Source organism: Macaca nemestrina, chromosome 3 (assembly GCF_043159975.1).
Source record: "Macaca nemestrina isolate mMacNem1 chromosome 3, mMacNem.hap1, whole genome shotgun sequence".
Lineage (NCBI taxonomy): Eukaryota > Metazoa > Chordata > Mammalia > Primates > Cercopithecidae > Macaca > Macaca nemestrina.
Genome location: NC_092127.1, coordinates 24577956 through 24649278, shown reverse-complemented (window position 1 = coordinate 24649278; position 71323 = coordinate 24577956). Strand labels below are relative to the sequence as shown.

Sequence of the window (71323 nt, the reverse complement as noted above, 5' to 3'; positions counted from 1 at the left end):
CAGGAGGCGGAGGTTGCGGTGAGCTGAGATCCTGCCGTAGTAGTAGGACAAGTCGCAGACAAAACCCCTCAGACGCTGAGTTAAAGGAAGCGTTTTATTCAGCTGGGAGTGTCGGCAAGACTCCTGTCTCAAGAGCCGAGCTCTCTGAGTGAGTAATTCCTGTCCCTTTTAAGGGCTCACAACTCTAAGGGGTGTGCGTGAGAGGGTCGTGATTGACTGAGCAAGCAGGAGGTATGTGACTGCAGGCTGCATGCACCGGTAATTAGATCGGACCAAAACAGGATAGGAATTTTCACAGTGCTTTTCTATACAATGTCTGTAATCTATAGATAACCGATTAGGTCAGGGGTCGATCTTGAACTACCAGGCCCAGGGTGCGGCACTGGGCTGTCTGCCTGTGGATTTCATTTCTGCCTTTTAGTTTTTACTTCTTTCTTTGGAGGAAGAAATTGGGCATAAGACGCTATGAGGGTTGGTCTCCTCCTTTACTGCCACTGCACTCCAGCTTGGGTAACAGAGCCAGACTCTGTCTGGGAAAGACAGTCTGGCAAAAAAAAAAAAAAAAAGACTTTGGTTATTTTGCAAACATTTCCTTATACAATAAGGGTGCACCTGCGGGCCAGTGCATGCTTTATGTGAGTACTCTCACTCTTTTTCGAGACAAAGTCTTCAACTCTGAGACCCAAGCTGGAGCGAAGTGACACGATCTTGGCTTGCTGCAGTCTCAACCTCCCAGGCTCAAGCGACCATCCCACCTCAGCCCCCACCAAGTAGCCGGGCCTACAGGTGCCTGCCCCACCACCCGCGGCTACTTTTTGTACTTTTGGTAGAGATGGGGTTTCACCATGTTGCCCAGGCTGGTCTCGAACTCTTGAGCTCAAGTGATCCACCCGCCTCTGCCTCCCAGAGTGCTGGGATTACAGACAGGCACGAGTCACCGTGCCTGGCCGACATCCTTGCTGTTAATCTTCTGTAAGGAATATCTTTCAGCAGGTAGCCCAGTTGCAGGCTCTGGGTTGAAATCTCCTTTAGTCTTTCTCAACTTCTGTTTCTTTTCACTCATCTAAATAAGGCGGGCTCTGGTTATTTGCATGAGCAAACGCAAACCTGCCCTATTCAGTTATTACAAAAAAGACTCCCAAGTTCTCAGATCAAGGCCAAGGACACTTAAGTGCTTACAGGGAGGAAGCCTCCCCCACCCTCTCTTGCCCTTACCCCTCCCACTTCCAGGTGGAAGCTGGTCTTAGCTGGGTGGAGTCCTCACAGCTGCACTTTCCATGTGTGTTTAGTTAGTATCTAGTGTATGGCCTCTTGCACGGATAAAGGACCACCGCAGAGCTCCCCCTGCTCCAGGTAAGTTGGGAGGTGACACTTTGTGGGTGCTGGAAGCTGGAGTGTAGTGAAACCCGTGGCCTATTGAGTACCTGCTCTGTGCCTAGAAGGAGTTTACACCTCACAAGGGAACCCAAACTCGGCATCAGATTATTTTATGTTTTTATTTTTATTTATTTTTTTTGAGCCGCCATCATGCTGTGCAACCCAGGTTGAAGTACACTGGGGTGATCTCGGCTAACTGCAACCTCTGCCTCCTGGGTTTAAGCGATTCTCCTGCCTCTGCCTTCCGAGTAGCTGGGATTACAGGCACTCTTCACCAGCCAGGCTAATTTTTGTATTTTTATTTTATTTATTTATTTATTTTTGAGACAGAGTCTTGCCTTGTCGCCCAGGCTGGAGTGCAATGGGGCTATCTTGACTCACTGCGACCTCCACCTCCCGGGTTCAAGCGATTCTCCTGCCTCAGCCTCCCCAGTAGCTGGGACTACAGGCGCGTGCTACCACACCCAGCTAATTTTTTGTATTTTTAGCAGAGACAGGGTTTCACCATGTTGGCCAGTATGGTCTCAATCTTCTGACCTTGTGATCCGCCCACCTCGACCTCCCAAAGTGCTGGGATTGCAGGCATGACCTCCCGCGCCTGCGGCATAAGCTTATTTTAAAATGCATGCCATTTATTTATTATTGTTCCTGATTTATTTATTAGCTTTGTCCTAAGTCACCATAATGCTTACTAAAAAAAGTTAAGCCCAGAGCCCACCCTGTCCTAAGGAGTCAGAAAATGAGATGACTGATGCCTGTCTGGGAACATTCCCGGAAATGCTGGTCTGATGGCGAGTGTGGAATTACCTTCCAGGATGTAACAGTGAGGGATGGTTTGTGTATAGAGTTGGGGGGGTGGGGTGGGGGGATTAGAGTCCTGATACGAGGCCCTGAGGTCCCCATCAGGCTGTTTATGGGCTTGATCTTCCTTTATTTAACCACTATGCTTGCTTACAAAGGACAGACTTAGGCTAGGAGGGGTTAAATAGCTCCCCCAAGGCCACACAGTTAATAAGGGAACACCAGGAATCAAACTCAACCATTAAAAAAAAAATTTTTTTTTTTTTTTTTTTGGTAGAAACGGGGTCTCACTCTATTGCCCAGAGCTGGTCTTGAATTCCTTGGGCTCAAGCGATCCTCCCAGCTCTGCTTCCCAAAGCACTAGTATTACAAGTGTGAACCACTGCACCTGCTAAGATAACTACTTTTTTTTTTTTTTTTTGCAATGGAGTTTCGCTCTTGTTGTCCAGGCTGGGGTGCAGTGGCACGGTCCTGACTCACCGCAACCTCCGCGTCTCAGGTTCAAGCGATTTTCCTGCCTCAGCCTCCCAGGTAGCTGGGATTACAGGCATACACCACCATGCCTGGCTAGTTTTTATTTTTAGTAGAGACGGGGTTTCTCCATGTTGATCAGGCTGGTCTCCAACTTCCCACCTCAGGTGATCCACCCACCTTGGCCTCCCAAAGTGCTGGGAGTACAGGCCTGAGCCACCTTGCCTGGCGATAACTACATTTTACAAAGGAGAGGTGTTTGATACTGAACCTCGACGTTGGAAAATGAGACCAGAGGGGAAGCCTGAGATCTGAACAAAGAGGAGGAGCTAAGGAAAGCAAATAGTGGCAGGACCTGAGCTTGGCAGGACTCTGGATCAGCTGTCCAGGGATGCCTCCGGGCAAGAGAAGTACACATACACTCTGCTCCAGAAATTTATACTTGATCAAGAAGTGTGCCGGGCGTGGTGGTTCATGCCTGTAATCTCAGCACTTTGGGAGGCCGATGCAGGTAGATCACGTGAGCCCAGGAGTTCCACACAAGCCTGAGTAACACTATAGTGAGACCCTGTCTCTCTCTCTCTCCTTTTTTTTTTTTTTTGAGTCTCACTGTATTGCTCAGGCTGGAGTGCAGTGGTGCGATCTCAGCTCATTGCAACCTCTGCCTCCTGGGTTCAAGCGACTCTCCCACCTCAGCCTCTGGAGTAGCTGGGATTACAGACATCAGCTATCCACACCCATCAACACCCAGCTAATTTTTGTATTTTTAGTAGAGATGGGGTTCCACCATGTTGGCCAGACTGGGAGAACCCATCTCTTTAAAATATATATTTTTTCAGCTTGGTGAGGTGGCTTACACCTATAATCCCAACACTTTGAGAGGCCAGGAGTTCACGACCAGCCTGGGCAATACGGCAAGACCCCATCTCTATTAAAAATAAATAAGTTAATAAAAATGATTGTTTTTAAAAAAAGGAAGTGATTCCTCAGACCGTGCAGTGAGGGAGAACTCAGCAGACTTGAGTTGAGGGATCCCTGCATATTCCAAAGAAAGGTCTGTCTTCAGCACTGTCCCTTCACTGGATCCTGGGAGTAATTTCTGAGGCCATGGACTATACTGTCTGATAAAAGTGTGTTTTTATTACTGAGGCCGTGGACTACAGGGTTTGATAAGAGAGGGTTTCCGAAACCTTTCTGGGCATGCTCACATAATAAACAATCTATGTACAATGTCTATTTTCTTTTTCTTTCTTTCTCTCTCTCTCTCTTTTTTTTTTTTTTTCTGAGACAAGAGTCTTGCTCTGTCACCCAGGCTGGTGTGCAGTGGTGCGATCTCGACTCACCGCAACCTCCACCTCCCGGGTTCAAGCCATTCTCCTGCCTCAGCCTCCCAAGTAGCTGGGATTATAGGCACCCGCCACCATGTCTGGCTAATTTTTTTGTATTTTTAGTAGAGAAGGGGTTTCACCATTTGGGGCAGGCTGGTCTCAAACTCCTGACCTTGGTCATCTGCCCGCCTTGGCCTCCCAAAGTGCTGGGATTATAGGCATGAGCCACCGCCCTCGGCCAGTCCATTTTCTAAAACACAAAATTCTGAATGTGGTGGCCCCTTGGTCCAAGGGGAAGAGATGATAGCTGCCAACAGAGTGAAAAGCAGGTGGAAGGAGTAGGAAGATGCCTGCTTTTTTTTAATCCTAGGATATATTGTGTGCATCAATATATTTGGTGCTATTATTTTTCTTTAAAATCTGCTTGATACTGCCTTGTATAGAATGTATGTTACACACATGTAATATAGTTTATTCTGCCAATACTGACTAGACATTTTCCAATGCTTCCTCTTTTTTGAAGTTTAAACTAGTACGGAAAATAACATTTTCAGCCTGGTGCAGTGGCTCACACCTGTAATCCTCGCATTTTGGGAGGGTGAGACAGGAGGATTGCTTGAATTCAGGAATTTGAGATCAGACTGAGTGATGTGGCGAGACCTCTAGAAAAAACAACAAGAAATTAGACTTGAGTGAGCCATGATCATGCCACTGAGGGACCAGAAGAGGCCCTGTCTCAACAACAACAACAATCTTTGTATATATGTTTGAATATTTGTTCAAGTCATATGCATTTTTATAGGATTAGCATTGTCAAATTACAATGGCAAAGGAAAAACTTTTAAAGTCTTTTTTTTGTTTTTTGTTTGTTTGCTTTTGAGATAGCCTCTGGCTCTGTCACCCAGGCTGGAGTGCAGTGGTGCAATCTCAGCTCACTGCAACCGCCGCCTCCTGGGTTCAAGCGATTCTCGTGTCTCAGCCTCCCAACTAGCTGAGATTACAGGCATGTGCCACCATGCCAGGCTAATTTTTTTTTTGTATTTTTAGTAGAGATGGGGTTTCACCATGTTGGCCAGGCTGGTGTCGAACTCCTGAACTCAAGTAACCCTCCCACCTCGGCCTCCCAAAGTGCTGGGATTACAGGCGTGAGCCACCAAGCTCAGCCTTTGTTTCTACTTCACAGTCTACAGTGTTGGAATATCTACATAACTGTTTCTCCTATGCGCCTTTGGGGAGCATGGTATTTGGCATTTAGACATAATGACATTTTAACAGTAAACACTGTAAGTATTTTTCCAAATTTTGTTTATATTCAGTGTGTTATCTCATTGGGTTTTATTTCACAAATACATAGGTCTTCTGTGGCCTATTCAACTGTAGAGAAGCATGGATGTAAGAGCAAGGTAAATTTGGTAGATGTGATCTTAAGCCATCAGAGACTTTTTTTGGTTTTTCCTAATTAGAGACAAAGTCTCACTCTGTCACCCAGGCTGGAGTGCAGTGCCACAATGACAGCTCACTGGAGCTCACTGGAGCCTTGACCTCCATGGCTCAATGATTCCTCCTGCCTCAGCCTCCCAAGTAGTTGGGACTACAGGTGTGCACCATCACGCCCAACTAATTTTTTTTTAATTTTTTTTTTTTTTTTTTGTAGAGACGGACTCACTCTACGTTGCCCAGGCTAGAAATACCTTATCAAGACAAAAGTTTAAAGGGAGATTGTCATTATTTACCTAATTCCAAGAATTTGGGATGTAAAGCAAATTTCTCCAAGTTACAGATATAGGTAACCGAGGCTGTATTTTAATTTGGGTGGTCTCTATGCCTCGGGGCCTAAGCTGTTCCCACAACCCCAGTTAGGATGACTGGTGAGTAGATGGGATGTGGGGACTGTGGTATCAAGTATGTGGAATAGCTGGCGCACAATAATAAAGGCACGGAAATAAAAGACTGGGGCTAGGGGAGAATAACTTGTGTTTGACTAGAACGTGGTAGAGGTTAGGACCACCTGAAGTAAATTCAGGTTTGTTTCATCTTGTTTTGTTCTTAAGAAAGGAATATCTTCTCACCCACAGCAACCAATGATTTGAGGCAACAGCTGCTTAGCTTGGCATCATTTTCTCTGAGCAGCCAAAGACTGGAAGAGTTGTGACTGTGACTGCCAGCAGACTGTGTGTGGGACTCCTTTTGGCAGTTGGAATTAAAGGATCCAAAGATTCAAAGAACTTCAAGGGCTGCCACCAATGTGAGAAACCAGTGGGACTGTAGCGAGGTCATCAGCTGTCTCCAGGAAGGACAGTGAGATCTGAGAGCATATCTGCTTCTCACTGAAGAGTACCCACGAGCTCAACCTCTTGAAGAACGCCCACCGTGGTCCAGACCTTCACTGACAGTCCAATGGCAGTGGCAGCAGCTCTGACCGGACTCCAAGCAGAAGCCAAGTGCTCCATCTGTCTGGATTACCTGCGTGACCCTGTCACCATCGAATGTGGGCACAACTTCTGTCGTTCCTGCATCCAGCAGTCCTGGCTGGATCTACAGGAATTGTTCCCTTGCCCTGTCTGTCGTCACCAATGTCAAGAGGGGCACTTCAGGAGCAACACTCAGCTGGGAAGGATGATTGAAATTGCCAAGCTACTCCAGAGCACCAAGGGCAATAAAAGGAGGCAGGAAGAGACCACCTTGTGTGAGAAACACAACCAGCCCCTGAGCGTTTTCTGCCAGGAGGACCTGGTGGTGTTGTGTCCCCGGTGCACTCAGCCGCCTGACCACCAGGGCCACCATGTGAGGCCGATAGAGAAAGCTGCCATTCATTATAGGAAAAGATTCTGCAGTTACGTCCAGCCCCTGAAAAAGCAATTGGCAGACCTCCAAAAATTAATAAACACTCAAAGCAAAAAGCCCTTAGAACTGAGAGAGATGGTGGAAAATCAAAGGCAGGAATTATCCTCTGAATTTGAGCACCTCAACCAGTTTTTAGACTGTGAACAACAGGCAGTTCTCTCCAGATTAGCTGAAGAAGAGAAGGACAATCAACAGAAACTCAGTGCAAACATAACAGCATTTTCAAACTACAATGCCACACTCAAAAGCCAGTTAAGTAAGGTAGTAGAGCTCAGCGAGCTGTCTGAACTGGAATTGCTGTCACAAATTAAAATTTTCTACGAGTCTGAAAATGAGAGTAGCCCATCGATCTTTTCAATTCATTTAAAGAGAGATGGCTGCAGTTTTCCTCCCCAGTATTCTGCTCTGCAGAGAATTATAAAGAAATTTAAAGTAGATATAGTTCTAGACCCTGAAACAGCACACCCCAACCTGATTGTATCTGAAGATAAAAAATGTGTGAGATTTACAAAGAGAAAACAAAAGGTTCCTAGTTTCCCAAAAAGATTTACAGTCAAGCCAGTTGTTCTGGGTTTTCCATATTTTCATTCTGGCAGGCATTTCTGGGAGATTGAAGTGGGGGATAAGTCGGAATGGGCTATTGGCATTTGCAAAGATTCTCTTCCCACAAAAGCCAGGAGACCCTCATCAGCCCCGCAGGAATGTTGGAGAATTGAGCTGCAAGATGACGGCTATCATGCACCAGGGGCTTTTCCAACCCCTCTATTGTCAGAGGTGAAAGCCAGGGCCATTGGCATTTTCCTGGACTATGAGATGGGTGAGATCTCATTCTATAACATGGCTGAGAAATCTCACATCTGTACTTTCACTGACACTTTTACTGGACCTCTTCGGCCTTATTTCTATGTAGGACCAGATTCACAACCTCTCAGAATCTGTACAGGGACAGTTTGTGAATGAAAACCCACCTGTTAGGCTGAACTATTTTACTAGTTGTCGATTTTTTTTTTTTAATGGAAGATGCAGAGGCTATTGTATTAATATATCTAGGAATATAATCCCTCTAGTTTTTTTCTTTCACAGTTCCCAAGAAGAAAACTTTATGTTGTTCTAACAACTGTCTATAAAACAGGGCTAAGAATGGCTGCCTCCCAGGAATGTCGTGGGGGTTACCTATCATGTGCATGGACCTGGCACGTTACTGAGTATAAGGGTGATTATTTCTGTTTTTCAGAAAGTGAAGATGGAGCTTGCAAAGGACGAACCAGAACAAACTTACCAATTTTGTCTCCTCTGTATAAAGGTTGGATTGTGCTATTCCTGACACATACTAAGCAGGGAGCAGGTTGTAACCCTTAGTTAAACCACAGGGCACAATTTAAAGGGGTGGAGTGGGCAACACAGGGAGAGGGTAAGCATTTTTAGCCTTTAACATGTGAGGCTTTGACAGTTTTTTCTGTTATCCCCAGAAGCCACCTACTGGTGGCACTCACTACATTAGGTTTCTGCTCCCATAATTTTCATTTCTTCCTGTATTCTTTGCTATTGTGCATAGTACTTTGGAATACAACGACTTGTGACGACACTGGAGAGACCTGGAAAATCTTGTTAGTAACAGACATTACTGTTAGATACCATGTCAGAGACTAAAAGATGAATCACTGGCAGGATGGTATACCTATATTTACTCAGAATGTTTTCTTACAAAGACAGCTAACATTTATTGAGCCCTAACTATGTCTCAGGAGTTGCAGTATTTTTAAAACAACCCTGAGATGTAGGCACTGAGCTGTTTAAAAAAAAAAAAAGTTTAAAATTAAGAAAACAGTTTCAAGACAAAGTATCCTAGTTAAGATGACTCAGCAAGTGGTAAAGAGATATCCGGAGTGGCCGGGCGCAGTGGCTCACACCTGTAATCCCAGCACTTTGGGAGGCAGAGGCGGGCGGATCATGAGGTCAGGAGATTGAGACCATCCTGGCTAACACAGTGAAACCCTGTCTCTACTAAAAATCCAAAAAAAAAAAAAAAAATTAGTCAGGCATGGTGGCGGGTGCCTGTAGTCCCAGCTACTGGGGGCGCTGAGACAGGAGAATGGCATGAACCCGGGAGGTGGAGCTTGCAGTGAGCCGAGATCGCGCCACTGCACTCCAGCCTGGGCGACAAAGCAAGACTCAAAAAAAAAAAGGGGGGGGGGCCGGGCGCGGTGGCTCAAGCCTGTAATCCCAGCACTTTGGGAGGCCGAGACGGGCGGATCACGAGGTCAGGAGATCGAGACCATCCTGGTTAACATGGTGAAACCCCGTCTCTACTAAAAAAAAAAATACAAAAAACTAGCCGGGCGAGGTGGCGGACGCCTGTAGTCCCAGCTACTCGGGAGGCTGAGGCAGGAGAATGGCGTGAACCCGGGAGGCGGAGCTTGCAGTGAGCTGAGATCCGGCCACTGCACTCCAGCCTGGGTGACAGTGCGAGACTCCGTCTCAAAAAAAAAAAAAAAAAAGGGGGGCCTTCAATCACTGACAAACCAGCCCCTTAAATGGTTTGTCAATGGAATGCTTTATAACATACACAGAAAGTAATAAGGCATTTTTCCCTCTGACTATGGAAAAGGAGATGTCCACAGGTCCAGGTCCAGGTATAGACTCTAAGGATGCTACACTAACTTAACCAGAAGGATCTGGGTTTCTATCTAGGTTCCATTAATGTCTGGTAGTGGGCTTAAACTCGGGCATAAAATGGACATAATACTTTATTTTGCATGAAAGTTATGAAGGTGAAGTTACATATGTGTGTGTATATGCGCCAAAGTTAATTTTTATATATATATTATTTTTTAAATAGAGATGGGACTCACTATATTGCCCAGGTTGGTCTTGAACTCCTGAGCTCAAGTGGTTCCCCTTGCCTCAGCCTCCCAAAATGATGGGATTACAGATGTAAGCCACTGTGCCCAGCCCTTATCTACTTTATTTATTTTTCAATTTTTTCAGAGATGAGGTCTCACCCTGTTGCCCAGGCTAGAGTGCAGTGGCACAATCATAGCTTGCCGTAACCTTGAACTCTTGGGCTCAAGGGATCTTCTCACCTCAGCCTCTGATTTTTTTTTTTTTTTTTTTTTTTTTTTTGAGATAGGGTCTTGCTCTGTTACTCAGGCTGGAGCATAGTGACAGGATCATGTTCACTGCAGCCTCAACCTCCCAGGCTCAAGCAATCCTACCACCTCAGCCTCCCGAGTAGCTGGGACCCCAGGCATGCGTGCCACCATGCCCAGTTAACTTTTTTTTTTTTTTTTGAGACGGAATTTCGCTCCTGTCACCCAGGCTGGAGTGCAATGACGCGATCTCAGCTCACTGCAACTTCTGCCTCCCGGGTTCAAGCGATTCTCCTGACTCAGCCTTCCAAGTAGCTGGGATTACAGGGACCTGCCACCCAGTTAACTTTTAATTTTTTAATTTTCTGGCAGGGTCTTTGTTGCCTAGCCTGGGTTCAAACTCCTAGCCTCAAATGATCCTCTCTCCTCCACCTCCCAAAGTGCTGGGATTACAGCATGAGCCACCATGCCCAACCCATCCAGGCAATTTTTATTTATTTTTATTTTATTTTATTTTATTTTTTAGTAGAGATTGGGTCTCACTACATTGACCAAGCTCATTTTGAACTCCCGGCCTCAAGTGACCCTTCTGCCTCAGCCTCCCAGAGTGTTAGGAATATAGGCACGAGCCACTATGCCCAGACCGAAAAAGATATTTCTGACTCAGCAGGGGAAATGTGAGTATGGCAGGGTGTTAGGTGATAACAGGGAGCTGTTAATTCTGCTAGGTGTGACAGCATTGTGATTGAGGAAACGCTCTTATCCAGAGCAAAATATTTAGGGGTGAAATTGTATTTCTATGATTTTTATTAAAGAGCTCCAGCCAAAAAAAAAAAAAAAAAAAAGAGTAAACGAAGCAAATGTAACAAAATGTCGATAATTGTCAAGTCTAGGTGATGGACGTTTCACTTTATGTACTATTCTTTGTACTTCAAATAAAAAGAACAAGCAAAAATGTTTCCCTTTATCCCTATGTTCTGAGCTAAGGTTTCTGGTATGACTCTGCCATTTCTACCTGAAGTTTGACTGGACACACTTACAGTTGAATGAACATGTTTATCCCTACTCTCCTGTCTAAAACTCAGTGAAATTGTGTATTTTAACTAGTTTTAAATTTCTTTTTTTTTTTTTTTTTTGTTTTTTGAGGCGGAGTCTCGCTCTGTCGCCCAGGCTGGAGTGCAGTGGCGCGATCTCGGCTCACTGCAAGCTCCGCCTCCCGGGTTCCCGCCATTCTCCTGCCTCAGCCTCCCGAGTAGCTGGGACTACAGGCACCGCCACCACGCCCGGCTAATTTTTTTTTTGTATTTTTAGTGGAGACGGGGTTTCATTGTGTTAGCCAGGATGGTCTCGATCTCCTGACCTCGTGATCCGCCCGTCTCGGCCTCCCAAAGTGCTGGGATTACAGGCTTGAGCCACCGTGCCCGGCCTAGTTTTAAATTTCTTAAGATTTGAGAAACTAGCTGTTGAGCTATAAATATTAATAACTGTCCATTTCCTCAGAATTGGACCAAGTGCAAACTGGATGACTTTTGAGTATTTGTTTTCAAGTGGGATCTGTATTGGCTATATATATATATTATATATATAAAATATATATATTATATTATATATATATATATATTTTTTGAGACAGAGTCTCACTCTGTCACCCAGGCTGGAGTGCAGTGGTGTGATCTCTTCTCACTGTAACCTCTGCCTCAGCCTCCCAAGTAGCTGGGATTACAGGCGCCTGACACCACACCTGGCTAATTTTTGTATTTTTAGTAGAGATGGGGCTTCACCATCTTGGCCAGGCTGAGATCTTGAATTCCTGACCTCATGACGCACCCACTTCAGTCTCTGGGATTACTGGCGTGAGCCACTGCACCCAGCCATATAAAAATCTTTTCTAACCACTAGGCAACCAGGTATATATATATACATATATGTGTGTGTGTGTGTGTATATGTATATCATATATACATGTGTATATATGATATACACACATATGTATATATGATATAGGTATCATATATATGAATATCATGTATTCTTTTAATAAGATAGTGTAAGAAAAACATGGTGCCTCTTTTTTATTTATTTTTTTTGAGACTGCTCTTGTCATCCAGGCTGGAGTTCAATGGTATGATCTCAGCTCACTGCAACCTCCGCCTCCTGAGTTCAATTTCTCCTGCCTCAGCCTCACTAGTAACTGGGATTACAGGCATCTGCCACCAAACCCAGCTAATTTTTGTATTTTTAGTAGAGACGGGGTTTCACATGTTGGCCAGGGTGGTCTCAAATTCCTGACCTTAGGTGATCAGCCCACCTCAGCCTCCCAAAGTTCTGGGATTACAGGCATGAGCCACCATGCCTGGGCCAGCCTCTTCTATTGTTTAATACCTAGTTTTCTATATAAATTATGTTATAAACTTTTCAGGATTACACTTCACTTTTTTTTTTTTGGAGACAGGGTCTTGCTCTGTCACCCAGGCTGAAGTGCAGTGGTGTGATCTCGGCTCACTGCAACCTCTGAGCCCCTCTACCACACCGGTCTCAAGCGATCCTCCCACCTTGGCCTCCCAAATAGCTGGAACCACAGGCCTGCACCATCACACCTGGCAATTTTTGGGGGTTTTTAGTAGAGATGGTCTCTATCCAGGCTGTCCAGGGTAGTCTCGAACTCCTGAGTCAAGCGAACTACCCGCCCCCAAAGTGCTGGGATTACAGGCATGAGCCACTGTGCCTGGCCACATTTCACTTTTGGTTTCCAATTGGGTAACTATTTTTAATTTTTTTTTTTTTTTTTTTTTTTTTTTTGAGACGGAGTCTCGCTCTGTCCCCCAGGCTGGAGTGCAGTGGCCGGATCTCAGCTCACTGCAAGCTCCGCCTCCTGGGTTTACACCATTCTCCTGCCTCAGCCTCCCGAGTAGCTGGGACTACAGGCGCCCGCTGCCTCACCCGGCTAGTTTTTTGTATTTTTTAAGTAGAGACGGGGTTTCACCGTTTTAGCCAGGATGGTCTCGATCTCTTGACCTCGTGATCCGCCCGTCTCGGCCTCCCAAAGTGCTGGGATTACAGGCTTGAGCCACTGCGCCCAGCCTATTTTTGATTATTATGCTAGTAATTTTTTTTTTTTTTTTTTGAGACGGAGTCTCGCTCTGTCGCCCAGGCTGGAGTGCAGTGGCGCGATCTCGGCTCACTGCAAGCTCCGCCTCCCGGGTTCACGCCATTCTCCTGCCTCAGCCTCCCGAGTAGCTGGGACTACAGGCGCCCACAACCGCGCCCGGCTAATTTTTTGTATTTTTAGTAGAGACGGGGTTTCACCGTGGTCTCGAACTCCTGACCTTGTGATCCGCCCGCCTCGGCCTCCCAAAGTGCTGGGATTACAGGCGTGAGCCACCGCGCCCGGCCATTATGCTAGTAATTTTACATGCTTACTAAAAATCAAATAATAGGCATATAAATAAAAATTATTAGTGTAACCTCACCTATCCATACATATGCACACATTTTTGGTATATATCTATAGAGCTTTCTTTGGCCTACATAAACTAGTTTATGTAAGTTCTTTTTATATGAACTAATCTGTAATAAGGCCAATATTAGAATTTGAATGATAGGAAGAAAGTAGATCATAAACTTGTTAGTACATTTTGGGACCTTAAGAAGAATGGGAAGCCAACGAGAAGCTTGAACCAGGGAACTGATACAATCCGATTTTCCTGTCTCATTGGCTGTATCACTCAAATTCCAAATATTAGTCTTAGCTGGATATATACATTTAGAAGTCAGCAGTAATTGCATAGAAACTAGGCTGGGCGCTGTGGCTCATGCCTGTGATCCCAGCACTTTGGGAGGCCGAGGTGGGCAGATCACTTAAGGTCAGGAGTTCAAGACCAGCCTGGCTAATATGGTGAAACCGTGTCTCTACTAAAAACACAAAAATCAGCTGGGCGTAGTGGCGCGCACCTGTAGCTACTCAAGAGGCTACAGGGGCGGGAGAATGACTTGAATCCGGGAGGCGGAGATTGCAGTGGGCCAAGATCGCACCACTGCACTCCAGCCTGAGCATCACAGTGAGACACTGTCTCAAAACAAAACAACAAAAAAAGTGAAAACTACAACTTTAAAGTTCCAGAAGCAAAGAGGATGGTGTACAGATCACAAGAGGAATGTTCAAACTTTGACACGTAGAGAGGTAATTCCTTGATTTTAAAAAAGGTTCCTGGCTGAGGGCCGTGGCTTATGCCTGTAATCCCAGCACTTTGGGAGCCAAGGCAGGTGGATCACCTGAGGACATGAGATCAAGACCAGCTAGGCCAACATGGTGAAGGCCTGTCTCTACTAAAAATACAAAAATTAGGCCAGGCATGGTGGTTCACGCTTGTAATCCCAACACTTTGGGAGGCCGAGGTGGGCAGATCACGAGGTCAGGAGTTCGAGACCAGCCCAGCCAACATGGTGAAACCCTGTCTCTACCAAAAGTACAAAAAATTAGCTGAGTATGTTGGCGCATGCCTGTAATCCCAGCTACTTGGGAGTCTGAAGCAGGAGAATCACTTTAACCTGGGAGGCGGAGGTTGCAGTGAGCCGAGATCACGCCACTGCATTCCAGCCTGGGCAACAAGAGCGAAACTCCGTCTTAAAAAAAAAAAAAAAAAAAGCTAGGCGTGGTGGCATGGGCGTGTAGCGTGTAGTCCCAGCTACTCGAGAGGCTGAGGCAGGAGAATCACTTGAACCCACGAGGTGGAAGTTGAACCACTGCACTCCAGCCTGGGTGACAAAGCAAGACTCCATCTCAAAAAAATAAAAAATAAAAAAGGTTCCAGTGGAATTGTAAAAACATAAATCATAAAAAATTTAAAAAGGTAAGGAGGAGTGGATGGGATAAAATATAGGTCTCATAAATTCCTTATGAGAAGTTGAGGGATTTCCCATCTCATGACCTCCTTTTTGTTTTTGAGACAGAGTTTCGCTCTTGTTGCCCAGGCTGGAGTGCAATAGCACGATCTTGTCTCACTGCAACCTCTGCCTCCTGGGTTCAAGCAATTCTCCTGCCTCAGCCTCCTGAGGAGCTGGGGTTACAGGTGTGTGCCACCACGCCCAGCTAATTTTTTTTTTTTTTTGAGACAGAGTCTTGCTCTGCTGCCCAGGCTGGAGTGCAGTGGCCGGACCTCAGCTCACTGCAAGCTCTGCCTCCCGCGTTCACGCCATTCTCCTGCCTCAGCCTCTCGAGTAGCTGGGACTACAGGCGCCCGCTGCCTCACCCGGCTAGTTTTTTGTATTTTTTAAGTAGAGACGGGGTTTCACCGTTTTAGCCAGGATGGTCTCGATCTCCTGACCTCGTGATCCGCCCGTCTCGGCCTCCCAAAGTGCTGGGATTACAGGCTTGAGCCACCGCGCCTGGCCATGCCCAGCTAATTTTTTTGTATTTTAGGAGAGACAGGGTTTCACCATGTTGGCCAGGCTGGTCTCAAACTCCTGACCTCAGGTGATCCACCCTGCTCGGCTTCCCAAAGTGCTGTGATTACAGGCGTGAGCCACCATGTCTGGCCTCATGATCTCTATTTTTAATCCTTATACACACAATTTTTTTCGGTTATAAATTTTTTCTTGGTGTAAATTACTACAAAACATTATCCATATTGTGGATCTGGTTTCAGGTCATACAGGAAGTCATTTCCTATACCACGGTTGTAAAAATGGTCTCCAATATTTTCTCGTATCTTCATGCTTTTTAGAAGCATGCTTTTGGATGGGCATGGTAGCTCATGCCTGTAAACCCGGCACTTTGAGAGGCCAAGACTGGAGGATCACTTGAGGCCAGGAGTTCCAGACCAGTCTGGACAACACAGTGAGACCTCATGTCTAAAATAAATAAATAAAATAAAATAAAATAAAATAAACAGAAAAAGGACATTTTAGATTACTGTGGGCCCACAGAGCTGATTAAAGAAAATCTCACCATCTCTCTTGATTCCTAATTTAATCACACTGCAAATTCTCTTGCTATGTAAATTAAAATATTCACAGGTTCCTGGGATTAAGACACAAACATCTTTGGGGCCGGGACATGATTTTGTCTACTACAGTCCATCTTCTGGTCCCAAACATGAACATCTGTCCCATATGCAAAATACTTTCACCTCATCTCAACATCCCCAAAGTCTCAACCTGTTACTATTGTAATATTGGTTATACAATTTTATTTTTCAAAAATCGTAGAACTATATACCAACAGTGAATTTTACTGAATGTAAACATTAAAATGGGTATTGAAAAAGAGGAAACAGCAAAGGAGACTGAGAAGAAGTCACCAATAAGGTGGGAAGAAACCAAGAGATTGTGCTGACCTGGAAGCCAAATAAAGAAAGTATATTGGGCCGGGCGCGGTGGCTCAAGCCTGTAATCCCAGCACTTTGGGAAGCTGAGGCGGGTGGATCACGAGGTCAGGAGATCGAGACCATCCTGGCTAACATGGTGAAACCCCGTCTCTACTAAAAATACAAAACAAACAAACAAACAAACAAACAAAAAAACTAGCCGGTCGTGGTGACGGGCGCCTGTAGTCCCAGCTACTCGGAGGCTGAGGCGGGAGAATGGCGTGAACCTGAGAAGCGGAGCTTACAGTGAGCCGAGATCGCGCCACTGCACTCCAGCCTGGGAGACACAGCGAGACTCCGTCTCGAAATAAATAAATAAATAAATAAAGTATATTAAGGAGGATGTAATATGGCCGGGCAAGGTTGCTCATGCCTGAAATCCCAGCACTTTGGGAGGCTGAGGCAGGTGGATCACCTGAGGTCAGGAGTTTGAGACCAGCCTGGCCAACATGGTGAAACCCCGTCTCTACTAAAAATACTAAAATTAGCCCACATGATAGTGGGTGCCTGTAATCCCAGCTACTCGGGAGGCTAAGACATGAAAATCGCTTGAACCCGGGAGGCGCAGTTTGCAGTGAGTGGAGATTTCAGCACCACTGTACTCCACTCAGGGCGACAGAGCCAGATGCTATCTTAAAAAGAAAAAAAAAAATGCAGTTCCCATTACATGGCCATGATTGCCATATGAAGTGTCTATACACACTCCTGCCAAGCCTGGATATAATGAATCGCTTTACTCTTGCTACTATGAGTCACGAAAATACCATTTAACTTGAATTTTCCTGATGAATAATGAGGTGGGACATCTTTTCACATAGTTTGGACATTGTGTTTCATCTACAAACTGCATGTATTTATCCTTTGCTTATTTTTCTTTGCTTTGCTTTTTAAATCTTAAATTCAATTAATATTTGAATATGTATAAGAATCAAGTTTTGAAACTCAAAAGGTAGAAAAGGATATTTTGAAAAACCTTGGACCCTAGCCACCCAGTTCCCCTTCCCAGAAGCAACCAAAGTTATCAAGTTTTATAGTTTTAGAGACAGTCCATGCATATATAAAGAGAACGTACACATCTTTTCTCCTCTCTTTTTATGCAAATAGTAGCATGCTATCAGTTGGCACCTGGCTCTTTTTATTCAAAAATTATTTGGAGATTATTTCCTTCTCAGTAAAGAAAGCTGCCTCATACTTTTTGATGGTGTTATTTAACCAATCCTCTACTGATGAAGATTGAATCTGTACTTTCATTCTGGCTATAACAAAAAATCATTGAATTAATGATGTAGCATAGGTGGGACTATATTGCCAGGATAAATATCTGAAGTAGAGTAACAGGGTCAAAGGACATATGCATCTGTGATTCTTTTTTTTTTTAATTTAATTTTTATTTTTTTAAACAACTGGTAATCAATTTATTAAAATAGTTGACTTAAGCATCTGCAGTGGTGACTTCCACCTCAACTCCTGGCTCAATACTGATGGAAGTAATCTGCATAACAACCTCGGAAGAACTGTGCAAGTCAATGAGTCGCTTGTGGATTCTCATCTGGAAACATCTCATGTCTTAGAACGTTCACCACAGGAGTTTTTCTAGTAGTGATTCTCAAGGTCTTGGTAGGCATTCGAACTGGTCCTTTCACTTTGAGATTCTTTTCCTTTGCGCCTCTGATCAAGTCAGCACACATGTTTTCCAGGGATTTTGTGTTGCGGCTCCTTAGAGTGATTCGAATTCGGTGAATTGCCACTTCCGGCTCCACGGGTGTTTTTCCGGTATCCTTAACAGCCATGGCTGCCGTGCGGCTTCCTGACCGACTCGTTCCTCTGCAAGAGCGAACAGCGGTGAGTCAGGAGCAGCTTGCGGGTCGGCGATCCACGGCACCTACGAGCGCGTCTTCCTCAAAGAGCATTCTAACAGATATTTGGAAGTCTGCCCTGCCCTCCACAGAGGTTACCAACACATCTCGGTAGGATACAGGAGAATGCTGGTTTCTCTACAGACTTGCTCACATCAAGTGTTAACTTCTTTCCTCTATCCGCTTTGCTAACTCAGTGTCAGTCACTGAGGAGTTCTCTTATTATAACGGAAGTTTGTCATCTTTTCATAGGCTTAGAAACCATTCCTGTTTCCTTTAGTGTTAACTGTTCATACACTTGGCCCTTTTGGAGGCAGTCATTCTTTTTCTTTTCTCTTTTCTTTCTTTTTTTTTTTTGAGACAGTGTTTGGCTCTTGTTGCCCAGGCTGGAGTGCAATGGTGCGATCTCGGCTCTCCGCAACCTCCGCCTCCCGGGTTCAAGCGATTCTCCTGCCTCGGCCTCCTGAGTAACTGGGATTACAGGCACGCACCACTACGCCCGGCTAATTTTTGTATTTTTAATAGAGACGCGGTTTCAGCATGTTGGCCAGGTTGGTCTCTAACTCCTGACCTCGTGATTTGCCCGCCTTGGCCTCCCAAAGTGCTGGGATTACAGGCATGAGCCACTGTGCCTGGCCTCTTTTTCTTATGATTTGTAGGATCTTAGATCTTAGATCTTATGATTTGTAGGATCTTGTGTTAGAGAATTCTACCCTTGGTCTGTGACCCTTGTCTGGGTAAAAAAAAATTTGTTTTTGAGATGGAGTCCCACTCTGTCGCCCAGGCTGGAGTGCAGTGGCACGATCTCGGCTCACTGCAACCTCCAAGATTCTCCTGCCTCAGCATCCTGAGTAGCTGGGATTACAGGCGCATGCCACCATGCCCAGCTAGTTTTTGTATTTTTAGTAGAGATGGAGTTTCACCAGGTTGGCCAGGCTCATCTTGAACTCCTGACCTCAGGTGATCCACCCGTCTTGGCCTCCCAAAGTGCTGGGATTACAGGCCTGAGCCACCATGCTTGGCTTTTCTCCTTTTTCTTTTTTTTTTTTTTGAGATAGGGTTTTGCTCTCTCACCCAGGCTGGAGTGCAGTAGTGCAACCACAGCTCATTGAATCCTCAGCCTCCCGAGCTCAAGTAAATCTCCCAACTGTGCCTCCTGAGTAGCTGGGACTACAGGCATGGGCCACCACACACGGCTAATTTTTTTCTATGTTTTTGTAGAAACAGGGTTTCACTATGTATTCCAGGCTGGTCTTGAATTCCTGGGCTCAAGTGATCCTTCCACCTCCACCTCTCAAAGTGCTGAGATTACAGGGCGTGAGCCACTGCACCTGACCTTTATTAAAAAAAAAAAATTTTAGAGGTGGGGTCTTGCTATGTTGCCCAGGCTGGTCTTGAACTCCTGAGCTCAAGGGAGCCTCTTGCCTTGGCCTCCCAAAGGGTTGGGATTATGGGCATGAACCACTGCACGTGGCCCCTTTTTTTTTTTTGAGAGAGAGAGAGTGTCACTGTTGCCAGGCTGGAATGCAGTGGTGCGATCTCAGCTCACTGCAACTTCCGACTTCTGGGTTCAAGTGATTCTCCTGCCTCAGCCTCCCAAGTAGCTGGGATTACACGCACATGCACCATGCCCAGCTAATTTTTGTATTTTTAGTAGAGACAGGGTTTCACCATGTTGGCCAGGCTGGTCTTGAATTCCTGACCTCAGGTGATCCTCCCGCCTCGGCCTCCCAAAGTGCTGGGATTACAGGTGTGAGCCACGGAGCACAGTCTGGCCCCCATTTTTAACAATAAAATATTTGAATCAGCTAGGATTTAGTAGATATGAATTATGAGGCAGGGATATAACATAAGTTCTTGATGCTTTCCCTCGTTGTCTTCATAACATTTATCCTTTTCTTGGCAGGGCACCTGGGGCAGGATGATATGGTTTGCATGTTGTCCCTGCCCAAATCTCATGTTGAAATATAGTCCTCAGGAGCACCAAGGGGTCTCATGCCTGTAATCCCAGCAATTCAGGGGGACGAGATGGGCGGATCACCTGAGGTCAGGAGTTCGAGATCAGCCTGGCCAACATGGTGAAACCCCATCTCTACTAAAAATACAAAAATTAGCCGGGCATGGTGGCACATGCCTGTAATCCCAGCTACTGGGGAGGCTGAGGCAAGGGAATCGCTTGAACCTGGAAGGCAGAGGTTGCACTGAGCCAAGATCATGCCACTGCACTCCAGCCTGGGTGACACAGAGAGACTCCATCTTAAAATATATGTAGATATAATCCCCAGTGGTGAATCTAGGGCCTGGTGGTGGGAGGTGTTTGGGTCATAGGGGTGGATCCTTCATGGCTTGGTGCTGTCTTCACAATAGTGACTCAGTTCTCACAAGATCTGGTTTTTGTAAAGTGTGGCACCTTCCCCTATCTTGCTCCTGCTTTTGCCAAGTGACAGGCCTGCTCCCGCTTTGACTTTCACTGTGAGAAAAGGCCCCCAGAGGCCTCCCCAGAAGTGGAGTAGATGCCTGCATCACGCTTGTACAGCCTGCAGAACCCATGAGCCAATTAAACCTCTTTTCTTTATAAATTAAAAAAATAAACATTGAATGAGCTAACTTTTCTGCAGTGAATTGAAAGAACATCTTTTGGCCAGGTGCGGTGGCTCATGCCTGTAATCCCAGCATTTTTGGAGGCTGAGGCAGGCGGATCACCTGAGGTGGGGAGTTCGAGATCAGCCTGACCAGCATGGCAAAACCCCATCTCTACTGAAAATACAAAATGAGCCAGGTGTGGTAGCACACACCTGTAATCCCAGCTACTTGGGAAGCTGAAGCAGGCGGATCTCCAGAGGTAGGGAGTTCAAGACCAGCCTGACCAACACGCAGAAACCCCGTCTCTACTAAAAATACAAAATGAGCTGGGCGTGGTGGCATGTACCTGTAATTCCAGCTAGTCGGGAGGCTGAGGCAGGAGAATCGCTTGAACCCGGGAGGCGGAGGTTGTGGTGAGCTGAGATCACACCATTGTACTCCTGCCAGGGCAACAAGAGCAAACTCTGTCTCCAAAAAAAAAAAAAAAAAAAAAAAAAAGACCAATAAAAACACTTTTTTTTTTTTTTTTTTTTGGAGACAGAATCTCATTCTGTCGCCTAGGCTGGAGTGCAGTGGCACAATCTTGACTCCCAGTAACCTCTCTGCCTCCCGAGTTCAAGCGATTCTCCTGCCTCAGCCTCCAGACTAGCTGGGACGACAGGCACGTGCCACCACGCCCGGCTCATTTTTGTATTTTTAATAGAGACGGGGTTTCACCATATTGGCCAGGCTGGTCTCGAACTCCTGACCTTGTGATCCGTCCACCTCAGCCTCCCAGTGCTGAGATTACAGGCGTGAGCCACCATGCCCGGACTGAAACATCTTTCATATACTAAATTCTCATATACACTTTGGTCTATTTCTAAATTTACTATTTTGTTTCATTGATCTAATTATTCATGGGCAGTAGCACACTGTTTTAATTATTACGTTATTATAATACACTTAATACCTTGTAGTATTAATCCTCTCATACATAGATTGAGAGAGAATTGCCATGTTTGTGACGTCAAGACTTTCTATCCAAGGACACAGCATACCATTTCAAGTCTTCTTTTTATTCTTCAGTGGTGTTTTAAAGTTTTCTTCAAAAAGATCTGGGTACTTCATCTTTTTTGTTATTATTGTAAATGGGGCCTTTTCTTCAATTGTGTCTCCTAACTGGTAGTTGCTTGTATTAAAGGAACTGATTTTTACCTATTAGTTTCATACCCAGAACCTTACTGAATACTCTTATTTATATATTTTTGTGATAGTTTTTCTTTTCTTTTTTTTGAGACAGAGTCTCGCTCTGTCACCCAGGCTGGAGTGCAGTGGTGCAATCTCAGCTCACTGTAACCTCTGTCTCCCAGGTTCAAGCAATTCTCCTGCCTCAGCCTCCCAAGTAGCTGGGATTACAGGTGCCTGCCAACACACCCAGCTAATTTTTGTATTTCTCATAGAGATGGGGTTTCACCATGTTGGCTAGGCTTGTCTTGAAATCCTGACCTCAAGTGATCCACCCCCCCTCAGTCTCCCAAAATGCTAGGATTATAGGCGTGAACCACCGTGCCCGGGCTGTAATGGTTTTTCTACTTAGGTTCTTTGGAGTTAGCTGGGTAGTCAATCATTATTTGATAAGAAAATGCAATCTATATAACTCCATATACTTTTTCTTATCTAAATGTTTTGTTGGATCTTCCAGAACAATAAGAAATAGCAATAATATGAGTGAATATTTTTATTTCTGATGTTAATGGGAACATGTCTGGTGTTTCCTACTAACTTTATCCATTTATTTTATTTTATTTTAATATTATTTTTTAAAAGATAAAGAGATGGGGCCTCACTAAGTTGCCCAGGCTGGTCTCAAACTCCTGGGCTCAAGCAATCCTCATACCTCGTCCTCCCAAAGTGCTGGGATTATAGGCATGAGCCACCATGACTGGCCATCTGTTTTCTAATAGGTTACTTTTATCTTATTCATTTAAATTACAGATGTGGGCTGGGCATGGTGACTCATGCCTGTAATCTCAGCACTTCAACAGGAGTTCAAGACCAGCCTGGCCAACTTGGTGAAACTCCATCTCTACTAAAAATACAAAAATGAGCCGGGCGTGGTGGCAGGCGCCTGTAGTCCCAGCTGCTGGAGAGGCTGAGGCAGGAGAATCGCTTGAAACTGGGAGGCAGAGATTACAATGAGCGGAGTTTGCACCACTGTACTCCAGCCTGGACGACAGAGCGAGAATCTGTCTCCAAAAAAACCCAAAATTTATTTTCAATAGAGACAGGGTCTTCATATGTTTCCCAGGCTGGTCTCCAACTCCGAGGCTCAAGCGCTTCTCCAGCAGTGCCCTCCCAAAGTGCTGGGATTACAGACGTGAGCCACCATACCCGGCCCCAATTTGAAATTTCTATCTGAACATCTAGTTCTTCTATAATAACAGAAATGTCTTAACTATTTAATATGGGACTGGATTAATAGGAGCAGAGCTCTAAAAGGTTAACAAATATTCCTGAATATATTGTCACATGCAATCATCAATGGTTCCTTTCCAATTGTATTTTAAACTGATTTTTTTGGTATGTAAGAAAATCGTTGATCTTCATGTTTTATAATTTGCCACCCTTGCTAATAGTTTTTCTTAAATTCTCTAGATGTCTAATGGTTAATTCTTAAATTTTCTAGATATTAATGTATAACCATCCCATGCACAAATTAATCCTGCTCCTTTATCCAACTGTACTGATGAGCACTTTTCGACAACAGTAAATAGCAGTGATTATAAAAACGATCAGACTTATCTCTTTTATTTCTGCTATTTTGTTATTTTTTAGTGTATCCTAGATATAAACTTTTAAACGAGACCTTAAAAAATAATCTTTCAGTTCAGGACATCATAAACAGAAAGTGAAAACAGAGCCCAGGTTACGGCTAGATTACAGGAACAGGCTTTGAGCGTGTGTGAGCATAGTTTTTCTACTACAATTCCAGTAGTGATTCATCAACAGATATTGAGTGCTTACTTTGTGCCAGACACTGTTCTATGTATGAAGGATACAGTAGTAAGCAAAAGATAGAACTTACATTCTATCAGGAGACAGAGACAAAGTAAGCAAGTAAGTTACATGCAGTATTTTCCCCTTATCTGCAGGGGAAACATTGCAAGACCTCGGGTGGATGCCTGGAGCCACAGATAGTACTAAACCCTATGTACACTATATTTTTTCCTATCCACACATAACTATGATAAAGTTAAATTTATAAATTAGGCACAGAGAGTAACAACATCAATAATAAAATAGAACAATTATAACAAAATACTACAATAAAAGTTATGTGTGGTGTTGTGGTGCACATCTATAATCCCAGCTACTCAGGAGGCTGACTGAAGTGGGGGGATTTTTTTTTTTTTTTTTTTTTTTTTTTTTTTTTTTTTGAGACGGATTCTCACTCTGTCACCCAGGCTGGAGTACAGTTGTGCGATCTTGGTTCACCGCAACCTCCACCTCCCAGGTTCAAGCGATTCTCCTGCCTCAGCCTCCTGAATAGCTGGGATTACAGACACGTGCCACCATGCCTGGCTAATTTTTGTATTTTTAGTAGAGACAGGGTTTCATCATGTTGGCCAGGCTGGTCTCCCAACTCCTGACCTCAAGTGATCCACCCGTCTCGACCTCCCAAAGTGCTGGGATTACAGGCATGAGCCAAAAGTGACATTTGAACAAAGACTTGAAAAAGATATATGGGAGTTGATCATTCCAGGCAGAGGGAACAGCAAGCACAAACGTCCTCAGGTGAGAATGTGCTTGGCAATCCAAAAGTCACAGTGTGACTGACACAGGGTACACAAAAGAACAGTAGGAGAGAGGAGGTGGGGTGGGGTGGGAAGTAGAGATTTTCTAGGTCTCTGAAGGCCACTATCCAGGCTTTGGGGCTTTTACCGAGTGAAAAAGGAAACCATCAGGGTAGTATGTTTTAGAAGGATATTGTTGGCTGCTGTGTTAAGCATAGATTTTGTTTGTTTGTTTGTTTGTTTTTGTACGTGCATGGGGCTGGGGGTTCAGGGTGGAGAGGTGGTAAGACGCAGAAAAACCACTTAAAAGGCTGGATGCGGTGGCTCACTTTGGGAGGCCAAAGCAGGCGGATCATGAGGTCGGGAGTTCCAGACCAGCCTAGTGAGCATGGTGAAACCTCGTCTCTACTAAAAATGAAAAAAGCACGCCTGTAATCCCAGCTACTCAAGGAGGCTGAGGAAGGAGAATCACTTGATCTTGGGCAGTGGAGGTTGTAGTGAGCCAAGATTGCATGACTGCACTCCAGCCTGTGCAGCCTGTGTGACAGGAGTGAGACTCCATCTCAAGAAAAAAGAAAAAGAAAAAGAAAAACACTATTATAATAGGGCCAGGCACAGTGACTCATGCCTGTAATTGCAGCACTTTGGGAGGCCAAGGCGGGTGGATCACCTGAGGTCCAGAGTTCAAGACCAGCCTGGTTAACATGGTGAAACTCCCTTTCTACTAAAAATACAAAAAATCAGCTGGGTGTGGTGGTACGTGCCTATAATCCCAGCTACTCAGGAGGCTGAGGCGGGAGAATCACTTGAACCCGGGAGGCAGAGGTTGCAGTGAGCCCAGATCGTGCCACTGCACTCCAGCCTGGGCAACAGAGCAAGACTCCGTCTCAAAAAAAAAACCAAAACCCCAAAAGACTATTATAATAGTCCAGGTGAAGATTATAGTGGCTGAGGAAGTAGCATTCGGGGTGCCAAGAATTGCTTGGACTCTGGGTATGTTTTAAAGGAAAAGCCAGCAGGATTTGCTGATGGATTGTCTATAGGGCTTGAGAGAAAGAGGAGTTGCCATTACAGAGGTGGAAGAGACTGTGGCAGATGGCTCAGCTGGGGACATGTTCTGTTTCAGGTGTTTTTTTCTATACCCAAGTAGTGATCTAGAAGAGGCAGTTGGATACATGTGTCTGGAGTTCAGGGAGGAAGGCCTGGCTGAAGATTCACATTTGGAAATTATCAGCTCATAAATTTTATCAAAGTCATGAGATTGTGTGAGACACCAAAAGCGTGAACGCTGATGGAGAAGCCAAGAGGCCCAGGGGTTGAGTCCTGGAGAATACCAATGAAAAGGAACTTGCAAAGCAGATAAAAGAAGCAGCTAGTGAGGTAGAAGAAAACCAGGAGAATGTAGTGTCCTGGAAGCCAAGCTGAAATAAAGAGTCAAGGAAGAAGTGATCAACTGTCAAGAAAAGAAAGAGAGATCAGACTGTTACTGTGTCTGTGTAGAAAAGGAAGACATAAGAAACTCCATTTTGATCTGTACTAAGAAAAATTGTTTCTGCTTTGAGATGCTGTTAACCTGTAACTTTAGCCCCAACCCTGTGCTCACAGAAACATGTGCTGTATTGAATCAAAGTTTAATGGATTTAGGGCTGTGCAGGATGTGCCTTGTTAACAATATGTTTGCAGGCAGTATGCTTGGTAAAAGTCATCGCCATTCTCCATTCTCGATTAACCAGGGACACAGTGCACTGCGGAAAGCCGCAGGGACCTCTGCCCAAGAAAGCCTGGGTATTGTCCAAGGTTTCCCCCCACTGAGCCTGAGATATGGCCTCGTGGGAAAGGAAAGGCCTTACCATCCCCCAGCCCGACACCCTTAAAGGGTCTGTGCTGAGGAGGACTAGTGAAAGAGGGAGGCCTCTTTGCAGTTGAGATAAGAGAAAAGCTTGTCTCCTGCTCATCCCTGGGAATGGAATGTCTCAGTGTAAAGCAGACCATTCCCATTCGTTCTATTCTGAGATAGGAGAAAAGCACCCTGTGGCCGGAGGCGAGATATGCTGGCAGCAGTACTGCTCTGTTACTCTTTGCTACACTGAGATGTTTGTGTAAGGAGAAACAAATCTAGCCTACCTGCACATCCGGACACAGTACCTTGCCTTGAACTTATGATACACATTCCTTTGCTCACATGTTTCCCTGCTGACCTTCTCCCCACCTGTTGCCCTGCTACACTCCCCTTGCCAAGATAGTAAAAATAACAATCAATAAATACTGAGGGAACTCAGAGACTGGCGCCGGTGCAGGTCCTCGCATGCTGGATGTGCCAGTCCCCTGGGCCCACTGTTCTTTCTTTATACTTTGTCTCTATGTCTTATTTATTTTCTCAGTCTCTCGTCCCACCTGATGAGAAATACCCACAGGTGTGGAGGGGCAGACCCCATTCAATCAACTGAGCCAAATGTTGCTGATAAGTTAAAAGAGGAGACCTATGCATTCATCTCCAACTTAAGCAATGTGGAAGGAAGTTATTGGTGACCTTGCCAAGAACAGTTTCAGTAGAGTAGTAGAGTGAAGAGTGAGACTGGATAGAGAGGAGGGGACAAGAATTAGAGATAGACTTCCCTGGTTTACGAATGAAACAATATTCCTTAGGAAACCTAGGGAATGTTTTCAAATCTTAAATTTGTGATTGTCACATATTCAAAGTTTGATTCTTCAAGAACTCAAGAGCTTACCAGGTGTGAGTTTTGTATTCAAGATTTATAAAAGCATCTCAGTTCAGACTGAGATCACTAAAATATCTGAAACAGACAGACTTGTTAAAGGGCATGCCTTTCTAGCCTTTTCTGTAAAAAGAACAGGAAAAGGAGAATATAAAATTCATTTGCCATTGACTTTCTGAATGGTTAAAGCATAAAGATAAATTTTTTTCCCATGAGCCTTATCATACCATACATCTCAGCCATATTAACACAAGGTCTAATTTAGAGAAGAACAACTGAATTGATCAAACCCAATAGTTGGTTTATTTGTCTATGGTGTTAACTCCTTCCACTCCCCACCACCAACCACCACCATTAAAATGTAGATACCATGAAAACAGGCATCCTTTCTGTCCTATTGACCCCTGAATTCACAGCACCTGGAATACTTTCTGGCACACAGTCAGCTCTCAAATGTTAAGTGTTAAATACAATTAAACTAAATGCATGTGTATGGAGACACTTTTGGTTGTCACAAGATTCCAAGAGCATCCTAGTAACCAGGATGCTGTTAAACATCCTACAATGCTGGCCGGGCGCGGTGGCTCAAGCCTGTAATCCCAGCACTTTGGGAGGCCGAGACGGGCGGATCACGAGGTCAGGAGATCGAGACCATCCTGGGTAACACAGTGAAACCCCGTCTCTACTAAAAATACAAAAACTTAGCTGGGCGAGGTGGCAGGCGCCTGTAGTCCCAGCTACTCGGGAGGCTGAGGCAGGAGAATGGCGTGAACCCGGGAGGCGGAGCTTGCAGTGAGCTGAGATCCGGCCACTGCACTCCAGCCTGGGTGACAGAGCGAGACTCCGTCTCAAAAAAAAAAAAAAAAAAAAAAAAAAAAAAAAAAAACATCCTACAATGCACAGGAGAGACACCCCTCCCCCAACAAAGAATTGTTCAACCCAAAATGTCAGTAGGACTGGGTTGAAAAACCTTGTCTTAGAGAAATTTGGGGAAAAATAAAAAAAGAGAAAGGATTAACTTGACTCAAATAAGACTTTTGTTTGAATCCCGGGAAGAAGAAAGAGGGCCTATGGCAGAAGCCTGGATATACTAAAATTCACTCAAGCCACTGGCAGCTCTCCCATGACAAGAAGATATGCAATCCCAGCACTTTGGGAGGTAGAGGCAGGTGGATCACGAGGTCAGGAATTCGAGACCAGCCTGGCCAACACAGTGAAACCCTGTCTCTACTAAAAATACAAAAATTAGCCAGGTGTGGTGGCAGGCACCTGTAATCCCAGCTACTTGGGAGACTGAGGCATGAGAATTGCTTGAACCTGGTAGGCAGAGGTTGCAGTGAGCTGAGAGCGTGCCACTGCACAGCCTGGGAGACAGAACAAGACTCTGTCTCCAAAAAATTAAAAAATATATATATCCAATGTGGCTCTGGTTATTCATTAGTGTAAAATTTTTACCAGTGCTGGGGGAGAAAGAATCCAGGCTGCAGTGTTTAAACAGTAAATGACAAAAGAACCCAAAACAACAAACTAGGATGTATTTCTTTTTTTTTTTTTTTTTTTTTTTTTTTTTTTTTTTGAGACGGAGTCTCACGCTGTTGCCCAGGCTGGAGTGCAGTGGCGCGATCTCGGCTCACTGCAAGCTCCGCCTCCCGGGTTCCCGCCATTCTCCTGCCTCAGCCTCCTGAGTAGCTGGGACTACAGGCGCCCGCCACCGCGCCCGGCTAATTTTTTGTATTTTTAGTAGAGACGGGGTTTCACTGTGGTCTCGATCTCCTGACCTTGTGATCCGCCCGCCTCGGCCTCCCAAAGTGCTGGGATTACAGGCTTGAGCCACCGCGCCCGGCCACTAGGATGTATTTCTAACAAACATTGGGACTATCTTTAACATGTAAAGGAAGATTTTATATATATAGGTTTTTTTTTGTTTTTTTTTTGTTTTTGAGACATAGTCTCCCTCTGCACATGTAGGCTGGAGTGCAGTGGTGCGATCTTGGCTCACTGCAACCTCCGCCTCCCAGGTTTGACTGATTCTCCTGATTCAGCCTCCTGAGTAGCTGGACTACAGGAACCTGCCACCACGCCCAGCTAATTTTTATTTTTATTTTATTTATTAATTTATGTATTTATTTATTTTGAGATGGAGTCTCACTCTATCACCCAGGCTGGAGTACAGTGGTGCCATCTTGGCTCACTGCAACCTCTGCCTCCCGGGTTCAAGCGATTCTCCTGCCTCAGCCTCTGAGTAGCTGGGATTACAGGTGCGCGTCACCACGCCCAGCTAATTTTTGTATTTTTAGTAGAGACGAGGTTTCTTGATGTTGGTCAGGCTGGTCTTGAACTCCTGACCTTGTGATCTGCCCGCCTCGGCCTCCCAAAGTGCTGGGATTATAGGCGTGAACCACTGTGCCCAGCCTTAATTTTGTATTTTTAGTAGAAACAGGGTTTCACCAGTTGGCCAGGCTGGTCTCAAACCCCTGACCTCAAGTGATCCACCTGCCTCAGCCTCCCAAAGTGCTGGGATTACAGGTGTGAGCCACCACGCCCGGCCAGAAGATTCTATTTGTTAAGAAAAAGAATATCCCAGGACAATAATAAGCAAAGGACTTGAATATATACATCATAAAAGATTTATAAAAGACCAAATAACTTGGAAAAAATGTTTAACACTTCATTAGTATCCACAGAAATGCAATTTGAGACAATGACATAGTCATCAGATGGATCAAGGCTTAAATAAGATAACACCCACTATTAGTAAGAGTATGGAGACCAGGTGAGCTGGCTCACGCCTAAAATCCTAGCATTTTGGGAGGCCAAAGCAGGTAGATCACCTGAGGTCAGGAGTTCAAGATCAGCTGGCCAACATGGTGAATCCCTGTCTCTACTAGAAATACAATTTTTTTTTTTTGTTTTTTGAGATGGAGTCTTGCTCTGCTCTGTCACCAGGCTGGAGTGCAGTGGCACCATCTTAGCTCACTGCAATCTCTGCCTCCCAGGCTCAAGCGATTCTCCTGCCTTAGCCTCCTGAGTAGCTGGGATTACAGGCGCCCTGCACCACACCTGGCTGATATTTGTATTTTTGGTAGAGATGGGGTTTCACCATCTTGGCCAGGCCGGTCTCGAACTCCTGACCTCATGATCCACCCACTTCAGCCTCCCAAAGTGCTGGGATTACAGGCGTAAGCCACCACACCCAGCCCAAATTTTTAGTATGTTTGTACTAAAAAATAGTGGCATGCGTCTGTAGTCCTAGCTACTTGGGAGGCTGAGGCAGGAAAATTGCTTGAACCCAGTAGGAGGAGGTTGCAGTGAGGAGGTCCCGGATCACACCACTGCACTCCAGCCTGGGAGACAGAGTGAGACTAAAAAAAAAAAAAGTGTACATTGGTATAATTCCTTGGTAGTGAGATTTCAAATAACTGTTTTGCTTTGTATTTTTCCATATTGCCATTTTAAAAAATGAGCTTTTAACTTTATAATAAGTCATGATACTGTTGTCATTTGGAATAAATACACATACACATATACCTCTATCTATCTATCTATCTGTCTGTCTGTCTGTCTATCTATCTATCTATCTATCTATCTATCTATCTATCTATCTACCTACCTACCTACCTACCTACCTACCTACCTATCTACCTACCTACCTACCTATACACATATAGACTTATAATAAAAGGTTTACTATACCTTCCCTAGTTCAGGGCCATATCTTTCTGCCACACATATTTCTTCCATATTGAACTATGATCTGATCCTCCTGAAACTAAAACTGACGTTGTCACTTCCTTGCTTGCAATGCTTCAGAGGATCCCATTAACAACAAGATAAAGTGTGGTTCCAGCATAGTATCAAGGCCATCCAAGCTCTGACCCTGTCTACCTCTTCACCCAGCTCCGCCTCACATTTTTGGTTCCAGCTACACACAGTGCTTGTGATATTTTGTAGTTATTTGCCTTCCTACTTTACTCATTGTTTTGTCTGGCATTCTTAAAACCCTCTACCCTCTTGCCCTCAGTGTGCCCCCTGAAATGGAGCTCCTACAGCATGTTGTGCCTACTGTCATTACTGCACTTAGCATGGAGTCTGGAAATCTATTCCTTGCTTTCTTTAGAATGTAAGCTGCCCACCAGAGTCTTTAATTTCTGTATTCTCAGTGCTAGCACAATTACCAGCCTGGTGAATAGAACATTTAACATTTAAATTGTTTTGTTCGTTTTTCTGTTTTGTTACTTCTTCTTTTTTTTTTTTTTTGAGATGGAGTCTAGCTGTTGCCCAGGCTGGAATGCAGTGGCGCAATTTCAGCTCATTGCAACCTCTGCCTCCTGTGTTCAAGCGATTCTCCTGCCTCAGCCTCCTGAGTAGCTGGGATTACAGACACGTGCCACCATGCCCGTATTTTGTATTTTTAGTAAAGATGATATTTTACCATGTTGGCCAGGCTGGTCTTGCGCTCCTAACCTCAGGTGATCCGCCCGCCTCAGCCTCCCAAAGTGCTGGGATTACCGGCGTGAGCCACTGCACTGGCTGTTTTGCTACTTCTGATACTTAGTTTCATTTTCATTTACTGTTTGAAATGTTCATTATTGTATTCAGAAAAATGTTGATGATTATACAACAAACATGTTGATGATTACATGAGAACATGGGCACCCTAACTTTTTAACTACACTGTTCCTTGTAAACAAAGTTCATCCCATAAATCTCAGAAACACTACAGATGCAAATTAAATTTTAAAAATAAATAAGAGTTAATCATCTACCACTGGTGTTCCCTTTTGAAAAGAAAAACAACTGAAGGCAAAGTTTATAGGCTCTTCCAGAACAGAGAAACAGATATCTAGAGAAGGCAATGGCTTTGAGATACACTTATCAAAAAGAAAGGAAGGCTGGGCACAGTGGCTCACACCTGTAATCCCAACACTTTGGGAGGTCAAGGAGGGCAGATCACAAGGTCAGGAGTTTGAGACTAGCCTGGTCAGCAATGGTGAAACCCTGTCTGTACTAAAAATACAAAAATTAGCCAGGCATGGTGGTATGTGTCTCTAATCCCAGCTACTCAGGAGGCTGAGGTAGGAGAATTTCTTAACCCCAGGAGGCAGACGTTGCAGTGAGCCGAGATCATGCAACTGTGCTCCAGCCTGGGCGACAGAGCGAGACTCTGTCTCCAAAAAAAAAAAAAAAGAAAGAAAGAAAGGAAGGAAGGCACCATTGCACTCCAGCCTGTATGACAGGGCGAGACTCTGTCTCAAAAACAAAAAAAAACCCAAAAAATCAAAAAAAAGAAAGGGAGAAAGGCAATTTTAAAAATACATTTTGGCTTTAGTTTGTGAATGTTGTGTGCAGGTGACAAACCATCTTTTTTTTTTCTGAGAGACAGTGTCTCACTGTTGCCCAGGCTGGTCTCAAACTCCTGGCCTCGAGTGATCCTCCTGCCTCAGCCTCCTGAGTAGCTAAGATTACAGGCATAAGCAATCATCTTTATCTTAGTAGAAAACTTTTAGAATGCCCCAGCAATGGCTGTATCTAAAATAAACAGGTATTTGCCCTCCACAAATCAAATAGATGTGGCCAAATCAATATATCCCTTGCCTATACAATTATATTGAACACATCCCTATATAGTTACATATCAAATATTGAATATTCAGCTAATGATCAAAAAAGATGAACACAGTCACAAATATCCCCTTCCTTCATATTCAGCCTTCAACCAAAAGTCTTTCTAAGGCAGCATATAACAGAGCTAATAACAAATTGATGAATTAAAGGGGCATACTAGGAAAAATGGAGAAATAATGCCATTTGCTCTGAAAAATACTTCATTTTTATCTTGAGAATCAGATATGTTTAATATCTGCATATAACTTAATATGCATTTTATCCATTACATTTTTAAAGTATAATCTAAGGCTTTAAAAGGTATCTTTTTTTATAGTAATTCAAAATTACAGAAGATGCCTTTCCTATAATTGAAGTTATTGATCAATTGAAGGTATAACCAGACTGAAATATACAGCAGCTTCTTGAAGAATGGCAGAAATAAAGTGAAAGTTCTAAATTCTTCTCTGAATTTTTCAGCTATTGCTAATGGAAGGTGCTGCCAATATAATAGGTAACACAGTTTTGTCTAACACTGGTCCAAGTAATCATCATATCTTATTTATTTTTATTTTTATTTTTTTGAGACGGAGTCTCGCTGTGTCACCCAGGCTGGAGTGCAGTGGCACGATCTTGGCTCACTGCAAGTTCTGCCTCCTGGGTCCACACCGTTCTCCTGCCTCAGCCTCCCGAGTAGCTGGGACTACAGGCACCTACCACCATGCCCGGCTAATTTTTTTGCATTTTCAGTAGAGATGGGGTTTCACTGTGTTAGCCAGGATGGTCTCGATCTCCTGACCTCGTGATCTGCCGCGCCTGGCCCTTATTTCTTAAGAATAGAAAACTGTAGAAGTTTGCATAGTAGATCATCTGGTGAGACCTCAGTCCTATGGTGAGAAAATTCTCTATAAAAGCTACATGGCCCATGATGTCATCCACCACCACATAAGCATATAAAATACATGATAAGGCTCTCCAGGAAAAAACATTCACAAGAAATAATGACTTCTTTCATCAGCTTAAAAGTGGGAAGAACTTATTTGATTAAAACCCTCTTTAAAATCGATTGTCTTGTTAGACTTCCCCTATCCATAATGAAATCATTACAGGGTTCTAATGTCAGGTGGAAAAGTGTTGACTATGGAGTTGTTTAGCCTCTGATTCTAGGATAAACCAAACAGTTAAATAATTTCCAAAAGTACAAAACAGACATTCCCCTCAAGTTACCCGGGCTTCTACAGGTACTTTTCAAGTGACCTACAAGTCCTATATTTTAAACAGCCACAGAAGTCAGAACCAAATTCAGGTTTCCAGCAAACACTGTAAATTGCAGTTCCCTGTGGCAGCCTGTCAGGTGGTCAGGCAGTTTGAAGGACTCTGGGTTCCTCTGCAATTGCTGTCATGACCACGAGCCTCTCACGTTCTACTTGGCTGGCCGTCCAGGTCTGAGGAAGTGAGAGCCAACAACCGCTTACTCAGCAGCGCATTGTGTCGCTTCAGGTATTCAATGGTGTCTCCTTGCTTTTCAACAATTTCTTCTAGGCCTGAAATAGTCCTGCAAATAATCAAGATATAAACGGGTTACACATATTCCCCAATACTCATTAGTGTCTTTGCAAACGAGTACCTATGAGTTTTTAGTAAAGCATATTGTATTTGTTACCTTTTCTTAGATGTCAGAAGCCAGGGCAATATTGCCAAATAAGAATATTTTCCTAAATCATTTTAGTAACTTCTACTCTTGAAATAAATTTAAAATGTTATAAACTTTCACAACTCTACATTTTAAAAAAGGTCATCACTGCTTTATTTAAGAAAGATCCTAATTTGTTAGAGTAAGATAATTGAGTATAAGTGATCAACTTAAATGGCATTTAAAGATAAGTAAAGGCAAAATTCATTCAATAATTAAATGACGATTAAAATAGACAACTCTGATCATGAGAAACAATTTTGTAAATGTATGGCATTTATTTCTTTTTGCATTTCTCCTTTTTTCTCCCATACCACAAACATGTATCTTTTTGCACTTGACACAAATAAAAATACTATTTAAGTATATAAAACAAACAAACAAAAAATCTAACTCCTTCCTACACTACTGCCCCAACCCACTTTGGTCTCACTGCTCAGAAGTAATAGCTATAAAGTGTTTTTAATTTCTTTTTTTTTTTTCTTTTGAGACAGAGTCTCGCTGTCTCCCAGGCTGGAGTGCAGTGGCGCGATTTCAGCTCACTGTAAGCTCCGCCTCCCAGGTTCACGCCATTCTCCTGCCTCAGCCTCCCAAGTAGCTGGGACTACAGGTGCCCGCCACCATGCCCAGCCAATTTTTTGTATTTTTAGTAGAGATGGGGTTTCACCGTGTTAGCCAGGATGGTCTCGATCTCCTGACCTCGTGATCCGCCCACCTCGGCCTCCCAAAGTGCTGCAATTACAGGCGTGAGCCACCGTGCCCGGCGAGTGTTTTTAATTTCCTTCCACTAATTTAAGATATTAGTACTAGGAATAGTGATGATGATAATGATAATGACAATAATATGCCAGATAAATTTTAATGTTGACTAAAAATTGCCTATTCAAGAAATAAAATGTTATTGGATGTGTTTTACTCAGATATCCTGTATGTGCTAAAAGGGAAATATTTCAAGGGATGGTGAGAAATTCAGTATGAAAAATATCACATGGGAATGGTCCCATGTGAACAAAAAAGATTTATTCTTAGAAATAGTTATGCTTATAAATAATGTGGTTACAGGAATGGGCTATGTAACCACGTTACTATTATTATTATTTTTTGAGACACAGTCTAGCTCTGTCATTCAGGCTGGAGTGCAGTGGCATGATCTCCGTTCACTGCAACCTCCGCCTCCTGGGTTTAAGCGATTCTCCTGCCTCAGCCTCCTGGGTAGCTGGGATTACCAGCGCCCACCACCACGCCCAGCTAATTTTTGTATACTTAGCAGAGATGGGGTTTCACCATGCTGACCAGGCTGGTCTGAACTGACCTCAGGTGATCCACCCGCCTCAGCCTCCCAAAGTGCTGGGATTACAGGCATGAGCCACCACGTCCGGCATAAACTGAATTTTATTGACCCCAAGTTAACCCCATGAGGTGAAGGGAATACATTTTAAAGTTTTCCATTAAGTCATAAGAGGGCAATATTAGGTAAACTCTTCAGTGCTCAGGGAGAACAAGATGAAATATGAAAAGGGTCAAGGTCAGGAAGACCAGTCTCTGAATTTAATAAGCCCAAAAGTTAACAAAGAGATAATCAAGAATTGATACTAAAGTTATTCCTCTATTTAGGATACAATGAAGAAAAAGAGTCAACAAAATAAGAAGGCAGATCATGGTAGGTGAAAAGTGACAAAAAAGGTTGTATTTTCTGGCCGGGCGTGGTGGCTCAAGCCTGTAATCCCAGCACTTTGGGAGGCCGAGACGGGCGGATCACGAGGTCAGGAGATCGAGATCATCCTGGCTAACATGGTGAAACCCCGTCTCTACTAAAAAAAATACAAAAAATACAAAAAACTAGCCGGGCGTGGTGGCGGGCGCCTGTAGTCCCAGCTACTCGGGAGGCTGAGGCTAGAGAATCGCTTGAACCTGGGAGGCAGAGGTTGCAGTGAGCCAGGATCGTGCCATTGCACTCCAGCCTGGGCAACAGAGTGTGACTCCTCTCAAAAAAAAAAAAAAAGAAAAAAGAAAGAAAGAAAGAAAGAACCACAGACGTGACGCAGATAAAGAAGAAAAGAGGTCTGAAGTCTGAGCTTTGGGCACACCAATCTTTAGGAGTCTGGAAGGCGAAGGGGAGCAGGATAAAGAGACTGAAAAAGGAAGGGCCGGCAAGGAAACCAGGAGAGCCCAGGGAAGCATTTCAAGGAACAGGCAGTGGTTAACTGTGCCCACTGCCACTGAGAGGCAAACACAAGGACCAAGAGTCAGTTCACTCTGGATTGGGCAAAGTAGAGGCCATCGGAGGGACTGCAGGGGAAGATGGGAGTAGGGTGACCAGTAAGGAGACTTTTGCATATCCAGGTGAGAGATGTTAGTGGCAGTGGAGGTAGAGAGCAGTGGTTGGATTATTATTTTATTTTTATTTTTATTTTATTTATTTATTTAGAGACAGAGTCTCACTCAGTTTATTTATTTATTTATTTAGAGACAGAGTCTCACTCAGTTTATTTATTTATTTATTTAGAGACAGAGTCTCACTCTGTCACCCAGGCTGGAGTGCAGTGGTGCCATCTTGGCTCACCTCAATCTCCACCTCCGGGGTTCAAGTGATTCTTCTGTTTCAGCCTCCAAAGTAGCTGAGATTACAGGTGTGAGCCACTGCACTCGGCCAGATTATTATTTTAGAGAGACCCAACAGGACTTGCTGATGGGTTATCTGGGTGGAGGTGGGGTGAAGGAAGTCAAGGATGATGCCAGCTTTCCGGCCTCAGCAACCTGTTGAAGAGCCATGCTACTTCCCAAGATGGGGTGGGGAGAAGGTTGAATTTGAGTTGGGAGAGGGCTCTGTGTTGGACACATTAAGTTTGCAGACATCCAACTGGAGATGCTGATGGCTAATGAGAAAGTCAGATACACAAATCTGGACCACAGGGGAAATACACAGTTGGAGATACATGTTTAGGAGTCAGCAGCATATTTATGGGATCTATTTTTCTGTTGTTGTTTATATCCACTTAATACTCATACAGAGTTTAAAAAAAAAAAAAGGTTCACAATGAAAAACAATTCCCTCCCTCACTCCTCATGATCCACCACCTCTGAGTTTCAGGTCCAAAGGCAGCCACTTCAACTCTTTGTAACTGTTTCTTCTATATTTCTCTGTATTTCCAAATAATGAGATTATACAATTTCTTGATTTTTCCATGTTTGCTATTTATCTGCAGACTTTCTATATAAGAAATTAGAATTTAGCTCTCTTACTTTCCCCAAATCCATATACATATAAATTTAATGTCTTCTTTCTTGTAGCCTCTTAATCCAGTAAGCAATATTCCAATTTTGGGTTAAATCAATATTCAGAATCTGTAATATCACTATGTAGATATTAGCCACAGTTAAATAAAAATGTAACAGTTGGCTAAATATTAGCTAGAGTTAAGCCATGTAAATCAGCCTTCTGATTTACCTAGAATTAATAATCACCTCGTTTTTTGTTCATATAGTTTTGTTTTTTGAGTCAGGGTCTCACTCTGTCGCCCAGGATGGAGTGCAGTGGCTCTCTGCAGCCTCAGTCTCCTGGCCTCAATCAATCCTCTCACCTCAGCCTCTTGAGTAGCTGGGACCACAGGTGCTTGCCACCACACTTGGCTAATTTTTTGTACTTTTGCAGAGACAGGGTTTTGGCATGTTGCCCAGGCTGGTCTTGAACTCCAGGGCTTCAGTGGTCCACCCATCTTGACCTCCCAAAGTGCTGAGATCACAGGCGTGAGCCACCACACGGGCCTGTATAGTTTTTTACATCTACTTTAGCCCCAAGATCTCCAACAGATGTGAATGATATTTTAATTACCATGGAAGTCACTTAGGGAGAGACTGTATAGAAACAAGGGAGGGCAGACCGGGCTGGCTGTTCGGGAGGCTAAAGTGGGAGGACTGCTTGAGCCCAGGAGTTTGAGGCCAGCCTGGGCAACACAGAGAGACTCCATCCCTTAAAAAGAAAGAAACAGGCCGGGCGAGGTGGCTCATGCCTGTAATCCCAGCACTTTGGGAAGCCGAGGCTGGCGGATCACCTGAGGTCAGGAGTTCGAGACCAGCCTAACATGGAGAAACCCCATCTCTACTAAAAATACAAAATTAGCCAGGCTAATATACAGGTGCCACATGCCTGTAATCCCATCTACTGGGGAGGCTGAGGCAGGAGAATCGCTTGAAACTGGGAGGTGGAGGTTGCAGTGAGCCAACATCATGTCATTGCACACCAGCCTGGGCAACAAGAGCAAAACTCCATCTCAAAAAAAAAAAAAAGAAAAACGAAAAAAACAAAGACACCTATAAAAAAAGGTGCTTTGGTCGGGCGCGGTGGCTCACACCTGTATTCCCAGCACTTTGGGAGGCCAAGGCAGGCGGATCACGAGGTCAGGAGATCGAGACCATCCTGGCTAACACAGTGAAATCCCGTCTCTACTAAAAATACAAACAAAATTAGCCGGGCGTGGTGGCGGGCGCCTGTAGTCCCAGCTACTCGCGAGGCTGAGGCAGGAGAATGGTGTGAACCCGGGAGGCGCAGCTTGCAGTGAGCCGAGATTGCACCACTGCACTCCAGCCTGGGCTACAGAGCGAGACTCTGTCTCAAAAAAAAAAAAAAAAAAAAAAAAGGGGGCTTCAAAGAGGGAGTAACCAGTTAATGATGCCAAAAGCTCTTTAGAGGTCAAGTAGGTTGGCTAAGTGGTTAATCTTACTTTTGCATCAAATATATGGCCTGTTTAATACATTTACATATCCTGATTTAGACTTGATTTCATACAGCTGAAAGGAAATAAACAAATCAAACAAATGTAAAAGTACATATACACGATCACAAATTCCAAGCATCAGAATGGTTTCTAGCCTTCTAGGGGGAAAAACTCAATTATTTTATTTCTTACCTACATCTTACCTGAATCCAGTCTCCGAGGTAATATTGCTGGGGTAAGCATAGATTTTTTCTTCCTCAAGTATATCAGGCTCTGGTTTAGCTTTATTAAATCTCTGGATTTTCACTAAAATAATAAAGTCATTATTATATCGAATTCTGAAAAACAAGTCTAGTTTCATTTTTTCAAATTATGCTAATTTGCTGTTCTTATTAACGTCCTCGAATATTTCAAAGTCTACTATGTGCCAGGCCTGTTCTAAGCTCTGCAAATACAGGGATTGCATTAGTCTTGAAAATAGCAATAATAGCTGACATTTATTGTGCACTTAGAACACATGAGGCACAGTTTAAATGTTTTACATGGATGCCCTCATTCAGTTCTCATAACCACCTGCATGAAGTGGATGCACTTATTACCCCCCAGTGAAGCCCAGAGAAGTTGAGCAACCAGTCAGCCATCTAATTCAGAAATCATGACTTCCTCTGGTCCAGGGGAAAACAGAGATAATAAGCCGACATTCTAAGACAGTATGGAAAGTACCTTCAACAGAAGCTTGTGCAAGAGGCTTGCACAAGGAGTTGTCAAGCTGCTTTTTGGCCTGGAAAGCAGTGCCTAACTCAACAGGAGATATTAGAGAGGGGAAAGAGGATAGAGCTTGAGCCCATCCTTGAGAGAAACACAGGAATTAATCACACAGACTAGGAGAATAAAGAAGGGTGCTTCAGGTGCAGGAGGAGTCGGAACAAATGCTATGGTCTTGAGAAGCTACACATATGTATGGGTGCGAGGGTGTATGGACAAGGGGTGAGGTTGGGAAGGTGGGCAGAGAATGCATCAGGAGTGGCTGGTGTGTCATGCAAGGCATTTACTTTTTTTTTTTTTTTTTTTGAGACAGAGTCTTGCTCTGTCACCCAACCTTGGCTCACTGCAACCTCCGTCTCTGCCTCCTAGGTTCAAGCAATTCTCCCACCTCAGCCTCCCAGCTGGGATTACAGGTGTGCGCCACCACACCCAGCTAATTTTTTTGTATTTTCGGTAGAGATGGTGTTTCACCATGTTGGCCATGCTGGTTTCAAATTCCTGGGCTCAAGTGATCCGACCGCCTCAGCTTCCCAAAGTGCTGGGACTACAGGCGTGAGTCATCAGGCCCGGCCTAAGGCATTTAGATTTTATCCTCAGAGCAACTGGCAGTCATTGAAAGGATCTCACCATCATCCCTGAAGAGCAGGCTATGTAGAGGCCATTCAAGGAGAACCTTTCAGGCCCAGCATGATGGCTCATGTCTGTAATCCCACCACTTTGGGAGGCCGAGGCAGGTAGATGATCTGACCTCCGGAGTTGGAGACCAGCCCGGCAAACATGGTGAGATGCCGTCTTTATTAAAAATACAAAAATTAGCTGGGCATGGTGGTAGGCACCTATAATCCTAGCCACTCAGGAGGCTGAGGCAGGAGAATCTCTTAAACCCAGGAGGCGGAGGTTGCAGTGAGCTGAGATCGCGCCATTGCACTCCAGCCTGGGCGACGAGAGCGAAACTCTGTCTCAAAAAAAAAAAAAAAAAAAAAAAAGAAAAGAAAATGCTTTTTATGCCACAGGAAAACTTCAGATTTTTTTTCCTTCAGCTGTTAGAAAACTCTGGGCAGGGAAGCTGTTAACAATCAGAGTTAAGTATGAACAAGATCACACTGGCAGGAATAAGAAATATGAATCAGTGGACAGAGGGAAAGAGACCTGTTATGTGTCTATTGGATACAGCCATGCAAGAGATGATGAGTACCTACCTAACCAAGGCAGTGAGTGGCAGGGACCAAAGAAAAGAGACAGAGCTGAAAGACAGGTCCTGTCTGTCAGTAAGACTGATGACTGACGATCCCCAATCCTATCCAGTTCTTGGGGAGTGAGGTAGAAGGAAGAAGGTAGATGACTCCTACGTTTCTAGGATGGGCTGGTATTGTTAACTGAGCTAGAAGAGGAGGGTTAGGATGGAGGGAAATTTTGAAGAAAATTATGTTCTGTTCAATTCTGATCTTGTTGGTACCTGTGGGACATGTGGATGAAAACTTCACTAAGCAGATGCATATATAAAATTTGGGGCCGGGCGCGGTGGCTCACGCCTGTAATCCCAGCACTTTGGGAGGCCGAGGCGGGCGGATCACAAGGTCAGGAGATCGAGACCACGGTGAAACCCCGTCTCTACTAAAAATACAAAAAATTAGCCGGGCGCGGTTGTGGGCGCCTGTAGTCCCAGCTACTCGGGAGGCTGAGGCAGGAGAATGGCGTGAACCCGGGAGGCGGAGCTTGCAGTGAGCCGAGATCGCGCCACTGCACTCCAGCCTGGGCGACAGAGCGAGACTCCGTCTCAAAAAAAAAAAAAAAAAAAAAAAAAAAAAAAAAATTTGGGACCAGGTGCGGTGGGTCATGCCTGTAATCCCAGCACTTTGGGAGGCCAAGGTGGGCAGATCACCTGAGGTCAGGAGTTAGAGACCATCCTGGCTAACATGACGAAACCCCACCTCTATTAAAGTGCTAGCCTCCTAAAGTGCTAGGATTACAGACATGAGCCACTGTCCCTGGCCTATTTCTCAATTTTTAATTTTAAATGTCAAGCTAACATTTCAGCTGCCTTCAGAGAAGCAAAAGTTTGCGGATGTTTTTGTTGTTGTTGTCTTAGGAGACAGGGTCTTACTCTGTCACCCAGGCTGGAGTGCGGGCATGTGATCTCGGCTCATTGCAACCTCTGCCTCCCAGGCTCTAGTGATCCTCCCACTTTAGCCTCCTGAGGGGTTGGGACCACAGTTGTGTACCACCACACCTGGCTAATTTTTTGTATTTTTTGTAGAGATGGATTTCATCATGTTGCCCAGGCTGGTCTTGAACTCCAGAGCTCAAGTGATCCTCCTGCCTCAGTCTCCCAAAGTGCTGGGATTACAGGCTTGAAGCACCTTTCCCAGCCCAAAAAGTACATGTCTTGTTTTAATGAAAAAGGTTCACTTGCGTTGACAAAAATTTATTAATGACACAATCTTAAAAGAATGGGGTCTCACAAGTGGTGGCTGTACCTTCCTGTTGGTTTGAAATTAAAAAAGTCGGGCCGGGCGCGGTGGCTCAAGCCTGTAATCCCAGCACTTTGGGAGGCCGAGACGGGTGGATCACGAGGTCAGGAGATCGAGACCATCCTGGCTAACAGGGTGAAACCCCGTCTCTACTAAAAAAAATACAAAAACCTAGCCGGGCGAGGTGGCGGGCGCCTGTAGTCCCAGCTGCTCGGGAGGCTGAGGCAGGAGAATGGCGGGAAACCGGGAGGCGGAGCTTGCAGTGAGCTGAGATGCGGCCACTGCACTCCAGCCTGGGCGACAGAGTGAGACTCCGTCTCAAAAAAAAAAAAAAAAAAAAAAAAAAGAAATTAAAAAAGTCTGCATGTGGTCACCACTCAGATACACAGAGAACTTCCTTGTTGCTAAGATAATGGGCTATACTTTACACTGGGAGGAAAGGAAGCAGTTCGAGGTTCCTATAAGAACAGGCTCATTGTAATTCTCACCTGTGTAAATGAGGAGACATATCAGGGAACAGATGAGTTCCAGGGCCAAGAGGGCCAGAATGAGGTCAAGATACAATCTGCCGGGCTCTGGGAAGGAGTGCTGCATGCACAGTATGAGGAGAAGCACTGTGTTGCCTGAGGAGGAGAAACATAAAACACAGCGTGTGATGAGAAAGACATATATGGTCTTTGTCCAATAGATAGTTGGCCTTTGTCTGGTTCCTTATACAGAGCTCCTAAAACACTTGTTAATTTCCTGCGTGATCAGAGCCTTCAGAAATGAAGACCCAGGCCAGGTGCAGTGGCTCACACCTGTAATTTCAGCATTTTGTGAAGCCAAGGCAAGAGGACTGCTTGAGCCCAGGTGGTCAAGATCAGCTTAGGCAACATAGCAAGACCCCACATCTACAAAACAATATAAAAAATTAGCCAGGCATGGTGGCACACATCTGTACACATATCTGTCACCTCGTACAGCAACAGCAGCTACCTGGGAGGCTAAGGTGGGAGGATTGCTTGAGCCTGGGAGGTTGAGGCTGCAGTGAGCTGAGGTCGTGCCAATGCACTCCAGCCTGGGCAACAGAGCAAGACCCTATCGCAAACAAACAAACAAACAAAACTAAAAAAAAAGAAAAGAAATGAAAGACCCAGAGAAAACTATTCTTATGCTTAGGTTTGATGAAGAATGGACAGCCATGTAGAAATGTGATTGGACAAAGTATAATCTAATAGGAATAGACTGAAGGGCGTAACCCAGTAAGGCCTGTCTATTCAGATTCTTCTTGGCGTCTGTGTAGACTCCTCACCCCCAACCCTCCTGCCATATAGGGCAGGACCCCTCTGAAATAAGGGTCTTCAAGGGAAAAGGGTAAAGGGAGAAAGTGACCTTGTCTAGATTTGATGGCCTGCTTTGGGAGAGAGGAATCTAGTTTCTACGGCCTGCCTTTGGGAAGAAGCGTTCTGGTTTCTATGACTGGCCAGGGGAGAAAGGAGGACAAGAAACAGGAGGGCAGGAAGGCAGAGAGGCTTTGCTTCTGAGCCCCTTCCAATCTCCGTTAGTTTGGAGTACTCAGCATGCCAGAGCCCTGCACTTTGGAGTATGGTGTTCTGAATCCCAACAGGTATATTTGGTTTTTGTATAGAGTTCCTAAAACCCTTGGAATTTCCTGATAGAAGTGTCTTTTAGGCCGGGCGCAGTGGCTCAGGTCTGTAATCCTAACACTTTGGGAGGCCAAGGTGGGCGGATCACTTGAGGTTGGGAGTTTGAGACCAGCCTGACCAACATGGAGAAACCCCGTCTCTACTAAAAATATAAAATTGGCTGGGCATGGTGGCACATGCCTGTAATCCTAGCTACTTGGGAGGCTGAGGCAGGAGAATCACTTGAACCCAGGAGGCGGAAGTTGCAGTGAGCCAAGATCGTGGCACTGCACTCAGCCTAGGCAACAAGAGCGAAACCCCATCTCAAAAAAAAAAAACACACACAAAAAACAAAAACAAAAAAGGTATGGTGGTGGGACATGCCTAGTCCCAGCTACTTGAGAGTTTGAGGCAGGAGAATCACTTGAACCCGGGAGGCGGAGGTTGCAGTGAGCCAAGATCACACCACTGCACTCCAGCCTGGTGACAGAGCGAGACTCCATTTCAAAAAAAAAAAATCTATTGAACAATGAGTTCTGATGAACTTCCAGGTTGCTGGGAGGGTGGTGCACCCCAACTCCATGTGGACAGAAGTTCCTGTACTTGGGACCCTGCTAGACCTCACGCAATGTACCTCTTCATCTGGCTGTTCATCTATCTCCTTTATAACAAACCACAAAACATAAGTGTTTCCCTGAGTTTTGTGAACCATTCTAGCAAATTACAGAACTCAAGAAGAGAGGGGCCAGGTATGGTGGCTCACACCCGTAATCCCAACACTTTGGGAGGCCGAGGCAGGTGGATCACTTGAGGTCAGGAGTTCGAGAGCAGTATGGCCAACATGGCGAAACGCTGTCTCCACTAAAAATACAAAAATTAGCTGGTGTGGTGGTGCACATCTGTAATCCCAGCTACTTGGGAGGCTGACACAGGAGAATCACTTGATCCCAGAAGGCAGAGGTTGCAGTGAGCTGAGATCGCACCACTGCACTCCAGCCTGGGAGAAAGAGAGACACTTTGTCTCAAAAAAAAAAAAAAAAAAAAAGGAGGTCATAGAAACCCCAGTTTATAACTGGTACGTCAGAAGTATGGGAAGCATGGTCTTTCAACAGACATCTGAAATGGGGAGAGCCTTGTGGGATTGAGCCCTTTAATTTGTGGGATCTAAGACTATCTGCGGATAGATGGTGCTATAATTGGATTAAGTTGAAGAACACCCAGTTGGTGTCTGCTGGAAAACTGAATTAAACCGTTGTAGAGGAAACTCTACACATCTAGTTTAGTAAGAAGTGTTCTGTGTAGGAACGTAGAAAAGCAGTTTTTTCAGACAACATGTTAGAACTCAGCACTGACACCCACAAGGGCATACCTGCACACAAAACTATTTATTCTTAGCAGCAAAGGAAGTTAAAGGATAAAAACAAAATACTGCTAAATTTGGGGGAAAATGGAAAAAAAATCTATACATCTAAGAGTCAATAATGGCCCATAATACAAATATATAAAAACTTGAACTTTCTTAAAAACTTAGGAATGATTTTTTGCTTTACAGAATTATTAACAATTACTTCCTTTGGGTACCCAATGCAAGTAAAAAGTAATGCCATTTTTAGAAGTTTGCATTTAAGACACAAAAAAGAAAAAAAAAATGTTTGCCTTAGACCAGTTCTTCAGGACCCACATGGTGGGAATCCTAGGAGCCCATTCTGGTCACCTCGTACAGCAACAGCAGAACTAAAGGATGATTAAGAGTGTGCCCATGATCCAAACTACCTGGATGAAAACCCAGGACAAGTTACCTAGTATCTCTGCTCTTCCAGTCCCCATCTAAAAAATGGGGGTAACAGTACCTTCCTCAGAATGCTGGTCTTTTTTTTTTTTTTTTTTTTGAGTTGGAGTCTTGCTCTGCTGCCCAGGCTGGAGTGCAAAGGCACAATCTCAGCTCATTGCAACCTCTGCCTCCCGGGTTCAAGCGATTCTCTTGCCTCGGCGTCCTGAGCAGCTGGGATTACAGGTGTGCACCATCATGTCCGGCTAATTTTTGTATTTTTAGTAGAAACCGGGTTTCACCACGTTAGCCAGGCTGGTCTTTTTTTTTCTGAGACGGAGTCTCTCTCTGTCGCCCAGGCTGGAGTGCAGTGGCGCGATCTCCGCTCACTGCAAGCTCCGCCTCCCGGGTTCACGCCATTCTCCTGCCTCAGCCTCCCGAGCAGCTGGGACTACAGGCGCCCGCCACCGCGCCAGGCTAATTTTTTGTATTTTTAGTAGAGACAGGGTTTCACTATGGTCTCGATCTCCTGACCTCATGATCCGCCCGCCTCAGCCTCCCAAAGTGCTGGGATTACAGGCATGAGCCACCGCGCCCGGCCACCAGGCTGGTCTTGAACTCCTGACTGCAAGTGATCTGCGAGCCTCGGCCTCCCAAAGTGCCTGGCCCACAGTGCTATTCTGGGGAGTGAGTTAATATGTGAAAAATTCTTAGAACAGTGCCTGGCCTGTAAATGTTCAATAAATATTACCTGTTTCCACCCCCCACCACACACTCAGCATATCTATTACTTACTTAGGAGGACCAGGACCATTTTAACCTCAATTTGCATTTTTATTCTGACAAATGTCAAAGAGAAGTTCAGGGGCAGACTCTGTAGCATCTTATCTTAGAATTTTCTAAAACTTATTTAACACATTTATGTGAGTCTGATCCTGAGAGGGAAAATGCTTAATTTATCTTCTATTGCTTGACACAAAAGAAATGATTGTGAGCCAAAGAGCCTTGCTGAAAGAACCCCCAATTCAAACTAACTACACAAGCCTAGGAGTTTGAGACTACAGTGAGCTATGACAGCACAACTACACTCCAGCCTGGGCAACAGAGCGAGACCTTGTCTCTAAAACAAACAAACAAAACAAAAAACAAAACAAAAAGAGTTTTGACAAAATATCACTGAATTTAAAAAAGAAAAGTAACGACACAAAGTTACCTTCTAGCAGGCCCACTCAAGCAATGACCTGTCACAGTATATTAGCATATTGACAGATTCTTTGTAAATCAGTTTTGTGAACAAGATAAATATAGGTTTTTTGTTTTTTTCTTTTCTTTTCTTTTTTTTTTTTTTTTTTGAGAGGGAGTCTTGCTCTGTCACCAAGGCTGGAGTGCAGTGGCATAATCTCGGCTCACTGCAACCTCCGCCTCCCAGGTTCATGTGATTCTCCTGCCTCAGCCTCTCGAGTAGCTGGGATTACAGGCATGTGCCACCACACCCGGCTAATTTTTGTGTTTTTCGTAGAGACGGGGTTTCACCATGTTGGTCAGGCTGGTCTTGAACTCCTGACCTTGTGATTCGCCTGCTTCGGACTCCCAAAGTGCTGGGATTACAGGTGTTAGCCACCCCACCCGGCCGATACAGTTTTACAACATTTAGGAAAGAAATATACGCTAGGAAAAAAAAAAACTTCTGCAGAGAAATGAAAAGAGTTTTCAAAGGATTTTAAAAGTACAGGGCAAATCCTATGTACCAGTAAGTTCACAGTCTGGTGGGAAAGCAATACTGAAATAAAACATTCCTTATAATGGTATGTGCTGTGGACATTACACAAGTACCCTCCTTGAAGAAGACCACCCCATATAATATCTTAGTTCAGACGAAAGCCACTTCACCTCTGGGTTACCACATCAGCCTCCTTACCAGTTTTGTGCTAACCAAACACACTCTCCAGTTATACAGTAATAGTTTAATAGCTGGTGTCTTTTTTTTTTTTGAGACAGAGTCTTACTCTGTTGCCCAGGCTAGTGAGATCTCAGCTCACTGTAACCTCTGCCTCCCCAGTTCAAGCGATTCTTGGCCTCCCTAGTAGCTGGAATTACAGGCGCCTGCCACGCCACCATGCCCAGCTAATTTTTGTATTTGTTTTGTTTTTTTTTTGATTTGCAGTTTTGCTCTTGTTGCCCAGGAGGGAGTGCAATGGTGCAATCTCAGCTTACTGTAACCTCCGCCTCCCTGGTTCAAGCGATTCTTCTGTTTCAGCCTCCTGAGTAGCTGAGATTACAGATGCCCGCCACCATACCTGGCTAATTTTTTGTATTTTTAGTAGAGATGGAGTTTCACCATGTTGGCCAGACTGGTCTCGAACTCCTGACCTCAGGTGATCCGCCGACCTCGGTCTCCTAAAGTGCTGGGATTATAGGCGTTAGCCATGGCACCTGGCCTAATTTTTGTATTTTTAACAGAGACGGGTTTTCATCATGTTGGCCAGGCTGGTCTGGAATCCCTGGCCTCAAGTGACCCGCCTGCCTTGGCCTCCCAAAGTGCTGGGATTACAGGAGTGAGCTACCAAGCCCGGCCTAGTTTAGTGTTTTTTAAATGGTTTTATAACCATAGACACAGTCTAAGTGTTTTTTGTTTTACGTCACTCACCATTTTAAAAAGATTCTAGGCTGGCAGTGGCTCCTGAGGTCAAAAGTTTGAGACCAGCCTGACCAACATGGAGAAACCCCATCTCTACTAAAAATACCAAATAAGCTGGGTGTGGTGGTGCATGCCTGTAATCCCAGCTACTTGGGAGGCTGAGGCAGAAGAATCGCTTGAACCCGGGAGGTGGCGGTTGCGGTGAGCTGAGATCCTGCCATTGCACTCCAGTCTGAGCGACAGAGCGAGACTCTGTCTCAAAAAAAAAAAAAAAAAAAAAAAACAAAGATTCTAGGCAGGTGCAGTGGCTCATGCCTGTAATCCCAACACTTTGGGAGGTCAAGGCAGGTGGATCACTTGAGGTTGGGAGTTCAAGACCAGCCTGACCAACACGGTGAAACCCCGTCTCTACTAAAAATACAAAATTAGCTGGGCGTGGTAGTGCATACCTGTAATCCCAGCCACTCAGGAAGCTGAGGCAGAAGAATTGCTTGAACCCAGGAGGTGGAGGTTGCAGTGAGCCAAGATGGCACCACTGCACTCCAGCCTGGGCAACAAGAGTGAAACACAGTCTCAAAAAAAAAAAAAAAAAAAAAAGATTCTAAGGTTAATGCTTGCTATTCATTAAGAATATTTGGGGCTGGACACGGTGGTTCACGCCTTTAATCCCAGCACTTTGGAAGGCCAAGGCGGGTGGATCACAAGGTCAGGAGATCAAGACCATCCTGGCTAACATGGCTAAACCCTGTCTCTACCAAAAATAGAAAAATTAGCCGGGCGAGGTGGCGGGCGCCTGTAGTCCCAGCTACTCGGGAGGCTGAGGCAGGAGAATGGTATGAGGGAAACGGAGCTTGCAGTGAGCCGAGATCGTGCCACTGCACTCCAGCCTGGGCGACAGAGAGAGACTCTATCTCAAAAAAAAAAAAAAAAGAATATTTGGAAGAAATAAGTTCCTGTGGGCTGGGCAATCCTGTAATGACCAGAAACTGAGAGCTACCACGCCTGGGCTCCAGTGTAGGATCTGCTGCCTCCTAGAAACGAAACCCACGATCTCACCCAGACCTGGACTCCTCCACTGTAAAACGGGGGAAATAATGCTTATCACACAGGGTTTTGGTAGGAAGCAATGAACTAACAATGCCTAAGTAGACATGTAGTAAATGCCATGTATCATTATTATTATTAAAACAAGAATTCTAATTTTCAATTCCAGGTACATGCTATGCAGCCCCTCCTCCAAACAAAACTCACAGGGGACTTGAAGTCAGATGCTATGCTACATATAGGAGAGACCTAGCTGCTCTGACTCACCCCAGGGCACCAGACCCAGATATCAGTGAGGACTCCAGCAGGCATTTCTACAAGTCAACTAAGAGTCTCAGGCCCTCCCAAAGAATGTGGGCCTCTGAGAACTAAAGGTAAGCAGGAAGGACACAATCACTATGCCCTCAGGTCCTACAATTCCTGCCGAGAATTCCCTCCAGAATTGAGCAGTTCCCTTGAACTGCACTTTTGCATGTCCTCAGCCTCTGGCTTCACACTTTGAGGCCCCAGAGAGACTGTTCGACTGGACCCATATGATGGGTTGAAAATTACTATTTTCAGTGAAGGACCAAGTTTTCATTTCAATGTGAAAAAAGCCCCAAATATGCAACTTGGCTCTGTAACTAATAATAATTGATTATTTTATTTTATTTTATTTTATTTTAAGATGGAGTCTCACTCTGTCCCTCAGGCTGGAATGCAATGGCGCCATCTTCACTCACTGCAACCTCCACCTCCCAGGTTCAAGCAATTCTCCTGCCTCAGCCTCCTGAGTAGCTGGGATTATAGGCACCCACCACCACTCCCAGTCATGCCCAGCTAATTTTTTTTTTTTTTTTGTATTTTTAGTACAGACGGGGTTTCACCATGTTAGCCAGGCCTGTCTCGGACTCCTGACATCAGGTGATCCGCCTGCCTCGACCTCCCAAAGTGCTGGTATTACAGGTGTGAGCCACCAAATACATTTTATGGCCCAAATACATTTTGAACTCAAATATTATTAGGCGGGGCGCAGTGGCTCATGTCTGTAATGCCAGCACTATGGGAGGCTGAGGTGAGTGGATCACCTGAGGTCAGGAGTTCGAGACCAGCCTGGCCAACACGGTGAAGCCTCGTCTCTACTAAAAATACAAAAATTTGCTGTGCATGGTGGTGCATGACTGTAGTCCAGCCTGGGGAGGCTGAGGCAGGAGAATCAGTTGAACCTGGGAGGCAGAGGTTGCAGTGAGCTGAGTTCACACCACTGCACTCCAGCCTGGACAACAGAGCAAGACTCCCCGTCTCAAAAAAAAAAAAAAAATATATATATATATATATATATATATATGGATCTAAGGAAGGAGAACAGATAAATCGGGTAAATATTTTCACTTGGTAGGAAAGCAAAGCCCTTTCTCCCATCTCTACCCAAAAGTAAATAATGTTTTTTCTTCTCTGGAAAATAACAAAATATATCAGGCTGAAGTTAATATTATCAGTACTGTTATCTGTAAGTCCTACATCTCCATAGATTTATCTTGTTTTTTTTTTCTTTGCAAATATGAAAAAATATTTTAAAAAATAGAAATAAGATAAGTACCTGCTCCATTCCTTTTGATTTTCTGGGTTTCACATGAGCCACATAAATGTGACATCACCTGTGATTCTAAAGGTCCAAGTGTTCAGAAACAGATTATGATCACTGCTCACACGTTTAACAAGAATTTGAAAGGCAGATGTTGGAAAGGTAAAGATCAAACAATATCTTTGTGAGCTTCAAAAATACTATTTCCAGACCATCACTTGAGAAACTGAATATTATTTTGGTCACAGATCATATAAGATCTTTTGTAGTTTAAAAATAAGCTTTTTTCTTTTTTTTTAGTCTTTGTGTTACCCTGACATCTTCTGGCCAAAAGAGAGTGCTGCACATCAACAGCTGAACATTATCAAGCTCATTCTCACAAGCGGCAGGGAGCGATACATGCTCCCACTTTAAGAGCAGTCAAGATCACCCATCTCTATAAACTGCTTAGCCCTGTTATAGCATAGCCCTTCAGCTTCCACTGAGAATTTCACTGAGTAGATAAACTTGCAGTTTACCCTTTAAGAAAATGCACTAACAGAACAGAAGAAAAATAAATTCTATAGAGCCTTTTTTTGTTTTTTTAGAGAAAAATCTTTAATTTGATTCAATTTTTTTTTTCTTTTTTTATAGAGAAGGGTATCACTCTTTCACCTAGGCTGGAGTGTGGTGCATACTCATAGCTCACTGCAGCCTCAAACTCCTAGGCTCAAGTGGATCCTCCCACCTCAGCCTCCCAAGTAGCTAGGACTACAGGCACAGGCCACTACACATGACTAATTTATTTATTTTTATTTTGTTTTATTTTATTTATTTATTTTGAGATGGAGATTTATTTATTCGTTTATTTAGAGATGGAGTCTCATTCTGTCACCCAGGCTGGAGTGGCATGATCTCTCAGCTTAAGGCAAACCTCCACTTCCTGGGTTCAAGCGATTCTCAGCCTCCCAAGTAGCTGGGATTACAGGCGCCTCCCACCACACCCAGCTAATTTTTGTGTTTTTAGTAGAGATGGGGTTTCACCATGTTGACCAGGCTGGTCTCAAACTCCTGACCTCAAGTGATCCTCCCGCCTCAGTCTCCCAAAGTGCTGAAGTGCTGGCATTACCCGCATGAACCACCATGCCCTGCCTTAATTTTTTTAGATGGAGTTTCGCTCTTGTTACCCAGGCTGGAGTGCAATGGTACGATCTCAGCTCACTGCAACCTCCACCTCTGGGATTCAAGCAATTCCCCTGCCTCAGCCTCCCAAGTAGCTGGGATTACAGGCGCCCGCCACCACGTTCAGCTAATTTTTGTTTTTTTTTTTTTTGAGGCGGAGCTTCAATCTTGTTGCCCAGGCTGGAGTGCAATGGCACAATCTCGGCTCACCGCAACCTCCGCCTCCTAGGTTCAAGCAACTCTCCTGCCTCAGCCTCCCTAGTAGCTGGAATTACAGGCATGTGCCACCAGACCCAGCTAATTTTGTATTTTTAGTAGAGACGGGGTTTCTCCATGTTGGTCAGGCTGGTCTCGAACTCCCGACCTCAGGTGATCCACCCACCTCAGCCTCCCAAAGTGCTGGGATTATAGGCATGAGCCACCACGCCCAGCCAATTTTTTTTTTTTTTTTTTTTTTTTTAATTTAGCTTGGGCTGGGCGCGGTGGCTCAAGTCTGTAATCCCAGCACTTTGGGAGGCCGAGACGGGCGGATCCCACAGTCAGGAGATCGAGACCATCCTGGCTAACACGGTGAAACCCCGTCTCTACTAAAAAACACAAAAAACTAGCCGGGCGAGGTGGCGGGCGCCTGTAGTCCCAGCTACTCGGGAGGCGGAGGCAGGAGAATGGCGTAAACCCAGGAGGCGGAGCTTGCGGTGAGCTGAGATCCGGCCACTGCACTCCAGCCTGGGCAACAGAGCAAGACTCCGTTTCAAAAAAAATAAAAACAAAACCAAAAAAACCCACATTAGCCGGGTATGGTGGCACGCACCTGTAGTCTCAGCTACTCAGGAGGCTGAGGTGAAGGATTGCTTAAGCCCAGGAATTCCAGGCTATACTGAGCCATGAAGGTGCTACTGCCTTTCAGCCTGGGTGACAGAGCAAGGCCCTGTCTCAGAAAAAATAAAATTAAATTAAAAAATTCCCTCTCCTTACCCTCAAATATCAAATAGCAACAGCATTTCTATCTTTATGAGATGAGTAAACCACCTGATAACAAAAGAGAGTATAATTCCACATTTCACACATGCTATGAGGATACCATGTTCATAACAAATAACAGATTTCAAATGAAAATTAAAGCTGTATATTTCATAAGAAAAGCTTTTTTTGTTTTTTTTGAGATGGAGTCTTGCTGTGTTGCCAGGCTGGAGTACAGTGGCACGATCTCAGCTTACTGCAACCTCTGACTCCCTGGTTCAAGTGATTCTCCTGCTTCAGCCTCCTGAGTAGCTGGGATTACAGGCATGTGCCACCACGCCCAGTTAATTTTTGTATTTTTGGTAGAGACCGGGTTTCACCATGTTGGCCAGGCTGGTCTCAATCTCCTGACCTCGTGATCCGCCTGCCTCAGCATCCCAAAGTGCTGGGATTACAGGCGTGAGCCACCGCACCCGGCCAAGAAAAGCTTTAAGACATTAAAGTGATCCAAATTTTAGTGGTTAGAATACACATCACCCTTACAAAAATGAGAGAATATATTTGATTCTAAAATCAAACTTCACATATTCTTTCTGCTGTCATTTTTGTCCCTCAAGCATCCAAGTAGCTGAGAGAAAACTGGACGTACCAGAGGAGTGTATCATTAACGCAAGTCTCTTGAGATGCCTTGTCGATCGGTAGATCAAGTTATAGCCTCGGTTTCTGATTTTGCTGTGGTGATACTGGATGTAGCATTCAAGGAGTAAATGGAGAATCCACAAAATAACTTTCCCAAGGATTATAACCGTTTGAACTTTCAGTGGGTTTGTGTAATTTCCTGGGCACTTGTCCTCATTTGGATTAGGATAAGAACAAAGCACACCTGTTAAAAATGCTAAAATAACAAACACAAGCTGAGGGAAAGGAGAGCAGAAAGATTAATTTCAATATTTGTAATTAGGAAACAATAACTACCATCCCAGCATGCATTCTTATATCTACAGCTTCCCCTATCCATTTTTATACATGAATTTTTAAATGTATTTTCATTTTGTTTTTTTTTAATGTATTTTTGTTTTCTGTGTGAGATACAGTCGTGCCCTGTTGCCCAGGCTGCAGTACAGTGGTATCATCTCTGCTCACTGCAGCCTCAACCTCCTGGGCTCAAGAAATCCTCCTACCTCAGTCTCTGGAGTAGCTGGAACTACAGGCCCATGCCACCACACCTGGCCAATTAAAAAAATTTTTTTTATAGAGACAGGTTCTTGCTATGGTACCCAGGCTGGTACAGAGTATGTTATACAAAAAGTAAAAGGAAAGAAGAAAAAGAGGTCACCATCTGGAAACCACAAGGTTACCCCCCCTGCACATGGTGGTACCAAGAAGGCGGCACTTCAGCTGGGATCTGGGGATCAGGAAGCCATGGTGGAGCCATACCACAGCTACTAGTGCCCTCAAGGAAAGGGGATACCACCTCTCCCCCCAGTGATTCAGTTCTGAACTCAAGACTCCCACAGTGCACTTCGCTGGAGAGGAATCCCAGCTGCAGGGGAAGCTAGGAAATGTACTGGGGGAAATGGTCCCTGCAGACAGCAAACCCATCAGTAGGAGGCTGAGCAAAGGCTGAGCAAGTCAATCAACTCCATTCACAGTCCTCACAAATACTCAAGGAGTGGTGAGAATGAGCCCTCTTAATTTTTCACACTGCAGCAGAGAACAACCATAACCCCTAGTGCTTCTGACTGCAATAATTGAAATGGAGGAACTGATTAAACAGACTGGCAGCGGAGTCACCACCAGTGAGGCCTGTGATAAGACTTTTCGCACATGTGCTTTTATAAACTCCAGATATTTGTAATTTTGTCATCATACAAAAATTGCACATATTATTCCACTGCAACTTGATTTGTCTGCTAAAACATTATTCCCTAGGTATAAGTAAATTGATAAATTCCTGTGTCAATATATGTAGACTTTTCTGCATCTTTTTTGTAACTGAAAAAGTAATACATGCACATGGTTAAAAAATCAAGCAGTATTCAAAAGTAAACAGTAAATTATATTAGTGTCTCTTCTACCAAGACCCTCAGTCCTCATTACAGAGGCAACTAGGTCCATGAATGCTTCTAGAAATATCTATTATATACAGGAAAACAGGTGCACACCAGCCCTCTCAACTCCCTTTTAAAAACTACAAATAGGACATTCTATACAAAAGGTTGAAAACTTGATTTTTTTTCACTTGACAATGTAATCATGAAGGCTACTCTATGTTAATATACTGTACACCTGTCTACCCCATTCTTAACAGTTGTGTAGCATTTCCTTATATGAATGGGACACACTGTCCTGTGGAAGCCAAGTAGTTTGTAGTCTCTTGATATGATAGACAACGTGGCTATTATCAACAATATCTTTACATGTATGCAAATAATATCCACAATGAATTATTTGAAGATGTAAGTAAACGTGTATGTACTTTTTTTTTTTGCCCTCAGGATGACACAGCCCTCAGGATGTCCTAAAAACATGTGCCCTACATTTTATTATTTTTATTTATTTATTTATTTATTTTTGAGACGGAGTCTCGCTCTGTCGCCCAGGCTGGAGTGCAGTGGCCGGATCTCAGCTCACTGCAAACTCCGCCTCCCAGGTTCACGCCATTCTCCTGCCTCAGCCTCTTGAGTAGCTGGGACTACAGGCGCCCGCCACCTCGCCCAGCTAGTTTTTTGTATTTTTTAGTAGAGACGGGGTTTCACTGGGTTAGCTGGGATGGTCTCAATCTCCTGACCTCGTGATCCGCCCGTCTTGGCCTCCCAAAGTGCTGGGATTACAGGCTTGAGCCACCGCGCCCGGCCTGTGCCCTACATTTTAAATGTTGATAGATACAGCACAACTGCCCTCTGAAACACTTGTATAATTTTTACAAACATCACCTCTGGATAGGTCCCCTTCTTCTAGCCAACTTACATGAATAAACCACAGAAGATTCACTATGATGACTGTAGGAAGAGGATGGAATCGAGGTCTAAAGTGAGCTTGTAATGAGTGATGTGGGAGAAGCTGGGCATCCAGAAGTGGGTCGTCTTCAATACTCTGGGTGATATCCAAGGAACCCTGGGGCGCAGAAAAACAGAAGCAAGCTATAATCACCACTTTCTAGATTATGTTTCTAAGACAAATCTACTAAACTATAAAACTTTTAAACCATATACAAATTATAGGCAAGAGAACACATTCCCTACCTGAATCCAATTTTTAAAAATTAATTAATTTTTAAAAAATTGTAGAGACATGGCCTCGCTATATTGCCCAGGCTGATCTTGTTTGTTTGTGTTTTGTTTTTTGTTTTTGAGACAGTCTCGTTCTGTCACCCAGGCTGGAGTGCAGAGGCACAGTCTGGGCTCACTGCAACCTCTGCCTCCCAGGTTCGAGCAATTCTCCTGCCTCAACCTCCTGAGTAGCTGGGACTACAGGTGTGCACCACCACACCCAGCTAATTGTTTTGTTTTGTTTTGTTTTTTGAGATGGAGTTTCCCTCTTGTTACCCAGGCTGGAGTGCAGTGGCACAATCTTGGCTCACCGCAACCTCCGCCTCCTGGGTTCAAGCGATTCTCCTGCCTCAGCCTCCTGGGTAGTTGGGATTACAGGCATGCGCCACCACGCCCAGTTTATTTTTTATTTTTAGTAGAGACCGAGTTTCTCCATGTTGGTCAGGCTGGTCGCAAACTCCCGACCTCAGGTGATCTGCCCGCTTCGGTCTCCCAAAGTGCTGGGATTACAAGCATGAGCCACCATGCCTGGCACACACCCTGCTAATTTTTGTATTTTTAGTAGAGACGGGGTTTCACTATGTTGGCCAGGCTGGTCTCAAACTCCTGACCTCAGGTCATCCACCCACCTCAGCCTCCCGAAGTGGTGGGATTACAGGTATCAGTCACAGCACCCAGCCCCAGGCTGGTCTTGAACTCTTGGTTGCAAGTGATCCTTCCATCTTAGCCTCCCAAATTGCTGGGATTACAAGTGCGAGACACCACACCCAGCCTAAAGCCAATTTAAAAAAATACTCTCCTATAAATAACTACTATATACATCTTGGTGAAAACAAGTTTTAAAATGGGTAGAGGAAATCTTAATTATATCTTCATCTCATAAACAAGGTAATATGTAATGAGATTTAAGCAAATCATTTTTCTTCAAGCCTTAAAAACATACATATTGATTTATTTAACATTACCTATATTGTTGAAATAATTACATACAGTTGCAATCATGTTTTTTTTTTTTTCTTTTAGATGAAGTCTCACTTTGTTGCCCAGGTTGGAGTGCAGTGGTGCAATCTCAGCTCACTGCAACCTCCATCTTCCAGGTTCAAGTGATTCTCCTGCCTCAGTCTCCTGAATAGATGGGATTACAGGCACCTGCCACCACAGTCAGCTAATTTTTTTGTATTTTTAGTAGATAGGGTTTCACCATGTTGGCCAGGCTGGTCTTGAACTCCTGACCTCAAGTGATTCCCCTGCCTCGGCCTCACAAAGTGCTGGGATTACAGGTGTGAGCCACTGCACCCAGTCCAGTTACAATTTTTAAAGTAAGTTTTATTATGTCTATTTAAGGTATATAACACATTATGGGATACATACAGAGAGTAAAAAGGTTACTATAGTGGAACAAATTAACATATCCAACATCTCACATAGTTATCCACTATTTGTGTTTGTGGCAACAGCAGCTAAAGTCTACTCACTTAGCATGGATCCCACATACAGCACAATTTTATTCCCTATAGTCCTCATGTTGTACATAACTCCAGTAGACTTGCTCATCTTGCATATCTGCTACTTTGTATCCTCTGATCTACATCCCCCCATTTCTTTCCTGGACCCGCTGCCCAAGAGCTGCAGTTCTTAAACTGTCTCTGGTGGTTCCACAACATTTTGAAAAGTTGATGGAGGCTTTATTAAGAGTTCTTAGGCCGGGCGCGGTGGCTCAAGCCTGTAATCCCAGCACTTTGGGAGGCCGAGGTGGGCGGATCACGAGGTCAGGAGATCGAGACCATCCTGGCTAACACGGTGAAACCCCATCTCTACTAAAAAATACAAAAAACTAGCTGGGCGAGGTGGCGGGCGCCTGTAGTCCCAGCTACTCGGGAGGCTGAGGCAGGAGAATGGTGTAAACCCGGGAGGCGGAGCTTGCAGTGAGCTGAGATCTGGCCACTGTACTCCAGCCTGGGCAACAGAGTGAGACTCCGTCTCAAAAAAAAAAAAAAAAAAAAAAGAGTTCTTAAAACAAACTTTCCATTATGATAGAAATAGAATGGAAATTGATCACCCGGATTGGCCCTTGAGGAAACTTAGTTTGTAGATACCAGATTCTCAGTGAAAGCAACTAGAGTTGTAATGTCACCAAAGTACCCAACAAAGACTTAGTGCGTGGAGGCTGTCACCTAAAAATTTCAGCAAGTCACGTTTAAAGGTATGGTTTTGACAGGAACAGTTCTTCCAGGTCTCTGCTGCATAAAAATGAACCACAACAATCTCTCAATCTCAGACCCTTACTATAAACTATTATGTGTAACACTGTGCCTGGGGTAAAAGAATATAATGTGGTTACATTTTCATTGGGGGAGGTAAGAAATAAAGACATGAAGAACTAAACAACAATATGAGAATACACAATAGAATATAGTACACTGAGATCTAATGACAGCATAGCAATTATAGTTAACAATACTGCATTGTAGGGCTAGGTGAAGTGGCTTATGCCTGTAAGCCCAGCACTTTGGGAGGCTGAGGTGGGCGGATCACCTGAGGTCAGGAGTTTGAGACCAGCCTGGCCAACATGGTAAAACCCTGTCTCTACTAAAAATATAAAAAAATTAGCCAGGCGTGGTAGCACACGCCTGTAATTCCAGCTACTCGGGAGGCTGAGGCAGGAGAATCGCTTGGACCCAGGAGGTGGAGGTTGCAGTAAGCCGAGATTGTGCCACTGCACTCCAGCCTGGGCGACAGAACAAGACTTCGTCTTAAAAATATGGATATATACTGCATTGTATATACTTTTAATTTGCTAAGAGTATAGATCTTAAGTGTTCTCACCACATGTTAAAAAAAAGAAAAAAGGGGCCGGGCGCGGTGGCTCAAGCCTGTAATCCCAGCACTTTGGGAGGCCGAGACGGGCGGATCACGAGGTCAGGAGATCGAGACCATCCTGGCTAACACGGTGAAACCCCGTCTCTATTAAGAAATACAAAAAACTAGCCGGGCGAGGTGGCGGGCGCCTGTAGTCCCAGCTCCTCGGGAGGCTGAGGCAGGAGAATGGCGTAAACCCGGGAGGCGGAGCTTGCTGAGATCCGGCCACTGCACTCCAGCCTGGGTGACAGAGCGAGACTCCGTCTCAAAAAAAAAAAAAAAGAAAAAAGGATATGGTGCGTGGGAAGTACATAATAAGTCAGCAAATGAAAAGCACAGAAGACAATGACAAAAAATTCAGGTCAGTTAATTGCATTACAATGAGACAGAAATGAAGGATTCATGAATAGGATTTGGCTACATAGAATGAGAGCTCTTTATTTTGGAAGAAGTAGGGAGTAGGAAAAATTATGTAAGGGATGGCTGTTGGTTGCTAAGATTACAAAGATAAGGACAGTAATCTGGGGTGTAACCTAGCTCTGGAGTGGGCTCCTCGATTTCCAGTAGCAAGTATTCAACACTGCTCTGCAACTGTTTTCGTTGTTGTTGTTTGGTTTGTTTGTTTGGCTTTTTTTTTGAGATGGAGTCTTGCTCTGTTGCCCAGGCTGGAGTGCACTGGCTCAATCTCAGCTCATTGCAACTTCTGCCTCCTGGGTTCAAGCGATTCTCCTGTCTCAGCCTCCTGAGTAGCTAAGATTAAAGGCAAGCACCACCATGCCCGGCTAATTTTTGTATTTTTAGTAGAGATGGGGTTTCGCCATGTTAGCCAAACTGGTCTCGAAGTCTCGACTTCAGGTGATCCATCTGCTTTGGCCTCCCAAAGTGCTGGGATTACGGGCATGTGCCACCGCGCCTGGCCAACTCTTTTATTCAATGCCTAGATTGCTTCCTGTTTAGTTTACCATAACTCATGGTATGATTCAGATTACTCCTGTTCTCTTCAAGACCCCTCTGCCTCTAGCTCATTCTCAGTCAGCAGATGTTGGAGCCTTGAAATCTACTCTTCCCTTAGCTAACGTCTATGCATTCTTTCATGCTCAGAAGGGGCAATTCCCACCACATGGCCTTTCTGGATACCCCTAATTTGGACTGTGCCACCTCCATGTTTTTCAAAGCATTCTGTGCTTGCCTCTTCTATCATAGTATCCTGTGATGGTCTCTTACTTATCTCTTCCCCACTAGACTTCATTGGACCCATTAACTTTACACCTCTTGTCTTTGTAATCCCAGCACTCAACACTGTCTCATGGTTGTCACTCAGCAAACATTTGCTAGATGAATGAATGAGTGCCCCAAACCTGTCTCCGCAGTATTTTCTAACTCAATTATGATCATCATCAAAGACCTGGGCTAATCAGAAGAGATTATCAGGACATACAGGGGATCAACTGTGACTAAAGGCAGTAAGAGCTTTGGTTAAGGGCAGGCTCCTAAGGGCAAACTGCCTGGATTCAAGCACAAGTTCTACTGCTTTCTAGCTGAGAGCAAGTTACTTCACCTCTCATGCCTCAGTTTCCCCATCTAAAAAGAAGACTAATAATAGCACCTGCTTTGTAGCTCTGTCAGGAATACTAAATGAGTCACTACACATGCAAGTCCTCATAACACTGCCTGACACACAGAGAGTTTTCAATAAGTCTTAGCCACTATTATTTATTAACTCTTTTCTCTTTTTAATATTTTTTAAATTTTAAAATAAAAATCAACAGGGTCTCGCTATGTTGGCCAGGTTGGTCTTGAACTCTTGGCCTCAAGCAATCCTCCCAAGTGGACTCCCAATGTGCTAAGATTACAGCTGTGAGCCATCACGCCTGGCCTTTTCATTAACTTACTTTTGACTTGCACCCTGCTGTGGTCTAAATGTTGGTGTCCCACAGTAGTCCCCTGCTTTCCTTTGGGAAGTAATTAAGCCACGAGGGTTCCTTGCTCATAAATGAGATCAGTGCCCTTAGAAAAGAGGCTCAAATGAGCTCCCTTCCACCTTCCACCGTGTGAGGATGCAGCAAGAAGGCGCCATCTTTGAAGCAGAGAGCAACCCCTCCCCAGGGCTCTTGGCACCTTGATCTTGGACTTCCTGATTCTGTGGCTGCCTTAATCTTGGACTTCCTGTCCTCTAGAACTGTGGGCAATGCATTTGCATTTGTAAATTACTCCATTTGTATTTTATTATAGCAACCCAAACAAAGACACTACCCCTATAATCATTACCATTCTATCCACTCAGTGCTGGGACATGATAAAAAGAGAAAAAATTATTACCATTCTAACTCCTAAACCTGTTATTTGCTCTCTATTTTCACTATCTTAGTCCAGGCCCTCCCATTTCTCTTGGCCTTTTACTAGAAGTTTCCAGTCTCCTGGTCTTGGCAATCTCTTTCACTGCTGTCAAAATTCTTCCAAGACAAACATTCATGTTTCTCTCCTCAAAAACTTTGGGTAGCTCCCTGTGATGGTCAATATTAGGAGTCAAATGGATGGTAAAGTATTGTGTGTGAGGAGCCAAACACTTGAGTCAGTGGACTGGGAGAGGAAGACCCACCTCAATATGGGCGAGCACCATCCAATCAGCTGCCAATGCAGCTAGAACAAAGCACAGAATAGGGGTATAAGCAGCCTCCTGAGTCTTCTGGCTCTCTCTTTCTTTCCTGCCTCAGATGCTCGCTTCCTTTCTTCCTGCCTTTGGACATCAGACTCCAGATTCTTCGGCCTTTGGACTCTGAAACCTGCACCAGCAGCTTGCCTGGGGCTCTCAGGCCTTTGGCTGCCGACTGAAGGCTGCACTGTTGGCTTCCCTGGTTTTGAGGCTTTGGGGCTTAGACTGAGCCACTATCTCCTTCCCTTTCCCCAGCTTGCAGGTGGCCTATCATGGGACTTCACTGTGTAATCTTGTGAGATAATTCTCCCTAATAAACCCCCTTTTTATATATACATATATCCTATTGGTTCTGTCCCTCTGGATAATCCTATTACAATCCCCAAATCCTCAGGACAAAGTCCAAATTCTTAGTCTGTCGCTTTACAATCTGTCCCCAAGTTACTTCTCAGGATTTTTTTTTTTTTCTTTTTTTTTGAGACAGAGTCTTGCTCTGTCCCCCAGGCTGGAGTACAACGGCATGATCTCAGCTCACTGAAACCTCTGCCTCCTGGGTTCAAACAATTCTCCTGCTTCAGCCTCCCAAGTAGCTGGAATTACAAGCGCCCGACACCTTGTCCAGCTAGTTTTTGTATTTTTAACAGAGACAGGGTTTCACCATGTTGGCCATGCTGGTCTCGAACTCCTGACCTCAAGTGATCCGCCCTCCTCAGCCTCCCAAAGTGCTGGGATTACAGGTGTGAGCCACTGTGCCCAAACTTTTTTTTTTTTTTTTTTAACAGGGTCTCACTCTGTCACCCAGGCTGGAGAACAGTGGCACAATCTCGGCTCACTGCAGCCTCCGTGCCCCCCTCCCCAGGCTCAAGAGCTCCTCCTACCTCAGCCTCATGAGTAGCTGGGACCACATGCACACTCCACTATGCTTGGCTAATTTTTGTATTTTTAGTAGAGACAGGATTTCACCCTGTTGCCCAGGCTGGTCTTGAACTCCTGAACTCAAGCAATCCTTACAGGCCTGAGCCACTGCACCTGGCAAGGATTTGCCTCTCACCATTTCCCTCCTTCCTGGTGCTGTCTGCTTATGATACCTATCTTTCACGAAACACTTTCTATCTCTATACCAGCTCTACTTGTTCCTCCCCCCACCTGTCAAACGCTTGTCCCAGCAAAACCGCCTTCTCCGTGATGCCATTTTAACATTCCCAGCCCCAGCACCATTCCTACTGCACTCTTAATCTGACATTGCAGTTTTCATCTATACAAGTTTGAGCTGGGTCTACTTTGTATCTTCCATGTCTCTATTTAACTTCTAAATACATAGAAGACATTTATAATAATGTTTAATGTCCACATGCTATTTCTAGCATATGTCATGTCTGAACCAGTTTCAGTGGACTCAGTACAGCTCACAGTTTCCTGCCTCTTGGCATGCCTTGTCATTTTTTACTGGATGCCAGATATTGCAAATTTTACCTCTGTGGGTGCTGGACATTTTCTGTATTCCTTTTTTTTTTTGAGACAGAGTCTCGCTCTGTCACCCAGGCTGGAGTGCAGTGGTGTAATCTCGGCTCACTGCAAGCTCTGCCTCCCACGTTCATGCCATTCTCCTGCCTCAGCCTCCCGAGTAGCTGGGACTACAGGCACCTGCCACCACGCCCGGCTAATTTTTTGTATTTTTAGTAGAGACAGGGTTTCACCGTGTTAGCCAGGATGGTCTCGATCTCCTGACATTGTGATCTGCCCACCTTGGCCTCCCAAAGTGCTGGGATTACGGGCGTGAGCCACCGCGCCTGGCCATTTTCTGTGTTTCTGTATTTGTGAACTTTGTTCTGGAGTGCAGTGAAGTCACCTGGAAACAGTCTTGCTGTTAAGAAATTAGGTGGGCTTCATCTAAGGTTAATTATACTCCACTACTGAGGCAAGCCCTTTCTGAGTACTCTACCTACATGCTCTGTGAATTACGAGGGTTCTGTCTGGCTGGTGGGTGAAATAGGCAGTATTCTTGGCCCTGTATCGAAAAACTGTTCCTTCCAATCCTTTTAGGTGGTTCTTTACGAGGCCTCCAAGAGCTTCCTCATGCCCTGATTAGCACTCTACTGGATGCCTAGTAGGGGTGGGGACAGGGGCTCCCGTGCAGACCTTCAGTTCCCCCTCTTTGTAGCTCTCTCCTCTCTGGCTGCTCTGTCTTGTGAACTCTAGTTACTTCAATCTCCTAGATCCTCAACTTAGAGGTCTGCTGGGCTCTGCCTGGCTTCCCCCTTCATTGTCACAACCTGCACACTCTTTCAAGGCAGTAAGCCAGGGCAGTGATAGGGTTCATAGCATTTGTTTCCCATCTCTGATATTGCTTACCCTTCGTCGTCTGATGTCCGGTATCTCACAAAGTGTTGTATCATATGTTATATCAGTTTTTCGGTTGTTTCAGGCAGAATGGTAGATCTATTCCCAGTTACTCCATGTTGGCTGGGAATGGAAGTCCCTACTGAACTCTGTTACATCTGTGTTATAACCTACCGTATTAAGCACATGGCATTGAAATTGTCAGAATAAAATGTGCTTTACAAGGGCAAAGACTCTTTTATATTATGTCCTTTGTGCTTTTAACACTTGATACATAGCAGGTGCTAAAGTGTTCAATATGTGTGTTGAGAGAATGAAAGACTGCTCAACTTCCTTGTATGCTTCAGACCTGGGACATTTTTATTTATTTATTTACTTTTGGGACAGAATTTCACTCTTGTTGCCCAGGCTGGAGTGCAATGGTGTGATCTTGGCTCACTGCAACCTCTGCCTCCCAGGTTCAAGCGATTCTCCTGCCTCAGCCTCCCGACAGGTTGGGATTACAGGCACGTGCCACCATGCCCGGGTAATTTTTGTATTTTTAGTAGGTACTGGGTTTCGCCATGTTGGCCAGGCTGGTCTCAAACTCCTGACCTCAGGTGATCCGCCCACCTCAGCCTCCCAAAGTGCTGGGATTACAGGCGTGAGCCACCGCACCTGGCCAGACCTGGGACATTTAAACAAAGCTAACATTGAAACCTTCACTATAAGACAATAATCTACTTTATTTCCTACTATATTACTTTCATGCACCCTCTTCTCTCGCCTAAATGAGCTTTCTATAGAGTCCTACAAATATCCTCCCCTATCTTTTTTCAGAATTCTATGCATCTTTCAAGGTCTTAACCAAGTTTATGTTCTCTATAAAACTGGCCCTGTTAAGTGTTTTCCTTCTGCTTTAAACTCCTATAAAACATATTGCCCATAATACTCATTTGGAATATTTCTTACGCTGCCTTATATTGTTTTCCTTTTCATGTGTGTATCTTTTGTTTTTCCTAACTACACTGAAGGAGTTGGGGACTATACTATGGTTCTTCTCTATGTCACTTAGGAGTATTTACTTTCCAATGAATCCTATAGGAAATATGCAGCATAACCATATAAACAGCACCCAGTCATTCTATGAACTTACCATCTGCAAGTGAAGGCTGAGGGGAAGAGGACTCCTGAAGTCAAATGTTTTTTCCATTTCCATTATTAACTACATATATCCGTTGTTTTTGCCCACATGGTACCTCTTCCCTCTTCTGTGACAGTAACTCTATTTCCTTTGAGGACCCACTGTCTACTTCTGCATTAAGTCTTAGTGGAAACATCCTTCAATACCCTTCCTCCTCCTCTGGTCTAGGAGTGGTCATGGAACGAAAAACAGTTGGGTGAATCCAACTCTCTCCATGAACAGTAAAAGAAAGATCATGAGGTCAGGTGCAGTGGCTCACGCCTGTAATCTCAGCACTTTGGGAGGTCAAGGCAGGTGGATCACCTGAGGCCGGGAGTTCGAGACCAGCCTGACCAAAATGGAGAAACCCCGTCTCTACTAAAAATACAAAATTAGCCAGGTATGGTGGCGCATGTCTGTAATCCCAGCTACTTGGGAGGCTGAGGCAGGAGAATCACTTGAACCCGGGAGGCGGAAGTTGCAGTGAGCCGAGATCGCACCATTGCACTCCAACCTGGGCAACAAGGGCGAAACTCCATACAAAAAAAGAAGAAAGATCATGGTTTAGGCAGATTCATTCCAGGGTAGACCCTGAAAAGGACTCCTGTCACTTCAGTGCCTTGAGATGCCCTTGTTTGGGTCCTTTCAGAGGCCTTGGCATATACTCGCCCTATAGCCTTTCAAATAAATCTTTTTCTTAAATTAGTCAGAGTTGGTTTCACTGCCTGCAAACAATGAATCCTTACTAACACAAAGTCTTTGACTCAACTCATTTAAGTATCTGTAACTAAGGCAGGGTCCAGAATATTTAGCTTTTCCCTGAAGGCTAGAAATCATGTCTACGAAATACCAAAAGCAGGCAACTTACTCAGATCTAAAGTGACTCCAATATGTGGTTGGTGGCAAAACATTAATCTCTAATTAATTTTTATTTATTTTTATTTTTGAGACAGAGTCTCACTCTGTCGCCCAGGCTGGAGTGCAGTGATGCGATCTTGGCTCACTGCAATCTCTGATCTCTGCCTTCTGGGTTCAAGCGATTCTCCTGCCTCCCCAGTATCTGGGATTACAGGCCCCCACCACCACACCTGGCTGATTTTTGTATTTTTAGTGGAGACGGGGTTTTGCCATGTTGGTCAGACTGGTCTCAAACTCCTGACTTCGGGTAATCTGCCTGCCTCAGCCTCTCAAAGTGCTGGGATTACAGGCATGAGTCTCCCAGACCGCCCCCAGTCTCCAGTGTTTGAGGAAGCAGATTTCTAGTACTGTATGCATCCTACAACTAAAAGCTACAGATCCAGGAACCCTAGAGCAGCTTAGCATCAACCAAGAAGCACTTACTGCATGTGTTTTTCTAAGAGTCTCTCATTTTCCTCTTACGTATTCGTTTTTTTCCATACATTGTCAGCTCATGAAGCTCAGCCTTAAAAACTCAGAAACAATGAATTTTGCTTTAAATATATATGAGTCTCAAATCTACTTACAGGTCTTACAGTTAATTTTCCATTTTCTCAACTGGAAAAAATAGAAAATTTTAGTTTCATTAGAAATTGTTTGGTCTTTATTTCATCAAGATTCACTGCACAAGAATCTAAGCTACCGAAGTGCTGGAACTGTTTCGTGTTTCTCTTCCTTTTCCTGATGCAGCTCATTCAGTGATAGGATCACAGTAATATTCCTACTAATTTATTAACCCAAATTAGTGCTTTAATATAACTGTCAACTTTGCATTTCTCAAGAGGAAAAATTTTATTACTTTCCAGTGGAAACTCCAGTTAATTCTGGGCATACATACATGTTTCCCCTAAAAACACCTTATGATACTGAAGCAAAGAAATAAGATTTTTGTAATTATGCTACCATTCTGTACTATACACGCTGTAAACTAGGCCACTGGTTTTTTTGGTAATCTGGTTTGAATCTATCAAAGATTTAAAAACCTCTGCATTCCTACCATGCTAAATTCAAAACAGCACATGACACTTTTTCTCTCGTATGGGTTTCCAGGCGATGATAGCCACAGGTCTGCGGGACGCTGGCGCCCGGCCCGAGCGTCGCTGTCACTCCAAGTCCACAGCCTCTAGAGCCAAGGCAAGGGACCCCACCAGGAAGGGAGATTCGCCCCCTGCGCCCCTGGGGCGTCCGAGCGGAACCCAGTGGCCCAGCTCCCAGAGACTCGCGGGGAGGAAAGGCTGTCAGGCCAGGCGCGCATCACGTGAAGCTGCCAGTTCCGGGATCAAAGACGTAACCCGCACGTGGGCTGGGCGCCAGCCTGGGACCCCCAGAGCCGCGCGCCCACCGCCCAGGACCCCACCCCAGCCTCCACCAGGAAAATTAGCCCGGAGTTAGCGTGTCGCGGATCCCAAGGGCGCCGGCGCCCTCCCATAGCCCCGCGCCCAGGCCTCCCCGGCACAGGCGGCGCCCCCTCCCGCCGCGGCCGCACTCGCCAAGGGTGGCTTCCCTCTTTGAGTCTCCGCCCCGTGCGCCCCGGCACAGGAAAAAGGGGATTCCGGGGCCAGCCGCCCGCCACCTCCGTGCACTCACGTCCTCCATCCTGCCCCCCGCCGCCATTTCCCGACGCCGGAGGCCGAAGCCCCGGCCAGCCCGGCCTCTCCACCGGGACCTAGAAGCCCCTGGCCGCGAAAATTGCCACCTTCTGGGACCTGCCAGGCCCCGCCCCAGACACACCCCCTCCTGCGTCCGTCCCGCCTCCGGCTGGCCCATCCCCGCCCCCTTAGCTCCGATTGGCTGAGATGGTGGGAGGGGCGTGCCGGCCCAGAAGACCTGGACTGTGGGTGCTGGCTACCGCCTGAACCACTTCGGTCCCTGGGGCTTCTGGCCGCAGCGGCTCGGTGCGCTCTTACCCAGAGACCTGGGCATTAAAGGATGCCTTCCTAGTCCAAGAATTTAACTATTTTCGGGCTCCACTTGCATATTTTAAGAACATTAATTTTTTTCGGTCTTGCCTAGTTTTTTTGTTTGCAGACACAGCTCTACGCCTAGGTAGAACCAGCGGTAAAATCCTCCACCAGCAGAGGGACAGGAGGAGAATAAAGATTCCAATTTCCATGACATATTTATAGATTTCTCCAATGAGAAACAAAGCACTTCGGAATGTTTACGGCGTTTGTTTATTAAGACAGAGTCTCGCTCTGTCGCCCACGCTGGAGTGGCCTAGAACGACCGTGGCTCACTGTAGTCTCGAACTCTTGGCCTCCTGGCCAGTTCTCCCACCTCAGCCTCTCAAAGTACTGAGATTACAGGCGTGAGCCACTGGGCCCTTGTTTCTTTTAAAATTGAATTTCAAAAAGAGAAAACTAAAATGACATTTTCTGAAAAGTTCATGATTGTAAAAATGTAAGCAAACAAGGAAATAAATTTTCTGTTACCAGCTCCTGGAGAGAACTTTGATATCAGTTAGAATGTATGCACTCATACATTTTTTTGGTGGGGCGGGGGAGATGGAGTTTTGCTCTGGCGCCAGGCTGGAGTGCAGTGGCGCCATCTTGGCTCACTGCAACCTCCACCTGCTGGGTTCAAGTGATTCCCCTGCCTCAGCCTCCCAAGTAGCTGGGACTACAGGTGTGCACCACCACGCCCAGCTAGTTTTTTGTATTTTCAGGAGAGACGGGGTTTCACCTTGTTAGCCAGGATGGCCTCAATCTCCTGACCTCGAGATCCGCCCTCGTCGGCCTCCCAAAGTGCTGGGATTACAGGCGAGAGCCACCATGCCCGGTCCTAATTTTTGTATTTTTAGTAAAGATAGGGTTTCACTATGTTGGCCAGGCTGGTCTCAAACCCCTGACCTCAAGTGATCTGCCCACCTCGGCCTCCCAAAGTGCTGGGATTACAGGCGTGAGCCACTGAGCCTGGCCAGAGATTTTCTATTAAATAAAATAATGCATGTAATGCTCTTTCTACAGTGTTGTCTCTACAAAGCACTAAGCAAATGTTAGTCATTTCTTTCTAAATGAGATTTATTAAGGCATTATTAGCATACATAATCATTTTTGTTTGTTTTTTGTTTGTAAAGACAGGGTTAACTATAGGCTGGTCTTGAATTCCTGGTCTCAACTGATTCTCCTGCCTCAGCTTCCCAAAGTGCTGGGATTATAGGCAAGAGCCACCATGCCAGACCCGTTTTAATAATATATTAAAAATACGTTATGTAAGTAGTTCAGCAATTTTTTTTTTTTTCTTTTGAGACAGAGTCTTGCTCTGTGGCCCAGGCTGGAGTGCAGTGGCGTGGTCTTAGCTCACTGCAGCCACCATCTCCTGGGTTCAAGCAATTCTCCTGCCTCAACCTCTCAAGTAGCTGGGATTACAGGCACCCACCACCACACCTGGCTAATTTTTGTATTTTTAGTAATAAAATTTGCTCCCGGCCAGCAAATTTTTTCCTCTGCAGTTTGAAATTTTTCAAAATAAAGTCTAAAGGGAAAAGATAGGCTAAAGAGCTTGCTTACACTTTAGGGTAGGAATAATCTGTGATTACCTGGTATAAACCAGGAAATAGAATTCTGAACTTTACAAGTTTAATAGAAGGAGATTGGTGGAGCTGGGGAGTGAGGTTGTCGGACAGAGAGGTGCACTTCAGTAGGAGACCTTGACTGCCAGGAAAAATGATGAGTGGGAGGAGAGGATGTTCTCTGAAAAATCAAGGGTGACTCTATAGAAGGAAGAAGGGGACCAAGATCCATCTCGTCTTACCATTTGGTCTAGACCTTGCCTTGCTATTTCATGTTTAGCGTGTCTACGTGAAAAGTTAAAGGAAAGTATATAATTGCCAGTAAAAGTCATCCATATTCTTTCTCAGGGAATATATGCAGAAACCATGGGTTAGGTGCAGGAATAGGACTCTGTGGAACTCTGTCCAAAATGTACCCCTCCCTGCAATGTATTTGTATAGTACTTCAGGCATAGATAATATACAGGAATTAAAACTTAAGTCCTCACAGGGAAATAGTACTAAAATCTCAGCCCATATAATGCTCTAATGACTGTTAAAGCAATTTATATAAGCATAGCCCTGTAAATAAATTATAAAGTATCTGACACTTCAATTTTGCATGACTAAAGATCTTTTGGTGAAGATTCTTCCATTTATTTACTTATGAGGAGTAAGGAAAGGAGGAGAGAAGCTGTTTTCCTACAGTTGGGGCTCAGAAGATAATATCGGATAGGCACAGTGGCTCACGCCTGTAATCCCAGCACTTTGGGAGGCCAAGGCGGGCGAATCACCTGACATCAAGAGTTTGAGACCAGCCTGGCCAACATGACGAAACTCCATTTCTACTAAAAATACAGAAATTAGCCAGCAGGGTGGCATGCGCCTGTAATCCTAGCTACTCGGGAGGCTGAGGCAGGAGAATGGTTTGAACCCAGGGGCAGAGACTGCACCACTGCACTCCAGCCTGGGCAACAAAGCAAGACTCTTTTCAGATTTAAAAGTTTAAACATGCAACCAGCCTGGCCAAAATGGTGAAACCCCGTCTCTATCAAAAATAGAAAAATTAATAAGGTGTGGTGATGTATGCCTGTAGTTTCAGCCACTCAGGAGGCTGAGGCGCGAGAACTGCTTGAAACTGGGAGGCAGAGGTTGCAGTGAGCCGAGATCGTGCCACTACACTCCAGCCTGGGTGACAGAGCAAGACACTGTCTCAACAACAACAACAAAAAAGAGGATAATATCACAAAGTATAGTGCTTTTACATGCTGAGTACTTGAAGTGAAGGACACGTTGGCAAGGCCTCGAAAGCAAAGTTTCTCTCTGACTTTCCCCTACCCTCTTGTCTCCTGCTCCCCTTTCTCTCCCAAGG

The 71323-nt window shown here is 44.8% G+C and overlaps 2 protein-coding genes and 1 pseudogene across 3 annotated transcripts; 1 reads left to right on the top strand and 2 right to left on the bottom strand.

Annotated features, from left to right (window-relative positions):
* The first annotated feature begins 1270 nt into the window (after positions 1–1270).
* LOC105466728 (tripartite motif-containing protein 75) lies at positions 1271–7781 on the top strand. The gene is made up of 2 exons (XM_011715837.2): positions 1271–1353; positions 6053–7781. The coding sequence occupies exon 2, from the start codon at positions 6375–6377 to the stop codon at positions 7779–7781; it is 1407 nt and encodes a 468-aa protein (XP_011714139.2). The 5' UTR covers positions 1271–1353; positions 6053–6374.
* Positions 7782–16872: 9091 nt separating this feature from the next.
* LOC112424030 (small ribosomal subunit protein uS10-like) lies at positions 16873–21171 on the bottom strand (annotated as a pseudogene).
* Positions 21172–29850: 8679 nt separating this feature from the next.
* LOC105466765 (transmembrane protein 192) lies at positions 29851–68243 on the bottom strand. Of its 2 annotated transcripts, none has more exons than XM_071092859.1 (6): positions 68049–68243; positions 56189–56335; positions 53868–54132; positions 42944–43078; positions 39423–39525; positions 29851–34366 (listed from the first exon to the last, which is right to left on the bottom strand). In XM_071092859.1, exons 1-6 carry the CDS (start codon positions 68226–68228, stop codon positions 34228–34230), a joined length of 969 nt encoding a protein of 322 aa, XP_070948960.1. In that variant the 5' UTR covers positions 68229–68243; the 3' UTR covers positions 29851–34227. The 2 variants fall into 2 exon arrangements, with proteins under 2 accessions (XP_070948960.1, XP_070948961.1); XM_071092860.1 differs by lacking the exon at positions 68049–68243 and adding an exon at positions 67459–67776.
* Between the last annotated feature and the right edge of the window lie 3080 nt (positions 68244–71323).

Coding starts and splice junctions, on each gene's coding strand:
- LOC105466728 (XM_011715837.2), top strand. CDS start 6,375: ATGGCAGTGGCAGCAGCTCTGACCGGACTCCAAGCAGAAGCCAAGTGC.
- LOC105466765 (XM_071092859.1), bottom strand. CDS start 68,228: ATGGGCCAGCCGGAGGCGGGACGGACGCAGGAGGGGGTGTGTCTGGGG. Junction 43,079..53,867: donor GTTAATGATACACTCCTCTG/GTACGTCCAGTT, acceptor TCTCCTCCTCAG/GCAACACAGTGCTTCTCCTC. Junction 39,526..42,943: donor ATGTCTCCTCATTTACACAG/GTGAGAATTACA, acceptor TTATTATTTTAG/TGAAAATCCAGAGATTTAAT.